General features: G+C 39.1%; 2 protein-coding genes across 5 annotated transcripts; one reads left to right on the top strand and one right to left on the bottom strand.

Annotated features, from left to right (window-relative positions):
* The first annotated feature begins 30077 nt into the window (after positions 1-30077).
* On the top strand, positions 30078-39209 carry LOC136225518 (uncharacterized). Of its 3 annotated transcripts, none has more exons than XM_066013569.1 (2): positions 30078-31840; positions 39160-39209. In XM_066013569.1, exons 1-2 carry the CDS (start codon positions 30415-30417, stop codon positions 39192-39194), a joined length of 1461 nt encoding a protein of 486 aa, XP_065869641.1. In that variant the 5' UTR covers positions 30078-30414; the 3' UTR covers positions 39195-39209. The 3 variants fall into 3 exon arrangements, with proteins under 3 accessions (XP_065869641.1, XP_065869642.1, XP_065869640.1); XM_066013570.1 differs by lacking the exon at positions 39160-39209 and adding an exon at positions 32662-32798 and having other exon boundaries at positions 30079-31840; XM_066013568.1 differs by lacking the exon at positions 39160-39209 and having other exon boundaries at positions 30079-32143.
* Positions 35902-46967, bottom strand: LOC136225519 (nudix hydrolase 26, chloroplastic). Of its 2 annotated transcripts, none has more exons than XM_066013571.1 (6): positions 46683-46967; positions 46556-46606; positions 45449-45541; positions 37027-37121; positions 36440-36554; positions 35902-36174 (listed from the first exon to the last, which is right to left on the bottom strand). In XM_066013571.1, the coding sequence occupies exons 1-6, from the start codon at positions 46932-46934 to the stop codon at positions 36109-36111; spliced, it is 672 nt and encodes a 223-aa protein (XP_065869643.1). In that variant the 5' UTR covers positions 46935-46967; the 3' UTR covers positions 35902-36108. The 2 variants fall into 2 exon arrangements, with proteins under 2 accessions (XP_065869643.1, XP_065869644.1); XM_066013572.1 differs by having other exon boundaries at positions 46716-46967.
* Positions 46968-72089: the final 25122 nt, after the last annotated feature.

Raw genomic sequence — 72089 nt, 5'->3', positions numbered from 1 at the left:
TTGAAAATATATTTTTAATATCAACTTTTATTTTGTTTTAATTTGATAATTGTATCGATTCTTCATGGGTTTATTATAATAATATTGTATTACAATAATTAGATAATCAAAATTTAACTAGCAAAAAAAGTTGAATAGAGAAAGAATGAATAAAAGATACAAATAACAAGAACATTTTTTTTATATAAAAAACAAAAACATTAATATAAACAAGTTAAAGACATTATATGTAGGGAAAAGGTACCAAAATAGGCCTATGATTTTGGGAAAGTATCAATTTAGGTTCCACGTACAAAATAGCACCAATATAGATTTAATGTTTAAAAAATGTATAAATTTAGGCCTCGATGACAGATTGTAAGGGGTGAGAAATACCACTTTTATGGAGTTAAGGGGGTAAATAAGACATTTTATAAGTTGGGGAGGGGGTAAATGGATAAGTTGAGGGGGTCCACTTTTATGAAGTTAGGGGGGGTAAATAGGATATTCTATGAGTTGGGGGGATAAATGGACAAGTTGAGGGTGTGAGAAATACCACTTTTATGGAGTTAAGGGGGTAAATAGAACATTCGATAAGTTGAGGGGGTAAAATGACCAATTTGAACAAGTTAAGGGAGCTGGAAGAGTATTAGCAAAAAAAACTAAATAGTTTGATTGAAAAAAATTAAGTATTATGTAATTATTTTTAAAAACTGAGGAATTTATTAGGTTATATGTAAAAATATAATAATAATCATAATCATAATAATAATAATTATTCTAATTATAATTAAGGATAATGGTTAAACCCACATAAAGAATTTAGAATTTCCTCTCTGTTGAAGAGGTAGCGTGAACCGCAAGGACTCTGAACAAACACCGTAACCTAGACAAAATCCCTTCCACCGCCGTTCTCTATCTCCGAGCCTCCCCTCTCGGTGATCGATTAATCGTCGACCTACACACCCCATCACTTCCGAATCACCTCCAGCACCCCATCAACCAAATGGACCACCTAACCGAGCAAAGTGCCCGCATTACTTTAGCAAAAGAGGATGGAGCAGGGCTGGAGATTCGCCCTGAGGAGATACCAGAGCTACAGCGCCCGCCGTCTTGGAGCTTGGCCGGCTCCTTCCTCACGGATAGAACTATCAAAACCATGTATATGAAGAACACTATGGCAGAGCTATGGAGACCGTCGAAAGGAATGCGCATTGAAGAGCTGGGACCAAACTTATTCAGGTTCGAATTCTATCACCCATTGGAGAGAGAAAGAGTAGTCCAAGGAGGGCCATGGTCCTTTGAACAGCACCTCTTGTTAACACAGCGGGTGGAGACGCATCAGGACATACAGGCCGTTGAACTCAATGCTGCAGAATTTTGGATTCAAGTCTATGAACTACCACCAGGGCTGATGTCTGAAAAGGTTGGTATGCACATTGGTAATTTTATGGGACAGTATGTTGAGTCCGATATAAATAACTTCTCTGGGCAGAACAGAACATATATGCGTATTAGGGTATCAATTAATGTGAAGCAACCCCTAAAAAGGAAAATGAAGATTTGCAGAGCTGGGGAGATAGCCACCTGGGTGCATTTTAAATATGAACGATTACCTACTTTCTGCTTTTATTGTGGCCGAATAGGACATGCAGAAAAATTATGCACCTTACTTTTGGAAATTGAGGACCCCGAGAAGGCGGAAAGAGCTTACGGTACCTGGCTGAGAGCTCCGAACCGAAGGAACATGGTTCAACCAGTATCACGGTTCCTTTTGCCCCTCTCCCCTAGTGCGCCTACTGCTGCGCCGGTTCAGAATAAAGGGGTACCAGGAACTATAGCTGGTCATCCTAAGACGGTTAATGAAGATAATGAGGAGGGTATCCTATACACAGACCCGAAACGAAGAAGATAAGAGTCACACTCGGGTAAGGATGATCAGGTTACGATAGGCTGTCTGAATGTGCATGATTCTAATTCTACAATTCCAGGAAGCATGGAGAGTAATAAATGGGAAGCGGGAACTGGAGACCAGTCCCGCAAGGGGGTATGAGTGTCCTTAGCTGGAATTGTAGGGGGCTAGGGAACGCCCCTACAGTTCGTCAACTTCTAGAAATTGTTTCTAGATTGAAGCCTGACATTATATTTCTGATGGAAGTGAAATGTGGTCGTAACAAAGTAGAAGCAGTGCGCAAGAAATTAGGCTTTGGAGGTCTCTTCACTGTCAGCCCTGTTAATATGGGAGGGGGTCTTGCACTGCTTTGGAAGGAGCCTGGTTCTGTTAGACTTCTCAGCTTTTCATCAAATTATATTAATGTCAATATTTCCCGTTCAGGTTTGCCGGAGTATCGATTAACCGGTTTCTATGGGTTCCCGGAGCGAAGCCATCGTCAGGAGTCTTGGCGTCTTCTCCGTGATTTGTTTGATCCTGTGGGAGGGCCTTGGGTTTTGATTGGAGATTTCAATGATTTGCTATGCCAGTCTGAAAAAAGAGGAGGAAATAGCCATCCTATGCAGCTTATTATTGGATTTCGTGATGCAATTGACTTTTGTGAAGTTTCTGAGGTCAGGCTACAGGGGTACCAATTCATCTGGGAAAGAGGGAGGGGTTCAGATAGATGCATTGAGGAAAAATTGGATAGGGCAATGGGGAATACTGCTTGGAGAAATCTCTATCCTGAAGCCACGGTTCATAATGAGGAAGCAGCATCTTCTGACCATTCTGTATTGTTTCTTTCTCTTCGACAGCAGGCGATAGGTCAGTCCCGTCGGTTCCGTTTCGAGAATTCATGGATGGGGGAGGCGGACTGCAGGGCTACAATCCAGAACGCCTGGCTAGTTGCGGCGAATTCTGATCTGCTGCAGCGCCAGAAGAGGTGTGGTGATGTGCTAGAAGTCTGGGGCAGCAAACTGAGGCGGAAGTTTGGGCTGCAACTGAATAAATGCAGACGCAAAGTGGAAAGACTGAAGGCGAGGGGTGACAGTAGGGCGCGGGAACTAATTTTGACAGCCCGTTAGGAGCTTGAAGTGCTTCTTTTACAACAGGAAACCTATTGGAAGCAACGGGGCGAAGAAATCATGGCTGGTTGGGGGTGATTCTAACTCAAAATTCTTCCACGCGGCGGCTAATGGAAGAAGAAAGAAGAATTTAATACATAGACTGAGGGATTGCACTGGAGAATGGAAAGATTGGAGCTCAGGCTTGGGTGACACTATTGGAAACTATTTCTCTGACATCTTCACGTCCTCAGGCTGTGATCCTGATTATATTCTGGATGCTATTAATCCTGTTATCCTGCCTGAAATGAATGATGAACTGTTATTGCCGTTTACAGCCGAGGAGATAAAAGCTGCAGTTTTTTCCATGCACCCGGATAAGAGCCCTGGTCCCGATGGGTTCAATCCCGGGTTTTATCAGCAGAACTGGGATATAGTGGGTCCGGATGTGATTAAGTCCTGTTTATTGTGGCTCAGTAACGGTTCCTTTCCTGAGGAGATACACTCTACTACAATCGTCCTCATCCCTAAGGTCAAGTCCCCTGAGAGGGTGTCGGATATGAGGCCCATAGCCTTATGCAACGTAATATATAAGATTTTATCCAATGCTATTGCGAATAGACTGAAACAGTACTTACCTCTTATCATATCCCCTAATCAGAGCGCGTTTATACCGGGCAGACTCATAACCGATAATGTCATGCTAGCCTATGAAGTGAACCACTATCTTCACCGAAAAACACAAGGAAGAATTGGTTATACATCTTTGAAACTAGATATGTCGAAAGCGTATGATCGTGTGGAATGGGAGTTTTTGAGGAGGGTAATGGAGAAAATGGGCTTTGCGGATCACTGGATTCGCCTGTGTATGGAGTGCGTGACTAAGGCTTCATATCATGTTGTGAATGGGGCCCATACGGTGGGGCCAATTTTACCGAGTAGGGGTTTGAGACAGGGAGACCCGATTTCACCATATCTGTTCTTAATTTGTGCTGAGGGGCTATCCGCGTCTCTAACGAAACTTGAGAGGCAGGGGCTGCTCCATGGGTGTTGTGTTGCGCGCACGGCTCCCTCAATATCACATCTATTCTTTGCTGACGACTGCTATCTCTTCTTTCGGGCTACTGAGCTTGAAGCTAACATGGTAAAGCACTGCCTTCTACAATATGAGAAGGCTTCTGGTCAGCAAATTAATTTTGAAAAGTCCTCAATCTCATTCAGCAAGAATTGTTCAGCACAGGTATGCCAAACATTGAGTTCAATCTTTGGTGTTTCGTTAGAGGTCAAAAATAGCAGATACTTGGGTCTGCCAGCCTTAATTAGGAGGAGAAAACTGGAGGTTTTCCAATATATTGAAGAAAGGGTCTCGTGTCGACTCCGGAGCTGGAAGGCTAAGTTCTTATCTCGTGTAGGTAAAGAAATTCTAATTAAGTCGGTACTTCAGGCTCTGCCCAGTTATGCTATGAGCTTGTTCTTGATGCCTCTAACTCTTTGCTCTAACTTGGAGAAAATGATGAACTCCTTTTGGTGGGGTTCGAGTGGTGGGGGAGGATCAGGACTCCGATGGAAGAATTGGGAGAAACTGTGCCAGCCTAAGGAATCTGGAGGGATGGGTTTTCGGAATCTCCATAACTTTAATATTGCCATGTTGTCAAAACAAGCATGGCGGTTACTTACAGCTCCGGAATCTCTTGTGGCTAGAACTTACAAGGCTCGTTATTATCCTAATTCTTCATTTTTGCAGGCTGAACTTAAAGACAATCCTAGCTTTATTTGGCGTAGCATCCTTGAGGCTCAGCCTCTTATCCTCTCCTGTGCTAGACGTGTTGTAGGGTCTGGTACTGAAATTAATATATGGGAGGAGCCATGGCTATCGGACCCGGTTAACCCGTATATTGAAAGTATGCGTTGTGAGAGCTTGGACAATGACACAGTAGACATTCTGAAATCTGATAGACCAGGATCCTGGAATGAAGATATGCTTCAAGGTTTATTTATTCCAAGGGATAGAGGACTAATCTGGCAGATTCCACTAAGTAGTCGGCTTCTACGCGATTCCTGGAGCTGGTTCGGTGATCCAAGAGGGAAATTCAGTGTGCGGACGGCGTACAGGCAACTGTGTAGTCAAGCTATAGAGCAGGAAACTGTGTGCAGGGGTGTGGATTGGAAGAAATTATGGCGCCTTCATGTTCCGCCAAAGCTGAAATCTTTCCTTTGGCGTACCCTGTCGGGTTGTCTTCCCACAGTAACGGCTCTTCAAAACATGCATATTGAAATCCCAAGTGGCTGCACAAGGTGTCGTAACAGCAATGAAAACGACTTTCACGCACTTGTTAGTTGTCCAAATGCTCGTCGTGTGTGGCAGCTATCTCCAATAGGCGATATCAGTAGCATGTTTAGCTCGTTCAAAACCTTCTGGACTCATGTGTTAACAAACAATTCGAAGGATAATATCGAGCTTGCTGCAACCATCTGCTGGTCTTTATGGTCTGATAGAAATGACAAAGTCTGGAGAAACCAGACGAATTCCCTTGCTTACCTATATGCTAATGCTGCTACGTTTCTGAACTCATGGAAACAAGCAGCTCTCCCTACCCGCCGTCACCCCGCCGTACAAGGTTCAGCCGTTGCTGCGAGGGAGTGGTCCGCTCCGGATGCGGGATTCATCAAGATTAATGTAGATGGAGCCTTGTTTGCGGATTTAAATTGTGCAGGATATGGTTTGGTTGCCAGAAATTCAGATGGGATATTCTTAGCAGCAGCAAATGGTGTAATTCATTGCAACCAAGACCCGTTCCTGGTCGAGGCTCTTGCTTGCCGCGAGGCGCTCATCTAGATAAAAGCCCGGGAGTGGAGAAAGGTCAAAGTCGAAATCGACTCACAGCTGGTAGCATTGGCGCTACAAAAAGAGCCTTCCGGCAACTCATATGTTGATTTTATTCTTGGTGATTGCAAATCCTTGATTAAGGAGATTGAAAATTGTTCTATTCATTTTATTCATCGTTCAGCAAATCGTCCTGCTCATGTGCTAGCACGGGCTGTCGGTTTAGTGTCTGATCGCGGGGTTTGGATATCTAATCCTCCCCCATTCATTTGTAATGCTTTGTTGGCTGATCAATAAAATCTTCCATCTTACTGTCAAAAAAAAAAAAAGGATAATGGTTAAAGTTAACCATAACGTTTTAAGAGAAGTGCAACTTTAGTTATAACATATGAAATTGTGCAAATTTAACCCTAACATTTCTAAATAATATTAGTTTCAGCCCTGCGCTATTAAAAATTTGAAAAAATTGATTTGATTGTTATTTAACAATCACATCGGACCTTCCAAATAAATTTATTGATAAATTGAAATAATTACATATAATTTTTTATGGTTTTTACTGTATTAATAGCATAGTAAATGTAAATGTTTTATATAATTTGACAAAAAAAAAGTGTGATTAATTGCGGATGATTGGATGAGAAATAATAACAACTTAAAGAATGAAAGTGTCAAATTTTGGGATTACAAATAGAATATTTGTTTTGCTATTACAATTTGCATCTATGGTGGTGGAGAAACTCTAGTATCTTCCATAATTTGGAATCAATTCCGTTTGACAAAATTACAGCCATCCAAAGTACACTCTGTCCACGGGTCTGGATATCCGCCCGGTCCGTCCAAACCCGTATCCTTTGGACCGGGTTTGGATAATGAAAATTGATCATAGACATAGTCCAATTCAGATTCGTTAAAGTCTGCTGATTTTTTGACGGGTTTGAGATTGATAAAAATAGCACACACCGATCCAGTCCGGCCCGTCTAATTGTGCATATTGGCTAGCAAAATTGGCGTTACAAACCTCGTGGGTATCAATATCAATATCAATATGGTGGAAGAGATTGAGCTAAAGCGTCTAATTCATAACAATTATATGTGTGCTTGTGAGAGTAGGTTAGTTCAATGAAAACATGTTTAGGCTGATTTGCTCTATTTCTCTTGTTGTGTTTTTAGCTTCATTTTAGTTCAAAATAATAATAATGTAACTTTCAACAACTTTAAACGTGGTCGCAATCATGCACATGGTCTTAAATGTGGTTATGTTTAAGGGAAGTGGAGATTTAACCTAATATATGAAGTGATTTAAATTTAACTATAACGTTTCCAAACAAGATCAATTTTATCCATACGTTATCAAAAATTAGAAAAAACTGGTTTAACTGGTATTTAACTGTCACTTCAGACCTTCTAAATATCAACATTGATACGCCAAATTAGTTTCATCAATATGGATTTATCTTAATTCATGCTTTCCTCAAACCAATACCTTCTTTATTCTTTGACTGACGTGCCTCCTCCCAAGCAAAAGATGAATCTTCTTCTTCTTATCTTGATTTCCTAATAATAAATTCCTATTCAGGTCACTAATTTTCGTGAGGTTGATTTTGGCATTAAGTTAGTATTCATATTATGGGTCAGAAGAGAATTGGTCACATATTATATCACAGTTTCTCTTCTAGCAAACGAAAGGGTATGAACATTCCATCCTGCTAGGCGATCGCTGACGTTGTTTACAACTCCATTAAATCATCTATAGTTTATGGAGAAGATTTACACCTAAGTATTTACATAAGCAAACAGTCAAAAGGATACCACACTGGGTATGTACACGTACCGATGATAAGTTTGAGTGGATACAGTATCCCGATGAGTGGTTGTGTTACTTTGAGCTGTGGATTTGAGGATGAGGTACATAAGTTGAAGGTGGACTGCCAGTTCTTCATAATTGCCATATATTTTTCCTACAACATCTTTTAGGGAGGCCTTTCTTATCAAAATCAATGACCTTCATATCGACAAGGGAGCAATCTTTGAGCGTTCCAATGGAGGAAGGAACTGCGGTATCTAGAGCCATCCCACAAGAAATCTCAGAGTCTTTCACGGTCCTCCCACTAGAAGATGACATTACACCAAAAAATTTGGAGATATTAAGACCTTCAAAGTGGGGGAGGCAGAACTCTTTCTCTAAATTTATAAGAACTTGGAAGCAAACATGAACCACGAGGTTATGGAGCTTTTAAAGAAAGAATAGTTAGTGCTTTCTAGAAAAATGGATAAAATGGAGGGAGTATATTCGAATCTTATCACCGAAAAACGCAACATCAATCCAAAAGTAAAAAATGAAGAAGTCGCCCTCGCACAACAATGGGGTATATTGCAACTTCCACAAAAGTAAAGGACATGACACAAAAGACTGTATGCAACTCATTGCCGAGCTAGAGAAGTTAGGGACCTAGGAAAGCTAGACCATTTCCTGAAAAATGTTAGATGAGGTTCGATGTCTAAGGAGAAGGACAGGTGAAGCAAAGATAAAGCCCCACGAGGCGTTATCGATGTCATCTTCGGAGGACCAGGTCCAGGGAAATTATCCAAAAGAAGGTTCTCTGAGAATGTGAAACCAGACGCACTGAGGTTAGACTCCTCATTCGATAGAGTAAGGCAATACCCCTAGGATAACACATGATGATGCATGATTAATCGAAAGTCCTGATCGAGGACTTCAAGGTTCACATGGTATTAGTGGACACCGAGAGCTCAAGTAACATCATCATAGAGAAAGCCTACAAGGCACTTCGCTTCGAACCAAGCAGGTTGAACCCTATTTAATAGGGATCAACAAACACTCAGTCCCCCTATTGGGCAGTGTGGTGATGTAAGTTAAGATTGGGGACTTCTAAATCACTTGGCGGTCGGAAGCAGAGTTCATAGTTATAGATGTGGTAATAGGATGACCCCTGTTGTCAGACTCGGGAGGCATTTTGTGTTGGTCCCTTATAACGTGACAAGTTAGTTCCAAGGGGGGATAGGAACTATTTAAAAATTTGTCCGTTGAGGCTGACTTCTTTTCTTATGAAAAGGTTTACATGGCGTCACTAAGTAGATTCAAGACACAAGCTTAGTCAACTTATGACTAAGTCTGCTTCTTTACTTGAGTCAGGAAATAGCACTTAGAGTCTATTCCTGAACTCAGCTTCTTAGTAAACTTAACTCAGCGTGAGTTCTTTACTTAGTCAGTTTTATAGCAAGCAATATATATCAAAGGAGTTTAAGGGTTAGAAAGATGTTACTCAGCAGACTTATCCTGGTTCGGCCTCTCCGCCTACGTCCAGTCCCCGAAACTCGTTCCGAGCTTTTTGAATTCTCTACTGAGCTCTTTAAAGGTAGAGCACGAAACCTTTTACAGATAGAAGCTGAGTATAACAATAGTACCTTCCTCTATACCTCTACTCACTCATATATCTACGCTGAGTACTATAACCGAGTACTCAGCCTCTCCTTTCTATTCTTCTAGAAATGATAAAGTGTTTGCCCTAGACAACAATTGCTAAGACACTTTAGATGATTGAAAATCACTCTAGACTTTTACACAATAATATAGAGATTGGTGTAAGGTATTTGGTTTGCTTTTCTCACAGAAACTTCAAGTATGAATTTGGTCAGCGTTTCGACTAATTGAAGATCTGCATCGATTGAAGAAAATGGATGACCTTTATATAGTGACACTTGAGGCACCTGGTCATTTCGAATTTCGAAATAACCGTTGGAGGGAAACGGCTTCCTGTCGTTGTCACTCTGGGCGTGCTCAGCGTCGTTGGCCAATAGGATTCTTGCATCTTCTGTCTTTGTCAGTCCTCGGCAGAATGTTTAGACATTTAAGGAAAAGTCCACGAGACAGCTTCCTGTGCCTTCTGAACTTTTCCCAAAGTAGAAATACTTTGTCTAGAAGTTGAACATTGTCTGCCGCTGTCTAGACTGCATTGTCGTCTAACTCAGCAGCTTCCTCTTGAAGCTTTTGTTTCGAAGGCTTCTCGATCCTTCTTTCGCTGAGTCATCATTTTACTTGATACGGCTTCGTTTTGAACTCTTGAGCCGAATGGTCTTGATGTGTTGACTTGGGCTTAACTTCCACTTTATGGGCCTTTGGGCTTTTTAATCTTAATGTTTCATAAACAATTAAACTCAACATTGAACAAACACATTAGTGTAATAAATCAAAGCATTTAAATTTAATGTGTTAGAATATTTTTATCATTACTTAAATAATTTTGTCAAATCAAAATCATGTGGAAATGTGTTTTAACAAACTCCCCCATTTTGATGTTGGAAAAAATATTCAGTCAAGAACTCAGTGTTGAGCTCCCCCATGATTGTTGACCTTATCTTACTCAGTATACTCCCCCGTAAGGGTTGAGCGACTGACTTAGATTTACTTTAAACATCTCAAGTAAGTCCAAGGTCAGTTTTTCAGAATTAGGTCAGCTCATGGAACATATTCTATTTAACTCAGTTTATGCGGAAGATTTATATATCAGAGAGCGCTGAGTATATCTTTGTTCAATGTGTTTAAGAAGACATGTAAAAGCGGTCAACATTTTGATCAACACAGCATGCAATCATAAAGCAATGTAGACAAGTAGCACAATTGATTTAGTGAAGATGCGATTAACTATTCAATACAAAACATAAGTAAGCATCACATAAGATTGGTTAACTTAAAAAGATAGATGCATCAAAGTTTTGTATTCAGGGTCAGCACAACAAAAGTACACAAGGGAAAGACTACAAGTTTTAACAGCATGATATCTAGTCAGTCCTAGTAAAGCTAAAGCTATTTCTATTTCTTCTTGTAGTTGAGTTGTGCTTCATGCTCTTTAGCTTTATCCTTTCCCTTTTGTCTTTGCTGACTACCTGAAGCTTCTTCTGAATGCTGGGTTCCTTGAGCTTGTACTTTCTCCCCCTTTTTGCCACCATCAGCAGGAGGAGCAATGAAAGTGTCTTCAATGGCAGCTTTAGTTAGGCGTTTAAAGAATGCCTTCAACTTGTGTGTGCTTGTATTTACGCCATCAAAGATGGGAACACCATCATCCAAAATAGCGCGAGGAATTCTGACATCAGCAGAACTCAGCATACTTAGAACATATGTTTGACCCTTTGCAACCCAGTGTATGCTATCCGTGAGCATTGCAAAAGCTTGATGAAACATCTTTAGCAAAGATGAATCAAAATACTCACGCTGAGCGTTGGTATGGCGCACGTGGTTGAAAGTTACTCGAGAGTACTTCAGAATCTCGTTGGTTTTGAGCTGGTCAGTGTCAATCTCTTGCTTGTTTAAGTTCAGCAGACGCACAACCTCGCTAATTTTCTCAATGGAGCATTGGGAGGAGGAAGAGAGTTGGTGATTTGTTTTCTCCTATTCAGTATGAAGCTGGCTGAAGAGATGATGTACTTCGGCAGAAGTGGCATATGCTGAGTTCGCAGCTGACAATTGATGAATCTGCCCTTGCAGTGAGTTCATGTGGTTTACCATGGTCAGCTGGAGTTCGGCCAGCTTTGTTATAGAGTCCTGCCTGGGCTGTTGAGATTGCAATGAAGTCATGACACTCAGAAGATCCTTCAGTCCTTTGATCTCAGTTAGAAGCTGAGTGACAGACGAGAGTTGGGTTGTCTCAACATTAGTAGACCCAGCGGCATTGGTGTTTGATTGATGGATGTCCTGGATGGGAGCTTGAGCTGAGTCAACGATTCTTCGACCAGACTCAGAGGCATTGAGGTAGCTAAAGGATCCATCATGTGTTGGCCCAAATGCCGGAGGAGGAGTAGAACCGAATAGAGGCGTTGTTTGGTTCTGCTCATCATTAGAAGGCCCAGCATTGTCAGCGGCTGGCCTGGAATTTGGATAGCCAGTAGAAACTGACTGGATTTGATTCTGCACATTGAGTTGTGGAAGTGGAGGATCGACAGAGTGTGTTACTTGCTCAGGATCACGCTGAAGCTGATTAGATTGTGGAAGCTGAGTAAGTTCAGTGTTCACCTGAGCAGGTAATTGCTTAGCTTGCTCAACGTGTTGAGAAGCAGAATCTTTGAGCACTTGCTCGGCATCATTTTGGCTGGGGAAGGCAGTTAGGTCGGCATGTTCCATATAAAACACTGCTCAAAATTGGTTGCTGAGTTGGTGCAGTTAATTTTGGGGAAGAGGAAATTGGTCAGTATGTAATGGGCCATCTTTTGATGCTGACCCATCGAGGTACTCGAGATTTCACCTACATGACCAGCAGGTTTACAAAAGGTCTGAACGTAGTTGGTTTTATCTTGGTCACCTGATTTACGAAGTATAGCTCCTTCTTTTTTCAGTTTGAATAGTGAGGCAAGATCTGCAGGGTTGATGAAGATGTCCTTTCCTCGAACATGAGAAGCCAGGTAGTTCCGGTTATCATCGGTGATCTTTAGGTTGGCGTAGAATTCTCTTACCAACTCAGGGTAAGTAGAATCACGAACTGAGAACAGCTCGGTCCAACCATTATTCTTGATCCACTCACAGAAGGGTTGCTCGGCTTCCACGAATCCCCTTGAAAACCATCGCGAGTGATCAATCTTATATCCCTTCACACTCTCGAAGACCTGAGAGTAGGTGCGTTCCAATACTTTCTTGCCCTTGTCCTTTTGCTGTTGTTTTCCCTTCGAAGAGGTGGCTTGGACAGCTTGAGCTTTCTTGCTCGGTGTTTTAACCTTAGTGTGGTCACGCTGGGTAGGAGATTTGGGGTTTTCATCGGAGCGGTTGTCGGGTAAACCGGCACCGGAGATATTCAGAGAACCGTTCGTCATATTCTCAGAGAAGTTTTGGGAAGTTTGGGAATTTTTTTTAAAGAGAGTAATTGGAATGCCAAAGTTTTCTAAGCGTAAAGAGATAAAAGTGGGAATTCGTCCACTATTTATAGAGGTATTGAGTTGATCTAAAGCGTTGGGTTGTCAATTTGACCTCGAGATTCTCAATCGACAAAGATTCTGGCATTTATGACACATACGGCGCATGTGTTTTCTAATTATAGCACATACGTCATCCTAAGTGGCTATTTAATTCGCGTGCTTTGCATTAAAGTTTGCAACGGATCTTTACTCAGTGTTAAGGATCTCAAACGTTTAAGATTCTGAGTAGACAATTGTTACGCAAAGGAATAATTCTTATGCTTAGTTGCTCAGCTTAAGATAAACACTCAGCATGTAAATCTACTCAGCATGTGATAATAGTTGATTTAGCATAACTCATTCAGCATGGTAATTCACTCAGCATGCATACTATACGTGGAACTTATTGAAGAGGATTAAACATACCAATGGCTTCTCTAAGTATGTTGAATTGCTCACGAGCCAGTGGCTTTGTGAAGATATCATCAAGCTGCTCATCCGTTAGGACATAGGTCAGCTTGATCTCTCCCTTGAGTACGTGATCTCTAATGAAGTGATGTCTTATGCTGACATGCTTCATCCTGCTGTGCTGGATTGGGTTCTTTGATAAGTCAATGACACTTTTGTAGTCACATTTGACTTCAATTATTTTGGTCTGAACGCCATAATCTTCAAGTTGTTGCTTAATCCATAGGACTTGAGCAACACAGCTTCCAGCAGCAACGTACTCAGCTTCAGTGGTTGACAGGGCTACTGACGCCTGCTTCTTGCTGAACCAGGACACAAGACAGCTCCCAAGGAAGTGGCATCCTCCCGAGGTGCTTTTTCGTTCAAGCTTGTCTCGTCCGTAGTCAGCGTCAGTGTATCCAATGAGTGTGAAGTCATGAGTATTGGGATACCACAAACCTGCATTCACTGAGCCTTGCAAATATCTAAGGATTCTTTTTACAGCTATGTAATGAGATTCCTTAGGGTTAGATTGATATCTAGCACAATAACATACCGAGAACTGAATGTCCGGCCTACTAGCAGTTAAGTAAAGTAGAGAACCAATCATACCTCGGTACAATCTGCTGTCTACTGACTTACCATTCTCATCAGCGCAGAGGACAGTGTCAGTGCCTATTGGGGTAGATATTGACTTACAATTCTCAAGTTCATACTTCTTCAATATCTCCTTAGTATACTTAGTTTGACTTATGAAGATGCCATTTTTCCCTTGTTTGATTTGAAGTCCAAGGAAGAAATTGAGTTCTCCCATCATTGACATTTCAAACTCAGTCTGCATCTGCTTACTAAATTCCTTGCACATTGACTCGTTAGTGGCACCAAAAATAATGTCATCAACATATATTTGAGCCAGCAGGGTATCTTTACCCTTCCTCTTAATGAATAAGGTTGTATCAGCTTTACCTCTGACATAATTTCTAGTCAGCAGGAAACTGGTTAGCCTTTTATACCAAGCACATGGTGCTTGCTTGAGACCATACAGAGCCTTTTTGAGCTTATAAACGTGGTTTGGGAATTTAGGATCCTCAAACCCTGGAGGCTGATTAACATAAACTTCCTCGTTTATAACTCCATTAAGGAATGCACTCTTAACATCCATCTGAAACAGTTTAAGGTTCATATAGCTTCCATATGCACATAAAATTCTAATAGCCTCTAGCCTTACCACTGGGGCAAAGGTCTCACCGTAGTCAATACCTTCTTGCTGACTCTAGCCCTGAGCTACAAGTCTTGCTTTGTTTCTGATCACGTTTCCTTGTTCATCTAGCTTGTTGTGGAAACCCCATCTTGTTCCTATGGTCTTCTGGCTTCTTGGTTTTGGCACTAGATCCCATACTTCATTTCGTCTGAACTGATCAAGTTCTTCTTGCATTGCATTCATCCAGAATTCATCATACTCAGCTTCAGCGAAATTCTTTGGTTCTTGGATTGAGACGAATGCTACGTTGCTGAGGTATCTCCTGAGTTGATTCCTCATCATCAGGGTGTTCTCAGCGGCATCAAGAATGGCACTTTCTGAGTGACCTCTTGGTATCCTAATCTCCTTTGGTAGATTGATGTCTTGCGCTGGTTGTGTTTCAATAATCTCTGTAGGTGTAGATTGGTCAGTAAAAGTAATTTGAGTTTCACTTTTACCTTTGGTCAGCCCTTGAGGAAATGACTCAGCGGCAATTTCTTGGTCAGCGGGTGCTGAGTGCGGATCATCCTCGGTCAGCGGCTGGTATCTTCCTGCAGGGTTAGTTTCATCGAACTCAACGTGTACTGACTCTTCTAAGACCTGAGTTCGTTTATTGAAAACTCTATATGCTTTACTGTTTGTTGAGTAGCCTAAAAAGATAGCTTCATCAGCTTTTGAGTCAAACTTAGCTAGGCTGTCTTTGGTATTTAAGATAAAACATTTACAACCAAAGGCGCGAAAGTATCCAATGTTGGGCTTTCGTCCTTTCCAAAGTTTGTAGGGGGTTTTCTTTAGTATAGGTCTAACTAGAGCGCTATTAAGAATGTAGCACGCTGTGTTGACAGCTTCTCCCCAAAAGTACTTTGGAAGCCTATGCTCACTCAGCATTGTCCTGGCTATTTCAACCAAGGTTCTGTTATTCCTTTCAACAACCCCATTTTGTTGAGGCGTTCTAGGAGCAGAAAAATTGTGGTCAATGCCGTTGGCTTCACATAATTCAACAAACTGTTGGTTCTTGAATTCTCCACCATTATCACTACGAATGTGAGCTAACTTAAGGTCTTTATCATTTTCAAGTTTTCTTACTAAATTTGAAAACGTCTCAAAGGTTTCATCCTTGCTACTCAGCAAGATGATCCAAGTGTACCGAGAAAAGTCATCTACAATGACCAAGGAAAATCTTCTTCCACCCAAGCTCAGCGGCTGGACTGGACCGAAGAGATCCAAGTGTAGTAACTCTAATGGACGCTTAGTTGAGACAATGTTTTTACTATGAAAAGATTGTTTGGTTTGTTTTCCAGCTTGGCAAGCGTGGCATAGTTGATCTTTTTCAAACTTAAGTTCCAGCAGTCCCTCAACCAATTGCTTTCTTGCTAATTTGGCCAGGAGGTCCATGCTTACATGACCAAGTCTCCTGTGCCATAGCCAGGAATTTTCTTCCTTTGACACTAAGCATACAGTTTTTGAAAACTTCTTTTCTAAGTTCAGCATAAAGACATTATCAATACGAGGGGCAGTTAAAATTAACTCATTAGTTTTATCCTCGAATATTTTACATCCAGTGTCATCAAATATAACTTTTCTCCCATTGTCACATAGCTGAGCTACGCTGAGTAAGTTATATTTGAGTCCGCTGACTAGGGAGACTGACTCAATAGTAGGATTACCACCAATGGTTCCTGCCCCTACTATCTTACCCTTCTTGTTGTCTCCAAAACTTACACTTCCTCCTCATTTACGAATAAACGTGATGAACTGAGTTTCATCACCAGTCATATGCCTCAAGCATGCGTTGTCAATGTACCACATCTTTGACTTCTCAGCACACCTCAGGCTTACCTGCAATATAGCTAGTTGCTTTTAGGTACCCAATTCTTTTTGGTTCCTTGCTTGTTAGGTTCAACAGGTAAAGCATCATATTTCATTTTATGACGACATACTTGGATAGTTTGTCCATTCTTTCCACAGAAGTCACAGCTGACCTTCCGTTTAGGATGTCTCACTGACTGGTCAGCACCCCAGTGCTGAGCATGCCAGCACACCTTTGTGGTGTGTCCTTTCTTCCCATAGAAGTCACACTGGACATTCCGCTGAGGATTCCATCTCTGCTGACTAGTACTTCGGTACTCAGTGTTCAGAGGAATATTTCTTTTATTCGGAACCTTAAATTGGTTCTGAATTGATGTGACATCCTTTCTTAGTTTCTTAGAATCTAATTGGACTTCAGAGACAAACTTTTGCATAATTTCTACATTACTATGCAAAATTGAGGTGTCCTGGAGAATATATCGAAGGTCACTCAGTTTGACCTCCTGAACCTCGTCACATCGCATGCTGAGTGCTCTAACCTTTTTATTACACTTTTTGACAAGTGTGTAGAGGTCACTTAGGGCATTAACCATTTCATTTCTGAGTAAGGGTAGTGACATTACCTCAGTTGAGTGTTCCTCATCGTCAGATACAATGGAGGGGTCAGCATGCTCAGAAACACATGGCTCAGCAAGTTCGTCAGCCATGAAACAAATCTTTGCTGACTCAGTGGCATCAGCTTCTGATGATGAAGACTCATCACTGTCGCTCCAAGTTACCACCATTGCCTTCTTGCTATTCTTTCTTTCTTTCCTCAGCGTGGGACAACTTGACTTGATATGGCTAGTTTGATGACATTCAAAGCATGTAATGGGCTTTGAGCTGTCCTTCTTGTACTTGCTGTCGCTGGACTCGGCTTTGTACTTATCAAACTTCTTGTAAGGCTTCTTAGAATATTTGTCATTCTTTTTGAACAGCCTCTTCATCTTTCTAGTGAACATAACCATTTCTTCATCGTCTGTTGAGCTCCCATCAGTGGAGTCACCTTTCATGACAAGAGACTTTTGCTTCTTGTCTTCAGACTTCTCCTTCACCTCGAAGTTCTTCATTGATATCTCGTGGGTCAGCAGGGAGCCAATGAGTTCATCATACTTGTAGGTGGTTAAGTCTTGAGCTTCCTCAACAGCAGTTTTCTTTGCTTGCCAGCTTTTAGGAAGACTCCTAAGAATCTTCTTGACTTGCTCTTCCTCAGTGAAGATCTTTCCAAGTCTCTTGAGCTCGTTGATGATGTTTATGAACCTTGCGTTCATGTCAGAGATTCCTTCATCATCATTCATTTCAAACAGCTCGTACAACCTCATGTGCTGGTTGACCTTGGATTCCTTCACCTTGTTGGTTCCTTCATAGGTGACCTCCAGCTTCTTCCAAATCTCCTGCGCTGACTCACAACCTGAAATCTTGTTGTATTCTGCAGCATCTAAAGCACAGTGAAGCATGTTTATAGCCGAAGCATGATTTTGTAGCTTCTTGAGATCATCCTCTGTCCATCTAGTCTCAGCTTTGACAACCATTTGGCCATCAATAGTTTCAATTTTTATCCTTTAATATGGCTAAGACAAAACAAATCTCGATGAACGGGTAAGCAAGGGAAACTTACGAATAAGATCCCTTTTCGCTCACTTGCTTGTCCCCTTTCCTTTAGTCTAACGCCCAGACCGAGTGACGATCAGTTCTCTAAGAATGACTAACAGGAACAAATGGGCCTTGGACTATAGATAGCCATGTACTCATATTTGTTGCCTGAATGAAATTTTTCATTCTATTCTTCCAAAAGGTATAGTTAGACCCGAAGAATAGAGGAGACCGAGTTATGGACAGACCCTCAGGTAAAATCTGAGTTGTCAGATTTCCTGGGAGAAACCGAGTGCTGTTCTCAGCCATAGTGGGGATCAGCTCAAGGTAGTTAAACCTTGCACAGTGAGCTTTTAAAGCTCTAATACCACTTGTTGGTCCCTTATAACGTGACAAGTTAGTTCCAAGGGGGGGATAGGAACTATTTAAAAATTTGTCCGTTGAGGCTGACTTCTTTTCTTATGAAAAGGTTTACACAACGTCACTAAGTAGATTCAAGACACAAGCTTAGTCAACTTGTGACTAAGTCTGCTTCTTTACTTGAGTCAGGAAATAGCACTTAGAGTCTATTCCTGAACTTAGCTTCTTAGTAAACTTAACTCAACGTGAGTTCTTTACTTAGTCAGTTTTATAGCAAGCAATATATATCAAAGGAGTTTAAGGGTTAGAAAGATGTTACTCAGTAGACTTATCCTGGTTCGGCCTCTCCGCCTATGTCCAGTCCCCGGAAGTCGTTCCGAGCTTTTTGAATTCTCTACTGAGCTCTTTAAAGGTAGAGCAAGAAACCTTTTACAGATAGAAGCTGAGTATAATAAGAGTACCTTCCTTTATACCTCTACTCACTCCTATATCTACGCTGAGTACTATAACCGAGTACTCAGTCTCTCCTTTCTATTCTTCTAGAAATGATAAAGTGTTTTCCCTAAACAACAATTGCTAAGACACTTTAGATGATTGAAAATCACTCTAGACTTTTACACAATAATATAGAGATTGATGTAAGGTATTTACTTTGCTTTTCTCACAGAAACTTCAAGTATGAATTTGGTCAGCGCTTCGACTAATTGAAGATCTGCATCGATTGAAGAAAATGGATGGCCTTTATATAGTGACACTTGAGGCACCTGGTCATTTCGAATTTCGAAATAACCATTGGAGGGAAACGGCTTCCTGTCGTTGTCACTCTGGGCGTGCTCAGCGTCGTTGGCCAATAGGATTCTTGCATCTTCTGTCTTTATCAGTCCTCGGCAGAATGTTTAGACATTTAAGGAAAAGTCCACGAGACAGCTTCCTGCGCCTTCTGAACTTTTCCCAAAGTAGAAATACTTTGTCTAGAAGTTGAACATTGTCTGCCGCTGTCCAGACTGCATTGTCGTCCAACTCAGCAGCTTCCTCTTGAAGCTTTTGTTTCGAAGGCTTCTCGATCCTTCTTTCGCTGAGTCGTCATTTTACTTGATACGGCTTCGTTTTGAACTCTTGAGCCGAATGGTCTTGATGTGTTGACTTGGGCTTAACTTCCACTTTATGGGCCTTTGGGCTTTTTAATCTTAATGTTTCATAAACAATTAAACTCAACATTGAACAAACATATTAGTGTAATAAATCAAAGCATTTAAATTTAATGTGTTAGAATATTTTTATCATTACTTAAATAATTTTGTCAAATCAAAATCATGTGGAAAGGTGTTTCAACATTTTGTCCATTCGGTGCACCCGACATGGCAAGTCCCCATATATAAGGGGATGACTATTGCCTATGGAGATCAATCAGTATCCCAACAAATGTATATGACGTCACTTAATATGAATCCATTCGAAGCCGAGCTTGTTGAGGAAGAGGGAAAAGAGACAATGTTGGTCAGATCAATTGAGTCCGCCCGACTAATAGAGTGCCAAACAACACAGATCTTAACAGAAATTCCTTCTACCATAGAAGGGAAAAAAGCCTACACATTGACTCCCAGAAACTGAACAAATCCCATCCAAAGGACTTCTACTGACTATTAGATGTCGTGGCGGGATATCATCAAATCTTGGACGTAATAAAACTAAGGTACGCTACTTCACTCAATCTCCCAACACCAAATAATATAGCCAAATATGAGACACTGTTGCAGGGACTAAAAGTAATAACCATCATCAAGCCCGATCGAGCTATCTAGGAAAACAACCCAAAGACAGTGTTTGGTTGGCTAAGTAAAAGCCATAAGGCTAAGAGGCAAGGGATCCACCAAAAGCAAAACCCCAAACCCCCCTCACTCACAAACGAGACTAAAGCCATCTTCCAAGTCAAGATCGAATCAGCAAGTCTTTGCCAAATTTTCTACTCCGACAAGACCAACATAAGGCATGGCCCTCATACGCACGAAGACATTTAGATAAAGCATCAAGTTCACACATAACAAGAAAATCAGGCTAAGGCAACTCTTCTGAGGCAGCCTCGTGATGCGCATCACTGAGTCATCGTAGCCCAAACATGGCTAGGACAAGTTGGGAGCCTGGTGAGAAGGCCCATACCAAAATAGCAGAACATGTAAACCTACACAAACAAGCTAAGAAAGTTGGGTAGCCTTCTAGTCATCCGAACCTGGAATGCCAACCTATGAAGACTCTTATCAACCGTCCCATTCTCCTCAAATAAAGACTTCCGATTGTAATTGTTATCTTAATTTCTTATCTACATAGATAGTCGACAAACAAATAATAAAAAATTACATCATTTCTTTATCTTCACTTAAGCTTTAATGTAATTATTAAAGTTTCCTTAGATTATACTATAGGTCAATACTATGCATGCTGCACGGATTTCGATCATAATCTCTGATAAAAAAGACTTTAATGAAGCCCTATTGAACACATAAAATGACTTCGAACTCTTCGAGGCTCGTATTTATGTCTATTCGATTAAAATAAAATCATAGCACAAATATCGAAGCAAAAACTCAGAAAAGATTCCGTAAAAAATTAATTAGAGAAACAACTAAATAAAAAATTACTTCATTAAAATATAATATTTCTTTATAAAAAAAGACAATAAAGAAAAAACTACTCTACTAGAGGATGATTATCCCCCGTCTCATCATCTTACAAAGGATGACGATTCAGAGAAGAAAATTTACCAGCATCAGGGAACTCATTGGCAATCTCATCATCGGTTAGGGGGTAAAGGTTCACCCAGAATCGGAAATTCATATTAGGATACCTCTCATGAAGAGCCTATAGGATGAGAGTCTGAAAGCGGTTGAGACGATGATAGCCCATTTCATTAGCATCTTCCATTGCGACAACATTCAGAACGGTCATATCCTCTACCATCTTTCACCTAGATTCTTCAACATTTAACAACCTCTATTCGATGTGAGACATCGAATGCTGAAGAGGCTATGAAAGAAGAAGCTCCTGATCTAAATCCCACTGAGCGTCTGTAAGTAGGCGACTCTCTTTATGCAAGTTCCTTTCCACCTCCTAGGCATAAGCTTGCACCATGGAATAAACAGTCTCCCACCAAAGAAAGTTCTTACCCTCTTCCTCCACCTCTCCCCTTAGTCATGAAATTTCAGCACATCCCTAGAAGGCCTATTCCTTCATGTGCCTAATCTTCTCATCCATTTGCCTCTTGAAATTGGAAAGAGAAGTCACGATCTCATGTACGAGCAACATTGTTAGGCTTCGAGCCCGAGTAGCCAAAGCAATTTCTTCCATGGCTCGTGCCTTAGATTCAGCTGCATAAGCCTCAGCTCTAGCCGCCCTATCTTCAGCTTCTATTGCCTGAACCTTAGCATGTCTCAACCCCTCGACAAGGTTAGAATTAGCCCGAACCTGGCCCAACTCGCTTTCCAACTCCTCCAATCGGAGAGTAGTAACTTTATGGTCTCCATGTGACCTCTCCAAGCTCAAATCAAGCCTCATGTACTCCTCAGCAAGGAAATTATATTCCTAGCTCACCTTTTCCACCGATGCCAAAGCTTGAGTAAGAGCATAAAGTTACGACTATGCAACATAAAGGAAATAAGTCCAATCAACTAACAACTTACATTGGTAACACGAGTAATATGCATATCAGTCACTTGGTGCACACCCATCTTACGAAAAACCTTACCCTCAATAAACACCGATGCAAAATGACCAAGGTCGTGAGAGACTAGAGGATCACTCAGAGAAACGTGACCTACCCATAACGTCAGGCCCTGATAAGCCCAAAATATACCTAAATTAGCATGCATAAATGTGTTCAATTTCATGTAAAATATATGTTAATTATATTATTTTGGAAATATTTCACGTTGGTATTTGTTGTTTGTGTGCAAGGTGTTAATTATTTGGAAAAAACCAAATAGGAGCAAAAATGGATTAGAAATGAGTGAGGAATCAAGCTTTCAGTGAAAATCACGTACGAAAATCGGAAGTCACGTCTGAGAATTGAAGCAAATAACTAAAGGAGGAAAAGAATAGTTTCTGTCACTACAAAGATTCTGAAATCTCTGTCGCGCCCGTGCCCGCGGATCGCGAACTTTAATTATTCGATACGTCTCCCGCTCTACTGGTTTATTAACAGTGATGGACAGTCCCTCTAGGGAGATAAATCCAATGGGTTTTTGAGTCGCCACCAATCAGTTTGACGGTCTGATTGGACACCGATTTGATTTCGAATTGACCCATTCGGGTAAGCTCGGATAAGGTAATGGTCTGCGGTGATTCTAAGCTCGGTTTCCGGTTACGTGTAGGGAAGAGACGCAATCTCACCCTACCCCGTCCGATAAATCGGTACTGTTGTATTTCTATGTGCTTGTTTTACGTGTTTGTTTACTATTGCTTTGAAGGGTCATTAATTGTATATATTCAAGCCATTGACGATACTCGTAAGGTTGTGGTCATATGACCGTAATAGAATCGTTATCCAACGATCAAAATCTATAGAGGAACTCGTAAAAAGGTCGTGGTCATACGACCGTAATAAGAATCGTTATCCAACGATCAAAATCTATAGAGAAACTCGTAAAAAAAAAAGGTCGTGGTCATACGACCGTAATAGAATCGTTATCCAACGATCAAAATTGGTAGAGGAACCCGTAAATTATTTTTATTTGTTGATTAAATATAGTTTAAAACATTAATATACGTATATATATATTTTTTTAAAGATATAATAGTTTATAGTTTGTTAATTATTTATCATTCATTTATTTAGATCATTATTCAACGATTTGGATAATCGAGTCAATTTGCAATCGCTATCCAGCCATCAAACCCGATATATACTGAAATTATCATGTTTTTATTATTAGTGTATGGTTTATTAATTGATTTACCGAGACCACTATCCGGTGATCCAGATAAACCACTCACGTTATTACCATATTAAAATTGCTATACAGCAATTTGAATCCGATAAACGAGAATAAAACACAAATTATTATATCATTTGAATAAGGATTACTATTGTCAAAATTTTAATTAAAGACTAACCAATCTAACACTAAACTAAAATCTAGTTCATTTGAGTTAACAATAATTAGTTAATTAACCTAAATCTTAATTGAACTAAAATAATCTAATATGAATTATAAATTAACTAACTAAATTATTTATCAATTATTAAAAAGAATGGATTAAATTGAAGCTTAGATAAGAGAAAAGAAAACAAAACGAATGAGCTTTAAGTTAAATAGGGATGGTCTGCCCTGAGTTGGATTTGGGCCCAAAACCCTTGACCCGGTTCGAACTCCCCATTTTAGAATTAGGGATCCGTAATGTCTGTCTCTCTCACTCTCGACATTCACTCGATCTCCTCCGTCTTCCAGCCTTCACCATCTCTCTCACCGCTAGTTGGTTCTAGTCGCAGCGGCGGGGGTCTTTTCATGGAGTCTGCCGGTGATGACTTCGTCTGAGGAACGGCGATGAGGAGGTGCTGTACTGGTCAGTCTTTATTTTCGACGGTGAGGGATGTTCCTCTGGACCGAACGGAGAGAATGAGCGGCGTCCGCCGCATCAGACCAGCGTCGGATTGATTCCGGTAAGAGCTCTTATTCCGTTTATTTATGGGTGAGTTTCTGCGTTCCCTTTCTCTGCTATAACTTCACTTACTTCGTTTGATTTCGTGCGAGGTCTAAATTAAGGTCTTTTTTGGTTCAGAGACTTGAATATAGATTACAGGCACATCCCAAACAGAGGAAGGCGTCCGCAGCAACAGAACGTTTGGTTTCGTTTTCTATGGTTCTAGCTAGGGGGTCTCATCTCCCTTATCGGTAAGTTTCTGTAACCTCACCTCACTGTATTCGTTTGATTTTTGCTGGAAGCTTCGATTAATGCTTAGAATGTGATTGATTTCCTTTGTTTGAAGCTTAAATGAGATTGATTCTTGTATGTTTAAAGCTTAGATGAAATTGATTCCCTCTGTTCAGGAATTGATTTACAGGCTTAGGCACATCACACGTTGTTCTTCTCTAATTTTTATTCGAAGCAAACCTGAACTACTGATTGTGATTTCGTGGATGTTTATGCTTGTTTTTTTTGGGAATTGTATGTATATGGCTGTGGTTCATTGGTTGTTCATGTTTTTTTTGGGTCATTCATGATAATAGGTTGGGTATTTCGATTATCTTTTTGTTGGAATGCATTCAACAGAAAAGGGTATTCTGAAGGATTCCTATCAATTTCTGGGTCTTAGCTTTCTAAAAAGGGTAAATACAGTGGTTTTTTCTTTTACAATTTGATGTTATTTTGTGTCCTTGTTAGTTGGAACTTTAAATGGGAAATAGTTATTTAGTAGATCACATTTTACACCAATATGGAAAGATAAGAAAAGGCTACATTTTATTTAATACTATGATAGCTTAAGACCTTATTAGAGCTTAGGACAAGTAAGTAAATAGAAACTAGTAAAGATTTAGACCAGGCAACGTACAGATGACATATATGCTGAATATTTAAAAAGTGCAGAACTTAAAAGTGAAGGCTGAAGCTGCTAAAGCATAATTATATTACACCACCAACCTTACAAAGCGGTACCGACTATGATTTTGGAACTCCTTAGCACGAGTATTGCTTTCCAATTACAGAAAGGAACCGACCAGATCACTCCCTAAAGCTAGAACTCTCTCTATTACAATTTTAATTGATCTTGCCTCTCTTTTTTTTTTGCTTTTTCTGCTTCCTTTTTTTTAAATGTTGCTGCTCTTTTTGCTGTATTTCCCTTTTTCTGCCCTAATGTTCCTGATCTTCTTTTCTTTTTTGCTCTCATCTTTTTTTCCTTCCTCCCTTTTTATAGGTCCAGCCTCATCCATTTATAGATGCCAAAGGTTGTCCTGTTGTGATGTATTGTCTAATCTTCTGCAGTGCAGTGGCTGGTTTCAAGGTGCAGGCTGCCCAACCTTGGCTTCTTCTTCTCCTCTTGGATTCAAGCCAAGTAGTCAAATTTGTCCCTTGCTAATTTCAGATTTCAGAATCAAATTTGTCCCTTGCTAATTTCAGATTTCAGAATGCAGTGTTTGTGTCCCAAGATGGGGTGCATTTGTCCATTGTGACAACACCTATTTTCAAGGTGCAATAAGCTGTTGTAAATTTATCATCTTCTTCTCTTTTGAATCCCTGAATTGAATCTGAAGTTGACCTTGTTAAATGTATTTCCTTACTTGTTTTTGCAGCAGCTGGATTTGGGTTTAGAAATCTGTAAAATGAAGGCATCATTTGTCATTGTAAACTTTATTTTCCTTAATAAAAGCATTTTATTTTATTTTTTCTTCTAACTCTTATCTAATGATTTAGATATTAACTTATTTTGCCATTACTCAAATCTGAAATATGGAAATTACTTATATTCTAAATATAATGATTGAAAATTATCTTTAAAGCTATATAAATAGCTCAACAATTAATTTCGTAATCATAACTCATATTTAAAGTACAAGCATTTTCTAATATGATTTCACAATTAATGGACTAGGAGAATTAATCTAACCATTTAGATATAAATTGAGTTTAACTAATAAATTTGAAATATAACCATTCCAAAAATCATATCTAGAATACAACATTATATTTCAAATATAATTTATGACTTGAAAAAAATATTTCTATTCCAATAAATCACATCTCTAATATAATTTGATAATTATACCGAGATATAAAAAAATTGGTATAAAATATAATTTTCTTGATAAATTATACTTGTAATTGAAAGTTTGCATTTCTAATATAATTCACGAATTTGTTAGAATTCCAAATATAATCAGTTAAGGTTCAAAAAATGTCCCGGAAAAAAATGGGTATCTACAATCTCTACAGGGATACGCTGCAAGGCAGCTGATGCGCCTCTTCCTTCCTTCTCCTCCTGTCACACTCGAGATTCTTGAATCTCTACAGGGACAGCGAAGCTGTTAAGCATATTTTACATGTTTATTTCTCCAAAAGACGCATCTTTTCATCTGGATAGAGGCAACTCTTCACCAACGGACACGGCTCTCTAGCGTACCTTTTGGAAGATTATAAATAGAGGAAGAATTATGTAGAAAATTATTGTTCAATTATTGTTCAAACACAAATAGTTAGAGATACAATTTGTAGATTTTATTATTTACATTAAGGTTTAGCCAAGTCAAGTTTATGCTTCGTAGACAATCGAGAGGTTGCTATTTCGAAGACTCAGCGAGAAGATCCTGGATTGGGGGTAACCCATGGTGTGACGAACCTACGAAGTTGAGTAACGGATTGACAACCCGGAATTCATGCTTCGTTCAATGCCATTTAAACTTCTTCTTCTCTATTAACTTAAGATGTTTATAACTCAAACTAATAAATATCTTTTAATTGAATTCCATTTTCACTATTGTTTTATTTAAAGTTTGATCTAGCGATATTCTTTAAGCAATTCTAACGAGTGTTTTCATGCAAAAGTATTTATAAAGATATTTTGGTATTTTCTCATGCAAACTTTGTTGAACACTTAAGCAAATTCGGATTTATATTTGGTCATTGCGATAGGTCGAATAATCAGATTTAGATTCCGAATTTGATTAAGGTTTTCAGTCTTATCCTGAGAGGAAAGATTGATAACAGTTCAATTTCTTTAAATTGAATCAATTGGTAACTTATTATATCTTTTCTAAACAAATCAAAGTTATAAGTTGTGTTTTTGCTTAGTATAAATTAACCTTGGAATAAGCTTTAATCTAAATTTTATTTCTGTAAATTGTAATTATAATTGTAGCCATAATTAGAGTTAGAAACCATTTAAACCATTAACGATTTTTTATAAACCTCGAGAAAACGAATTTAATCAAAACAGTAATTTTTAATCAAATTATCCGACTTTCTCTGTGAGATCGATATCTTTTATTACTACAAACGAAACCGTGCACTTGCGGAATTCGTCCAACAAGCCTAAAGCTAAAAGAGGCAGGAGGTTAGCAAAGCCCAAAAAACAACAACAAAAAAATTCAAAAGATCAAGCTGCGGAAACCAAGCCTCTTCCTCCATAGTCATTGGATCATCCTCTAGAACCTCCTCTATTTCTTCCTTTAGGGGAGCCTTGGAAGAACATTCTTTCTTCCTTTTAGGGTCAGATGAAGCATCCTCCGAGGTAGGCGTCTCCCTTTTATGATGTCTACGAAAAACCTTAAGCTTTCGAGCTCGAGGCAAAATATGAGGCTCAATTTCATTAGGAGTAGGCCCCTCTAGAACCTCATTCTCATCTTCCTCGTAAGGAACTCCAGCCTCAGGTTCACTCTCTATTCGGGCCCTTTTAAGAATATGCAACACATCTTCCCTCAAAGAAGCTTGAGGATTAGTCTATCCCCCAATGGAACCTCTCTAGCAACATCCCGACATTGTGTTTGAATCAGATAACGTAATCATAGATGTTTCTTTGGTGGCCACCCACCCTCTTCAACTAAAGCCTCAACATTTGGCTCCATAACAGGTTGCCTATCAGCAACATCCGCCTTAGACACACAAACTCTAACCTCCACAAGAGGCGTATAACCAACAATCTCATACTCATTTAGGATCCCCTATAGGTCGGGAATAGAGGATTCGACACTCAAAGAAACCGCCTCGCGTTTGGAAGTGGGCATATCAAGTCTGAATCGGACCCTGTCATTTTTACTCGCACTAATGGACTTGACTTTAGTAGCATCACAACGAGAGGATTGTCCCTTATGTGACCCAGGTAGCATCATGGCTAGAGTTGGCTCATCCTTCAATGCCTCATTTTCCCTCAGGATAGAAGCACCCCTAGGCACGATGGTAGCCTGCCTCTTCCTCCTTGCTAATGTACGAGCACATATAGCCGAATTATACATGATAAAGACCTGCAACACAAAATAAAAAATCAAAAACAAGAAATTAACCTCAAAGATTAGCATACTCAGTTATGTCGGTGGTATGAAGCACCTCATCCAGGCCCCTCAAGAGACAAGGCATATCACCCCGGAGCATCCTAATCATGCCCATGAACTCCCATTTTATATCAAACTCAATAAGCTAAGCAACAACTATCTCACATCAGCTTCAATAAGCTTCATTTTCTCTCTCCAGCCATCACGATCTACGAGAGCTAGATTTCAATCCACTCGGAATGGAAAACCACTAGAATAAGGAGTGTCCGCATCATCCTTATTCGGAAGAACAAAAAAACCACTCCATCTTGAAACCTATGAAGTTGTATTTTTTTCTTAGACAAGAATATGGTCTGTTGCCTATGCATATCGTAGATAATTAGTTGGGCTTCTATAGACGACGAAAGATGGCTCCATTCAGTTCAATGACCATATCCTGAGCAATCTTCGCAAAGGCCAAAACTTGCGTCCAAGAATTAGGAGAAACCTGGAAAGGGCAAAGTGAAAATTCTTGAAGAATATCCTCAACACTACTTATTAAAGGGAATCACAACCCTAACTCAACATGTTGGGTATAAATACCCAAGTAACCACAACGATTAGTGTTCACCTAGGAGGAGGAAGGGAGGTGCACATCCATGTCCCGTAAATCAGGATGATCATCAAGAAGTGGTCGCAACCTCTTGACATTTAAGGTGGAAGGTTGCTCCTCAACCCGAGGATAAGTTTTCTTCCCATCAGATTTATCGGGCTTGGAAGGTTTCTTAGGAGCCATAATAAAAAAAGATCTGAAAAAGTTCAAAAATTACTTACCCTTGAAAGGAAAATTTCTAGAAAGATGAAATCACAAAGAAGCAACAAAAGGGAAAGCAGATGAACGAGGAAAGAAAAAAGGCTCCTCTAACATCCTTCTCCTTTTATACTGCTTGTGAAGTAAGTGAGCGGCGAGCGCCATCATTACTAATAAATAATGATCAAGGAGCATTAATTGTTTCTGACACGTCCCCTCATAAAATGAGGAATTGCGACACATGGCGAACAATCACAACCGTGAACTCGAAAGACACTCAAAACACAGAAAAACGTGCCCTGACAGTTGCATTTATGAGAAGACTAATCGATGGGCAAATCAACCATAATGAGTCCGCATAATCTCCTCATCAGTCCCCCATTTCTTAAAAAAAAAATCCAAAAATTGATCATTCTCCCTCCTTCAACTTCTGAGAAATCAACAAGTACAACGTTTCCCGAAGCCGGTATTTTTTCATCCTAAAAAACGATAAATTAGAACGGGGAGCATTTGATATTAGATGAATATAAACTCGACACGTGTCACCATCACTCAGGGAAAGATAACATGTGGTGCCTCCACAACCAAATTGGACAAGACGACTCTGTATTGCAGGTCTCGACTCGAGAAGTCTCAAAAGACCCAGTCAATGATCCATATGTTATATCAATTACGCCTGATCTCATAAATCACATGCATAGTGGGCTTGAGGAATATCATGCTCCGATTTCCAAACGTATGTTCATCTATGAGGTGACACATATCACATCCCGCTCCTCAACTTGTAACTGACTTCTATAGTTTGATCACGGTATAAATAGAGTAAGATCAGCTCAAGGTACACCATCCAATCATTAAGCTTAAATTACAACTTTGATTTACTGTTGCGTTCATCATCAAATCTTATCTCAAACTAATTTTAAACATGAGAATGAATTAGTGAGACAACAATCTTCTTTTATATGTTTATCAGTGGACTTTCAAGATTCAAACGCACATTGATATACACATAAAATGTTTATACGATGATATTGACAAGTGGTGTAAAGGAATGACCTCGTTTGTAAATAAAAGTACTACATTTGTTAACCTTTTTTTTTTTTTTTTTTTGTTTTGTTAGGATGTTAATGCTCTTGGGATGTTAATGCTCTTGAAGTGTTATATTAACCAGCCAGATTGACCGTTATTTACAGGTGAGGTGATATACACTACAATCAAAGTGTGATTTTGTCAAAATCTGTAAATGTAATTTAGCCCTGGATGCATCCACAAGTATGAATATGATCTCACCCGAAGCGAAGGCATATGAAATGAGATTGGAGTCCGGTATATCTCCCAGTTTAAAATGGCTGGAGGCGGCCTGCATTTCTACTTCGACTGGCCAACATCTCTTCCAATCCAAACACTGGTAATCTTTTTTCCCCAATTCTTATATCGTGTAGATTGATTATGTTCCAAGATGGATCACCATCTACAAAATCAACCACCAAATCCTACAAGAAAATCAAAACACATTTTGTTTTACTTATCTTCTCTATTAATTCTCTTCTTAGCAATCTCATTTAGTTTCACCAACACTAATTACATCAAAATTCACCACCTAAAATCACTTGTCACATCGTATCCTACCACTTTTCAGAAATTTCTAGGGTTCCTTTACCCAATCCAAAAACCCACCAAAACCCAAACTCCCAATTCCAATTCCAATTCTTTCCCCTCCCCTTGTGTTTTCTGGATGTCCCCCATTCTTTCAGGCGGTGGGTATAGCTCTGAAGCTTGGTCTTACATTTTAGCTCTTAATGAACACATGAAAGTACCCAAATTTAGGTTAAAAATTGAGCATCATGGTGATCTTGAATCTTTGGAATTTTGGGAGGGTTTGCCTTCTGATATGAAGAATTTGGCTATGAAACTTCACCAAACACAATGTAGAATGAATGAAACTATTGTCTTGTGTCATAGTGAACCAGGTGCTTGGTACCCTCCTTTGTTTGAAACCCTTCCTTGTCCACCTACTGGTTATAAAGATTTTATGTTTGTAATTGGCAGAACCATGTTTGAGACTGATAGAGTCAATCCTGACCATGTAAGGCGATGTAATCGAATGGATTCTATTTGGGTTCCAACAGATTTTCATGTATCAACATTTGTACATAGTGGGGTTGATCAATCTAAGGTTGTGAAAATTATCCAACCTATTGACGTTGACTTCTTTGATCCATCTAGGTATGCAGCATTAGATCTTGCCTCGGTTGGTGGTTTGGTATTAGGCGAGAGAAATTCGATAAAGGAATTCGTTTTTCTTAGTGTTTTTAAATGGGAGTATAGGAAAGGATGGGATGTGTTGCTGAAAGCATATTTAAATGAGTTCTCTAGTAGTGATCCAGTTGCTTTGTATTTGTTAACAAATCCATATCACTCTGATAATGATTTTGGCAACAAGATTCTGGAGTTTGTCAAGGATTACAATTTAGTAGGACAAGATAATGTTCCGGTTGCAAATATTTATGTGATTGATACTCATATAGCTCAATCCGATTTGCCAAAATTATACAAGGCTGTGGATGCATTTGTTCTTCCATCAAGAGGGGAAGGATGGGGGAGGCCTATTGTGGAGGCTATGTCTATGTCTTTACCAGTCATAGCAACAAACTGGTCTGGGCCAACAGAGTATCTGACTGCGGATAATAGCTATCCACTGCCGGTGGATAAAATGAGTGAAGTCATGGAAGGGCCTTTCAAAGGGCATCTCTGGGCTGAACCATCCGCTGATAAACTTGGACTTCTAATGAGGCATGTGATGACTAATGTTGATGAAGCTAAGGCCAAAGGAAGGAATGCAAGGAACGACATGATTACTAGATTTTCTCCTAAAGTGGTTGCAGGTATTGTCGCCGATCATATACAACATGATATACTTGATAAAATGTTGTAAGACTTTCGTTCTTTAATTCATTCATGTTGAAGTTGAATTATCATCTGCTCTGTTTCACCAAATAGTCAGAGTGTAGTTTTGTTCCATGAGTTGTTAACCTGTTTAGGTTTGGTCTTTTATGAAGAGAATAGGAAGGTTTCGTGAATCAATTTGCCTGATTTTTGTGCATATGCTTTCATTGGTGCAAATAAAGAGACTAGAAATTGTGTCATTAATTTACTCAATATATCCACTTCAATAATCAGACATATAATGATATGCATTTTATCATATCTACAACACATAGACTTTGACAGATTTTATTTTTGTGTATATCTACAACTTGAGATTACTTGTTCATATCAACTCTTGCTGTCTTCATGCCTCTTAGAAAGCACCTACGTAATCCATAATCATAAAGCAATAAAATGATATGTTACCTATTGATACATGAAATTTGTGAATAAAATAATGGGAATTTTATCAAACTAGGGATGTTAACGGGTAGTTATCTGCGAGTAATGTCATACCTGTACTTTCACCTTTTTATATTTTGAACTATCTGGGTTACTCAATCCTAATTTCATTTCTGTCCCACATTCATGGCTACCCTTGTTTTAATTCTGTCCCATATTCTACAAATTTATCGAAATAATTCACTAGTTTAACAAAATCATTAATATGCGTAAATTATTATTAACAACTGGAAAGAGAAGGCTTTGTCTAGACCCAGTAAAGAAATTCTTATTAATCCTTACATATTTGATGGGTGTTTTTCTCATGCCTATTCAGTTGCGTGAAGACATTAACAAATTGTTAAACAAGTTCTGGTGCTGTTGGTAGAATTGGCAAAGTCTAAAGGCGGATTGGGTTTTAAAAGTCTCGATGAGTTCAATTTAGCTCTCTTGGCCAAGCAAGAAAGATTGGAGAATTATCCAAAATCCTTCCTCTCTCCCTTCTCAAATTCTGAAATCCAAATACTTGTCTCCAAGCTACATTGAGTCATAATTCGTCTTTCACTTGAGACTTACTTCAGTAGGGTCTCATCTGTAAAGTCGGAAATGGGAAAGTCATCATTATTTGGGATCCAGTTTTGGTCACATGCACCTTAGATTTAATAAGCCTATATCTAACGGTGAATCTCATTAAAGTGCATGTGAAAATTCCTGGATTTGGGATAACATTGATCTGAATTTGCTCTCTAGTTTCGTTTCTGATCTCCTTGACTCCAGTGGAAATTGGGATGCGCAAAGGGAAAAAGCTATTCTTTTTTTTCTATTCCAAAGAGAAGGCTCGATTCCATTGACTCCTGGCTCTAGCTCCTGGACAGGAATTGGTCTTAGTTTGTTCTGAACTCAGGAACCTCTTCCTTTGGCTTCCTTTTTTCGTGACCATCAAAGGGAATCCTGTCTTGCAGCGTTAAGTTTTGGCCATCAAGAAAGCTTTGAGCTGGATTAAGACAAAAGACACCACAACTCCTATGTTAGAAGACCTATTTATAATGGCATCCATATCTTCTACATATCAACATAAAGTTCATATTTGAACTGTTTCTAGTTACAACACGCAACTTTACTAACAATATTGTATTAAAGTCGTATTGTATTAAAGCCGTATTTAACCCTTGTGATATCCAAAATTTTGTCATTTGATATGTGGTATCATTTGACAAAAAAATTCCTCCCACATAGACATTTAACCCATTTTGGATAAAAAAAATGAACTGATTTGTTAATTTTTGCCACATGACATGGTACAACTTTTGACGAGTGACAATTGTTTTTTTATAATTTTTTATTTATCCACGTATTACAAATGTTGATTTGCCTTTATAAAATCATTAAGGTTGGCAATGGAGGCACAGTGGATAGGAACGTATTCCCCCATTCCTCTCTCAAATACGTGTAGGGTCCAATTCCGAGAATCATATTAGAGGTTTTGAGTGATTTTTTCGCTCGAGAATCCTTGTCATATAACCTTTTTTTAGAGTATAACTCTATCTTAATATTTTTAAGTTAGTTCAATTTTATCTCTTTTAAGGGTGATAAATTCATTAAATTTTCATTTATCTATTAAAAAATAATGCAGTTTGTTAAATTATGTTATGCAGAAAATATTAACAACCGAATAGAAATAAAGAAATGGTTTTTGGATGTGAAATGCGGGGCATGTGAAAACTTACTGCAACTATGAAAATAATTTCACGTTATTCGTAATTAATTTATAAGTTGCAACTATGAAAATAATTTCATGTTCTTTGTAATTAATTTATAAGTAGAAAGAGGAAAATGTAGAGGCATGTGTATTTACATTGGTTATCACTTTCAAGACATAGTTCCATATCATTATGGGACTTGTAATAATAAAACGAGTTTAATGGATTAAAAAAAAATTTAAATGAAAAGTTTAATGGATTAAAAACATTTTTAAATGAAAATGCTAAAAGTATATTCCCTCGTGTTCAAATTATATGTTAGAGAGAAGATTTTGCTTCATTCGTATTATTTTTTACTTTAGGTTTGTAATTTTTCCTTATTTTATCTCTGTTAATAAGTTTAGTATTATTTACTCTTTTTGTCATCTTAGTGGTATAATTTAATGAATGTTACGGAAAATGAAAAAAAATCAATAAAGAGAAATGAATGTATTTTGAGTCTGATTTTTATAAATTTAATGCAAATTATCATTTCTTTATGGTCAATTGTGACAAATAATATGAACCGGGTGGAGTGACTAAGAATGATGTGTTTTACAAACGCGTTGAAAAATGATGTTTAGAGACAAAATTTATGCAATATGTCGAACTGAATAATTAGACCGAACTAGTAGAAGAATGTCTATAAAAGAGATCCAGCATGTTTGCCATCACAATTATGAAAATTGCACTAGGTGGTGAATTTTGATGGAATTGATGTTCTTGAAAATCATTCTCACTTTGAAGATAAGCTCTTCTCTCATTTGTGATTGATTGATAAGGCTCGAGATAATTCAATGAAGAGCAATAATTGTGGTTTTGAGATTTGTGAACTATGCTGATAAATGATCGAACAATTTTGTGAAGTAGTGCATGTTAGTGACACTTTTACATAGTGTTTGAAAAGTTCTATTTAGTGAAGAATGGATTATCACTTTCGAAACTTAGAGTTCAATGTCATTAGAAGGGAAGATAATAATATTAATATCTCCACTATTGATATAATATTATAAGAATTGAAGTAGCAAACGATTATGAACCTGGATGACATGACATGTTAGACTAGAATAAACACAAAAACAACTCAGTTTGGGGCAAAGAAAGTTGCAAACCAGACCAAACCAAGATTGAAGGAGACGACTCTGCTGTAAATTCAAAGAACCAGCCCCCAGAACCGGTAGGAACCAATGCCCTTAACAATGACAGTAAAATAGTGACGAAGCAAGGCCAACGAGGTAACATGGGCTCTCGATTTGATATGCTACAAATGGAAGAATAAGCTGTTTATCAAGACAAGCAAAAGGAGAACAGTCTGGGTAATGGCTTAGCTACAAGGGCTCCTCAACCAACAGCAAATGTGGCAAAAACCATTTGGAAAGACATGAGTAAACCTCCCAACTTGATTCCACGCACCATCAAAGCATAAGAAAAATAGAAAGGGCTGGAAAGAAAGATTAGAGGACCTACAAATGGATCTGTAACCCCTCGAGCTGGTCCGAGTACCAAGTCATTCCAGTAAGTCTCTTCCACATGGCAATCGTCTCATTTACAGTTTTGTTGCTTTTATAGATTTTTTTTATTTTGGAATGTCTGAGGTGCAACGAATAAGACCACTCGCCTCCACCTTAAATATATGTTATGCTTGTATAAGCCATCTATGTTCGCCTTATTGGAAACAAAAGTTAGCAGCATAAACCAGAAGTGTCTGATTCATAAGCCTTTCTGGTTGCTGATAAGGAGCGTCCATGAAGGACTTCGAATATATTAAAATTTCTCACATCCATCGGAAGAGAAATAAGAGGACGTTAGTCAATTTGGAATTGTGTTTGCTAACGGAATGAACCTCAATGTACCATTTTGTAAATTTTTAAACCACAAGGGTGCCGATCGAACAAGGTTTATTTTTGTACTTTTCCCTAAAAAAAAATACAGAATTTTGAAGGTTATAAATGCTACCTATCATACCGCGAGTATCTTATTAGAGTTGCAGTCTTTGTTTATGTTTCCTTGATCTCAGTTGTTTCAACATAATGAAGCTTCATCTTCTATTCGAGATGAGGAGCAAAAGCTGTCAAAACCTCCTTGTAAACAGGTTTCTTGAAATCTACAGCCTGCAAGAAAATGAAGGATTATGAAAATGTTCAATTTGATTATAGAATGCCAAATTTATATAATTACAGTTGCTATAAAACGTCTCATCCTCCTAAATCTGACATCATTCTTTGATTCTTTGGGCAGCATTTTGCTTTACTTGTTTTTGTTTCAACTTTCATGTCAATGTTGGATTACATTATTCACAAATTATTCATGTTAAATCCTACCAACAAAAATTCTTTCAAATCCAACAGTTAAAATAAATGTTAATATAACACTTACACGGTCAATTATTTGTTCTGGTGACATCCATGACCATTCGCCAAATTCGGGTTTTTCAGTGTCATCACCCAAAAGATTTATTTCATCCTCTTTCCCAGTGAATTTAAGAAGAAACCTGTCGTTGCATGTGTCAATTCAATAAAGTAGAACTGAATGTAGAATGAAAAGATACTATTGGTGCTATTAAGGTTCTGGACTTTATAATTGAAATCTATCTGAGTCATTTTTAACACAAATAATGCGGATGCACCATAAAAGACGACATGTGATAGAGTTGACAAAAAGAAAGAAAAAAATATTGAGCTCAATAAGTTTCAATTATAAAATTTAGGGGTTCAATAGACCAAAAGTAAAGCTGAGGGCTTCAGTATCATAGACGCTTAAAGTTTAAAAACTTAATAGGACAAAATTGAAATTGAGGATCCAAGTACGGAAATGTAGAGTTTAGGAGTTTAAAATTATGTTTTGTGAAACATCAACCTAATAATATGTCAATCCACGGGTGAAGTGAAGTGATAGACCTTAATTTGGTCAAACCAAGCTAAGATTTCAATCCAAGATAGTATGCATCACTACAATATGCTCACCACTTCTGTGCTTGACCTTTCCAGTCAGATCCCCATTGAATTTTCAGTTTTTCTCTAACCTCTGGTGGAAAGTCATATGTTAACCAATTAGGTGCCTGCAAATTGACAACAGTACCCATGTACATTATGAATTGAGTAAAATAAACTACAAGTCAAACATGGATTTGGAACAAGACCCAAAGAAGTTGCAATTGTTAAAATTACAATAGAAGGGTTCTCTCTTATGATGATAAAAATAGTATCATATCAGATTAGATCACATCAAAAATTGGCATAAGGAAGGAAATCTAGCTTTCTTATGTGCTTCTGTGAGGAACCATAGCGACTAGTAAAGCTAAGGAAAAGGTGAGCAAAGGAGGCATTCAAGCATATCAAACAATTTTCAGTGATAACTTAGTGTAGATTTATGTAAATATCTTTTAGTTATTTGGTATTTATCCCTTAAGGATACTAACTAATTAGAGATTATCTTATTTTGTATATTGCTGATTGTTAGGAAATTAGTTCCTGATTTTTAGGAGATTAGTTAACCTAGGTTATCTGTACATTTGTAATCTGCCTATAAATAGGTTATTCTTTTGATGAATAAACATACGATTATTCACAAAACCACATGGTATCAGAGATCTCTTTACTCTAATCGTATCTTTCTCCAGCGTTTTTTTTTAACCTAAAGCAGCCGTCCTTCCTGGTGTTAACCTAAAGCAGCCGTTCTTCTCCTCTTTCTCAAGCCGCTCTTAACCTAAAACACCATGGCAACAGAAAAAGACACAGCCTCCCATCCCTCCTTAATCTCGAACCCACCTCTCATAGTTGGCTCTTCATCTCACGGTACCGAGGCTGCTTCTCTGGTTACCAGCCACAAATTCAATGGCCACAACTATCTCCAATGGTCACAATCTGTGATGATGTATATCGGTGGAAAAGGGAAAGAGGAATACCTCACCGGAGAGGTAGTTGCTCCAAAAAACTGATGATCCAAAGTACAAAACTTGGAAAGCTGATAATCACATGATTAAGTCATGGCTGATTAGTTCCATGAGTAATGAGATTGGAGAAAATTTTCTCTTGTACGCTACAGCTAAAGAACTATGGGATGCTGTAAAAGATTCTTATTCAAGTTCTGAAAATACATCAGAATTATTCGAAATTGAGGCTGCTCTCTATGATCTCCGCCAAGAAGATACCTCAGTCACTCAATACTTCAACACTCTTACACGCTATTGGCAACAACTGGATCTGTTCGAATCCTACTCTTGGAAGTGCCCTGTAGATACTACTCTATACAGGAGCATTGTGGAGAAAAAGAGAATGTTCAAGTTTCTCCATGGCCTCAATAAGGATCTTGATGCAGTCAGGAGTAGAATCATGAGTACCAAGCCACTTCCTCAAGTCAAAGAAGCATTCTCAGAGGTTCGACATGAAGAAAGCAGGAAGAAAGTCATGATGGGCTCTTCTATCCTTCCAGCTGCTCAGGACTCCTCTGCCCTTGCTGCCCGAGGACAATTCCAAGGTACCAACCAATTTAATCGACAGCAGAAGGGACGTCCATGGTGTGATCATTGTCGTAAGCTTGGACATTTCAAGGAAACATGCTGGAAAATTCATGGAAAGCCAGCAGATTGGAAGCCCAGGTCATGGAAAGACAAGGAAATTCATGGACATACTGCTGCCACTTCAAGTATCATTGCTGAAGGAACAGAAAGTGGATCTGATTCATCACCGTTTACTAAAGCACAGTTAGAGGCACTTCAGAAACTCCTGAGTCAGTCCAACATAACTACACCTGGTACAGGGCTGTTAGCCATGAAAGGTAATCATTCAGTAGCTCTTGTTGTCAATAAAAGACCTACTAATCCTTGGATCCTTGATTCTGGAGCATCATATCATATGACAGGTGATGCAAATATTTTTTTTGAGTTTCACCCGAGCTCAGAACATCATACAGTGAAAATTGCCGACGGTACATCATCTAAGGTTGAGGGCTTGGGTTCAGTAAAAATAAATCAGAATCTAACTCTCACATCTGTTCTTTATGTGCCGAAACTAGACTGTAATTTACTATCTATCAGTAAATTTACTCGTGATCTCAATTGTGTGACTAAGTTTTATTCAAATCTGTGTGTGTTTCAGGAATTGGATTCGGGGAAGATGATTGGCAGTGCTAAGATGTGTTCTGGGCTCTATATCCTACAAGATCACACTCCACCAATTGGAACAGCTCAGAAGTTCAGTTTGTTCTCTTTAAATAATGAGTCTATTTCAAATAAAGATAGTGATATTATGTTATGGCATTATCGTCTTGGTCATCCAAATTTCTTGTATTTGTCAAAGATGTTTCCTTCCTTATTTATTAATAAAAATCCAAACTCCTTTTGCTGTGAAATCTGTCAACTTGCAAAACATACTCGAAATACCTATCCTAGACTACCATATAAATCATCCAAACCATTTTCATTGATTCATAGTGACGTGTGGGGCCCTTCCCGTGTAAATGCTATTGCGGGACAGAAATGGTTTGTATCTTTTATAGATGATCATTCTAGATTAACTTGGGTATTCCTCATGAAAACAAAATCAGAAGTTAGTGAAATTTTTAGGAATTTTCACTCTATGATTCAAACTCAGTTTCACACTAAAATACAAATCCTCAAGACCGACAATGCTAAAGATTTCTTCAATTCCATTCTTGGTTCCTATCTCACCCAAGAGGGTATTATACACTTGAGCTCTTGTGTCAATACTCCACAGCAAAATGGGATTGCCGAACGGAAAAATAGACATCTCTTAGAAGTTGCTCGTTCTCTCATGTTTTCTACTCAAGTTCCCAAATATCTCTAGGGAGAAGCTGTCCTGACAGCTACCTATCTTATTAACCGTATGCATAGTTATTAAAGGCGCGCCTGAGGCGCGCCTATGGCGCATGGCGCACCAGGCGCAGGCCTTAGCGCCATGGCAGCCCCATGGCGAGGCGCAATCGCCATGGCGCGCGCCTGGTGCGCCATTTTGCGCCAAATGCAATTGCCAAAGGCGCACCAAGGCGCGCCTTGGCAGTTAGAGGCAGTTATGGGCAGTTTTTTTATATATCTGGGATGAAGCACATGTTCTATTAACAAAAAGTATTAAAGAGGAGAGAGATTATACGTTTTAAACTAATTAGAAGACGAAGAGACAGAGTCATGAAGAGTTGAAGATGAAACTCTAACATGGGGTTTAGTTGGTAAGGCTGCTGGAGTTGAAGAGATTGCATATAACACTAGAAGAGTAGGAAAAAAGGCTAAAGTATCATCTTCCAAGGATCGAGGAAAAGCCCATGTAGTTGTTCGAGATGAGGAGGAAGAAGAAACTGAGTTTGTTGATGAGGATGAAGAGGATCAGTTTGATGATGACGCTTTAGATGAGGAGTGTGATAGTGATGATGAGGAGTGATGGATTTGGAGAGTTTTGATTAGGAGTAGAACTTAGGAATTAGTATTCAACTTTAAAGTTTGCTAATATGGGGTTTATTTTGCATTTTAAATTTATTTATGCTTAAGATATTTTCATGATTTAGTATTCATTGCATTTTTATGTTAGTTTAATAGTTTTATAATTTTTATTTTTGTCGGTGCGCCTTGTGTCGCTATGGCGCGCGCCATCGCCGTGCGCCATGCGCCAAGGCTCCAGGACCCTTTGCGCCTTAGTGCGCCATGCGCCTTTAATAACTATGACCGTATGCCTTCTCGTGTACTCAATTTTCAAACTCCGTGTCACACTGTCATGAAATCATTCCCTCACACGAGGTTCATAACTCTTCTTGATCCTAAGGTCTTTGGTTGTACAGCCTTCATTCATCTTCCTTCTCAAAATCGTAGTAAGTTAGATCCCAAATCTATCAAGTGCATTTTTATTGGCTATTCCTCTCATCAAAAAGGTTATAAATGTTATTCTCCTATCACTCGGAAAATATATAATTCTATGGATGTCACATTTTTTGAGAATCAGGCTTACTATAAAAATGAGATTCAGGGGGAGAATACTAGTGAATCTCATATTTGGGATACTGCTCCAAGTATCAACACTCCATTTATTGGCATTTATCATGAGGGTCCCTCCACCTCTCAAGTCACAGAAAATCAAGGTTTATCTAGTCCTCAGTCTAATCCCTTAGGTTCCCAATCCTTAGGTCCATCTTTGACAAGTCCATCTATGATCCTTGCCCCTCATCAAGAACCAGAAAACAGAGAAACTCTTGTCTATACAAGAAAGAAAAAATCTGGTAACGATATAGAGCACATAACACATCCAGAGGACCGTCATGAATCGGAACCGAATTCTCTTTCAGAGGCTCATTCAGGTTTAAGTAATTCTGACCTTGATAATATTGCTCAAATAAATGATGATTCAGATCTGCTGGAGTTCGTAAATGTACGGAACATCCTATTGGCAATTTTGTTTCCTATAAAATATTATCACCATCCTATCATGCTTTTGTCTCCACCATTGATAATATACAGATTCCTCACACTATTCAAGAGGCACTAAGTGATTCACACTGGAAAGAAGCGGTTCAAAATGAGATTGATGCTTTGCTAAAAAACAACACATGGACAATCACAAATCTACCACCTGGAAAAAGATTAGTGGGTTGCAAGTGGGTCTTTACAGTCAAATACAAAGCAGATGGTAGTATTGAGAGGTTTAAAGCTCGCCTTGTTGCTAAAGGATTCACTCAGTCCTACGGAATTGATTATCAAGAAACATTTGCTCCTGTTGCAAAGCTCAACACTATTCGTGTATTACTATCTCTTGCTGCAAATAAAGACTGGCCCCTACACCAATTTGATGTGAAGAATGCCTTCCTGAACGGTGACCTTGAAGAAGAAGTTTATATGGACATTCCGCCAGGTTTCGAGAACTCTTCAAACCAGGGAAAAGTTTGCAAACTCAAGAAATCTTTGTATGGCCTTAAACAATCTCCACGGGCATGGTTTAGTAGATTCACTAAATCAATCACTCAAAATGGGTACACTCAATGTCAAGCAGATCACACTTTGTGAAATTTTCATCTGATAAAAGGATAGCTATCCTAATTGTTTATGTAGATGACATAATAATGACAGGTGATTACAAGGAAGAGATTGAAAGATTGAAAGACTTCCTATCTAAGGAATTCGAGATTAAAGATCTTGGAAGTCTTAGATACTTTCTTGGCATGGAATTTGCTCGATCAAAGCATGGCATCTTTGTTTCTCAACGCAAGTATGTCCTAGACTTACTAAAGGAAACAGGAATGCTTGGATGCAAACCAGTCTCAACTCCAATGGACTCCAATAAGAAAATTGGGTTAGAAATAAATACAACACCGGTGGACAAAGGAAGATATCAAAGATTAGTTGGTCGCTTGATCTATCTATCTCATACCAGACCTGATATTGGTTTCTCGGTTAGTGTCGTCAGTCAATACATGAACAATCCTACCGAAGAACACATGGAAGCAGTTACTAGAATCTTAAGGTACCTCAAGATGGATCCTGGCAAAGGGCTTCTATTCAAGAAAAATGATTGCAGAGATGTCAAAGTCTACACTGATGCAGACTGGGCAGGAGATAAGAAAGTTAGGAGGAGTACTACAGGATATTGCTCTTACGTTTGGGGTAATCTAGTGACATGGAGAAGTAAGAAACAATCAGTAGTTTCTAGAAGTTCAGCTGAAGCAGAATTTAGAGCTCTAGCTCTTGGTATTTGTGAAGGGATTTGGCTAAAAAGATTATTGAGTGAACTGAATCTCTTTGCAGGAGAACCTATAAAAATGCTTTGTGATAATCAAGCTGCCATCAGTATCGCTAAAAATCCAGTTCAACACGACACAACAAAACACATTGAGATAGATCGACACTTCATCACTGAGAAGATTGAAAATTCCACAATTCAGACTATCTATACTCCATCAAAACTGCAAACTGCCGACATTCTTACCAAAGCTCTTCCTAGGACTATTTTTGATGAACTAGTGTGCAAGCTGGGAATGTATGATATACATAACCCAGCTTGAGGGGGAGTGTAGATTTATGTAAATATCTTTTAGTTATTTGGTATTTATCCCTTAAGGATACTAACTAATTAGAGATTATCTTATTTTGTATATTGCTGATTGTTAGGAAATTAGTTCCTGATTTTTAGGAGATTAGTTAACCTAGGTTATCTGTACATTTGTAATCTGCCTATAAATAGGTTATTCTTTTGATGAATAAACATACGATTATTCACAAAACCACACTTAGGGATTTGAAGAAAAGGCCAATGCAAAAGAATTAGCTTGGATGTTGACAAAGAATGTAAAGGATATAATTCTAGTCATATTTATCAAACAATTTAAGATAAAAAAAAATCATTTGCGGTTGGTCACAAAGAAGGCTATTTGGAGATTTGGATATATGTTTCTTTCTGTATGACATAGAGTTTGGTAGAATTTTCTTAGAAGAATTAAGTTTTGCGAAAGTGTGGATTCATTTAATTGGGACATAGGTGAGGGGTGGGTTAGGAAAAAAATAAAGAAATATAAAAGAACACGGAAATACTAAGAGAAAAAACAAGGTTTCGTGGAAACTTACTGAAGCTACTTTTATATTAAAATCCCTTACACTAGAGAGTAGAATGTATGGTCAATCTTGTGAACTAGAGAATTTTGATCAGAATTATCACACAATATAGAGTAATGCAAGAAACGCATCATTCACTTTCCCATACAATGGACGTCTATATTACACCCTGAACATCTTCACTTGCTCTTTCCCTTGAAAACAGAATTTTAATGAATGGCATCAGAAAAAGAAACAATATAAGGGGTAGTATGTAAAGATTAACAAGTTAAGCTTGTTAGTTAGCTTATAGTTACAGCTATGGTTAACTAACCAGTATGAATGGTTAACTAACTATGGTTAAATAGCAGTTACAGTTTCTAGTATAAATGTAATCTCATTGAACAGAGCTGATCATCAAGTTTTATTCCTCTATTCATTGTTCACAATTCCAATTCCATTAATATACATTCTTCATTTTTTTAAAGCTTTGTATTCATTGAATCGTTATATGGTATCAGAGCATTCCGCATTATCAAAATGACAAAAAAGCCCAGAAATAATCGCAAGAATGATTTCAATAATCATATTGAAGAGGATCTGGAATTGGAAGAAGATGAACTGGAAATGTCTGATAATCAATGTTCCAGCAATCACAAAAAGAAAAAGATCAATGGCAGGAACAATCGCAACAAAGAAAAGATTTTAGAATCTCAACATGATGAATCTGACAGTTTACTCATGGATTACACAATAGTGATAATCCTGGTCTCTCACTTGTAAGTGTTCAATTAACTTCTTGAAATTATCTTTCTTGGAAACGTGCTATTAAGATTAGTTTATCAGTTAAGGATAAACTCGATTTTGTGCTTCGCGATGATTTGCAACCATCAATTCCTGGTTCAACGTTGCATAAGAAATGGAAGCGCTGTGATAATATGGTTTTATCTTGGGTTTTACGCTCAATTACAAGCCTTTGATGAATCAAATGGTCCATTGATTTATCAAATCAAGAAAGAACTTAATAGTCTTATACAAGAGAATTGTCTGTTTGTGTGTATTTACACTAAGATGAAATTATGGGAGGATTTAACCGAATGGAATCCTGTTATGGCTTGTGAATGTGGTTCTACTTTGCGTCCTATAATTGCTATGATAGAGGCAGATCATGTAATGCAATTCTTGATGGGACTTAGTGATGTGTATGATAGTATCAGAGATCAAATATTGATGCTTGATCCCTTACCATCCGTCAATAAAGCTTATGTTATGATTAAAAAAAATGGAGCACCAAAAACAGAATGTGAGTATGGTTGCAGAGAAGTTTGAGTTAGGAAATTATGCTTCTAGTTCTGGAAGCAAACAGTTAACAAAAGAAGGGAAAGGGAAAGAAGATATGGTTTGCAGTCATGGCAAGAAATAAGGACATATCTTAAGGATACATGCTTCCAACTCAAGGGATATCCGGATTGGTATAAGCCTAAGAAGAAGAATGGGAATTACAGTGGAAAGAAACATCAAGCACATCTTGCTGGTCAGATTGATAGTGAAGAAGATATAGATCAATCTGCAATGTTTTCTAAGATGTTCCAAAAGGAATTTCATAAGTATGTGAATTCCAAGAACAACAATGAAATGGCAAATTTGTGCATTTCAGGATTTGCAGGTAACCCTTATCCTCACAATTTTACTTCAGATTCTGATATCTGGATAATAGATTCAGGGGCCACATCACACATGTGTGTCACTTTATCTAGTTCTATTCCTTTATTCATTGTTCACGATTCCAATTCCACTAATATACATTCTTCATTTCTTAAAGCTTTGTATTTATTGAATCGTTATATAGTATAAAGACATACCTCTGCAAGAACTTCTGCTGAGCTAATCCCTGTCTCTTCTTTTAGTTCCCTGATGGCTGCAGTTTTCGGATCTTCATGCTCATCTATCCCTCCCTGTTTCACAATTTGTGTAAATCATCTTTAATGAAGTAGAACTTTTGGAAAGAAAGCGTCAAGCCAAGTTGTATAACATTCTTATACTAAAAAACCCAAAGGTAAGTAGCGTTAGCAGGCTTGTAAGTTCCTTCAGAATTTATAAAACCACCAGGGAACAGCTCAGTGGGTGTGGTGCTAGCTTAGTTCCTTTTTTCCCCTTCTAGGACTATACGTATAGTTTTGCAATTTTATATGGTTCATATTAAATATTTTCCAATTGACCCCAACAACTAGATAATTAGACCTTCTATGTCGCATTTGCTGCCTCTTTCACTTCACTCACACATTTAGTGCCTTTCTCACCTCACTCGGGATGAACGGCAATGGCAACAGCAAGGTGGTGAACTGAACAATCAGTGACCAGCTTTCAAAAAAAAAAAAAAAGAACAACAATCAGTGACCAACATCATTGAATTAGACAAATCTTCCTGCTCTATGTTGCGGGACAAGGTTAGTGGCCAATAACTTATTACTAGGCTCCCCAAGAAAAATGGCCTGCTACCACCACCGTGGTGGTGGCTACAGCTAATTAGTAAAACACTGAAACACATGCTACATGTGGAGTTTACCAGTGCCTTCTCCATCATGATCTTGGCCCTCCAAAAGAAAAGAAAAACAAAAAGAAAATCTCCCATCCCTTTCCTAAATCTGAGATTAAAATCAAACTGTTAACCTAAAGAAAGAAAGAAAAAATCACTTCCAAATGAAATATCAATTAGTCAATAAATAAACACAAATCATTATAAATCTGACCAATAATATATTCCAAAAACTTAATATTGAACTGTATACTGCTTTTTCCCCATGTAAAAAAAAGGTCTCTTTGTATAGTTAATCACACTTGCGCTTATTGATCCTTGATAAATAATGAGGATTCAGAAATCCAGATTAACAAGCATGGCTAAAACAGAAAAGCCAGTTGAAAAACAAGCCAATAGACACTAGAATTACGAAGGATAATCCAAAAATCACCTGAGGCATTTGCCAAGCATCAGGTATATCTAGCCTTGAAGCAGCAAATATCTGCACAATTCATGTAAATAAAATGCCAAGCTGAGAATGATATACATAATAGAATGAAAATCCCAAGTAGACTAACCTTTTTAGATGGATTGATAATGCAGATACCCACATTTTTTCTGTAACCTTCCGGAGCAGATTCCATGGATGATGAAGATAAGCAGAGAGTCCTAAATACGAAATTACTCGGAGGAATATGGGATTCTAGAGGTGGCACATTGGTGAATTTGGAGAAATTATAGGGACAATTCAGGAAGGATGAAGTGGATTTGGAAAGAGTGAGAAGCGAGGCAGGATTAAATGGAGACGAATAAAATCGGCAAAATGCCATTTTTTCTTTTCTCCATGCTTTATTAGAGTTGGCTTTTCTAGACTTGGTTATTCCCCCATCTCAATCACGTGCAGCACGTGTGACTTCACCATTTTCTATTTTTTATTTTGTTTTTAGGTGTAATGCTTCTCCAGCCCTCTTAACTTATCCAAATTGGTCATTTTACCTCACCAACTCATCGAATGTCCTATTTACCCCCTTAACTCCATAAAAATAGTATTTCTCACCCCCTTAACTTGTCCAAATTTGTCATTCTACCCCTTCTCAACTCCATAAAAATGGTATTTCTCACCCCATTAACTTGTCCAAATTTGTCATTCTACCCCTTCTCAACTCATCGAATATCCTATTTACCATCTTAACTCCATAAAAGTGGTATTTCTCACCACTTATGGTCCTATTTACCCTCTTAACTCCATAAAAATGGTATTTCTTATCCCTCTATAATAGTCAAAAAAGTTGAAAAGAGAAAGAACGAATAAAAAATACAAAGAACAAGCACGTTAATATAAACAACTTAAATACATTATATATAAGAATAATGTACCAAAATAGGCCTATGATTTTTGGGGAAATATCAATTTAGGTTTTACTTATAAAATAGCATAAATATAGGTTTAACGTTTAAAAAAAATTATCAATTTAGGCTTCGATAACGGATTGTAAGGGGCGAAAAATGCCACTTTTATGGAGTTAAGGGGGTAAATAGAACATTCTATGAGTTGGGGGGAGAAATGGACAAGTTGAGGGGTGAGAAATACCACTTTTATGGAGTTAATGGGGTAAATAGGACATTCGATGAGTTGAGGGGGCAAAATGACCAATTTGGACAAGTTAATGGGGCTGGGGAAGTATTAGGCCTTGTTTTTAATATATTTTTTTACATTTTTATGTTTTTTTTTTTGTGTGTTTTTCATATTTTTTTACCGTTTTGAACTAATATATATTTAAATAATATATTGGTATAATTAAAATTTTAAAATAACTAAAAAATTAAATTTGAGGATAAAAATGTCTTCTAACTTATAAAACTAGTTATTCCAATTTATTTCATTTTTTTAACCAAACGTAGGAATAAATATTCCTAAAAAATAGCTATTACATTTTCTCCTATTCTATTCCTAAAGAATAATAATTCTATTCCATTCTATGAACCAAACAACATTTTAGTGTTATAAATATTCTATCTGAGTTAGGCTCTGTTCTTTATCGCTGAAAAAAACTGAACTGAACTGAACTGAACTGAACTGAACTGAACTGAATGCTACTGAATACTGAACTGAACTGAACTGAATTTAACTGAATGCTACTGAACTTAACTGAATTATACCGAACTTAACAATAATGATGATATTAGACTTTAAAATAATTTTAATGATAATATTGGACATTAATAAACTAATAATAATAATAATAATAATAATAATAATGGTTCTAATAAATTTAATAATATCAATAATAAATAAATATATTATTAAAGATAAAACTAAATTGAATATCAAATAAAAGCTCGGTTTGATAACATCTTAACTCGATAAAAGCCTATGAAATTAAATAAAAATGAGTCTAATTTAAATTAAAAATACAAATTACATACAAACACAAATTTACATATAATTTAAAGCCTGTGAAATTAAATACAAATTTTCATATGAATATAAACTCTTAACTTTTTATTCTAATTAAGGGTTAAAGTGCAAACATAACGTTTTGGGTCAGGAGTAATTTTACCCCTAACGTCTAAAATAGTGCAATTTTATTCCTAACATTGATAAATTTGGTAAATTTTAGAAATAATTCATAATATGGATGCAATTCCTAATTTTTAAATATGGATGCATACTTTAGTTTTATTTTTTTTTATTAAACGATATATAATTTAATAAACTATCATTTCTTGACTTTTATCTAATTTATAGATAATGATAAAGTATAAATAATAATAATAATATATAATAATAATAAATAATGATAAATTATAGATAAATAATAATAATTATTATTATAATATAATAAATAATGATAAATTACTGAATGCTGAAACTGAATGCTGAAACTGGATGCTGAAACTGAATACTGAAACTGAATACTAAACTGAACTGAACTGAATTGAATTGAATTGAACTGAATTGAACTGAATTGAACTGAACTGAACTGAACTGAACTGAACTGAATTGAACTGAACTGAACTGAACTGAATTGAACTGAACTGAACTGATTGTTACTGAAATTAAGTGATAAAGAACAGGGCCTTAGTCCTAAACTGGAAAGTCACTTCAGCCAAAATAATACTTATTGCTTACTTAATTTTTAGGAAAATTTTAAAAACTAACTCAATGAGGAGGTTCATTTACATATTTAAACTCATTTAGGTAAATGCTACCAAACTAGACTCTTCCATTTTCAGAATACTCATAACACCCTTATTTCTCTCCAAACCCTTCTCATTCTCATTTCCATTGCGAAATCTGGCCATTTGTGACTACTACCAAACGAACGGCGAAAGATGGCCAAATTTGGAAAGAAGAAACTTGAGGATAAAACGAAATCAAAGTTATTTTCCTTCCATTTGTTTGTTTTCGCATTGTTTATTTCAGATAGGTTTAAGGGTTTTTGCGTGGATTGAATGTGTTATGTTTGGTTAGGGTTAACGTTTAGTGTTTAATGGTTATAATGATGATTTTCAAACTCATTTGGGTTGTATATATGGTTTACAACATATGATTTATAGCGAAAAAAGTTGTTCTGCCACTATTCGATATGATGATTTTACATCGCATTTCATAAAATGCGAGTGGATAAACCCCTAAACCATTAACCAGGGAGTTATATATATCCAAATGTGACTACTATGATGATATGTGAATCCCTTTTCAGTAAATGGGATTCGCATATATCCATAAGCAATTACCATGATGATATACGAACCTTTTTTAAAAAATGGAGTCTCATATATACAAATGCGGTACCCAATACATCAAATGATATCTATATTTAGTTTTTGAATCACGTTTTTAGGATAAATATGAATTGTTTGCTTTCGCATTTAGTTAAATGCGACTATATAAATTAAATGCGAATAGTTTCTATTTTATCTAAAATGTAATTATATTTTATGAAATGTAATTATATTGTCTGAAATTCAATTATATTATCTGAAATGCAAATTATTTTCATTTTTATAGAGTATAGTTGTCAAGCTAAAAGCAGATAGTGGTGTACAATTCAAGTATCATTAGAGCTTGGGTTCAAAAAGGACAATAACCGTAAGAGGTGACATTAAGATGATGATTGAGTTGCAAAGTAAATTGATGCCCTCACAACTAATAACTTTCGAAAGTAGATGTTTCAGACATCTTATGGATTTGGATAATATCGTATTTTTTGGTTGCATTGTCCATACATTGTTAGCTAGGGAGATTGAGCATATCTCTCCCTGGAGAAATATGGTTTTCAATTAAATGAGTTGAGTTGAGATTTAGTGATTGAGAGTACGAGTAATATTTGGTTGTATCTATTAGACAAGTTGAATAGATATTTTGGATTGTTTTTTGCTTGCATGGACATTCGAAAGTTAAATGAGGTTGAATCAACACATACATAAATGTAAATTCATCTATTTTAACCTCTCCAACTTGATTTTCTTTTTGAAACTCGGAGCAACTTTGATTTACCACTCATATATGTCATGGTATTTGCAACTATTTTCAATTGGCTATTCCACGAGATCAAACAATTAGCAATCTTTAAGGACATATTGAAACTGAAATGAGCAAAAATGATTATCAAATTTCAATAAAAAGCATATCATACACATAGAATAGATAGTTCTAAATTGAGTGAGATTTCATATTTGTATTTAGACTCACAGTTATCATTGGAGAATATTGAATCACATTTTACATAATGTATCGCATTTTCTATACAATGTGATGCGAAATAAGCTTCACATTTTATAGATTGCGAGCCAATATACAGATAGTCTTTTGCAATTTGATCGCATTTTACACCAAATGCAAATGATAAAATATTGTTCGCAATTTAAATGTGTTCGCATTTGGTGATTTGCGAACATTGAATCCTAAGTGAAGTATATCTAATTGCGTAAAACCCTTGCATATAACTAACCTAACATTGCAATAGATTAATATGTATTTAAAATAAATAATAACTTACATTATGTTGGAAATCTATAAAAGCTTGGATTGATTCTTGAAACTGATTTAGAGAAGAAGCTTGGAAGTTATTTGGAGACCCGAAAATTGTATGATGTGTTATATTGTGTTGTTTGTTATATATATATATATATATACACTAATGGTATTTTTGGAAAGTACTTAATGGAAGAGTCTAGTTTGATATCATATATCTAAATGGGTCTAAATATATAAATGAATTTTCTTATTGGGTTAATTTTGTAAATTTCTCTAAATGTGACTGTTACTGATGCATCTAATAAAAAAATTCTTAAAAGCAATAAAAAATCATTATGAGAAAGAAGACTTTTTTTTAAACGACTATGTCATAAATACACTGATTCCGGTGGCTACCCGGGACTCTAACTCCGGTCTAGTTCCGCTTTAGATAGGATTTGGAGTAAATAGGAATTTAAAACTCTTACTACTAAAAAAATAATAATTGAATTCTTAAGTAACCTCTTAAATTTTTAAACGACTATGTCATAAATACACTTACTAATCATAATCATAATAATAATTAAATTCTTAAACAACCTATTCGAATTCTTAAACCACTGTACCATTAATACACCTTGAATAGGAGGATCCTCCAATCGCTCACAGTAGAGCAAAGAGAAGCCGAGCAGAGCAAACGCCTGGGATACTAAGACAGATTGGGAATAAGCTGCAGCAGCCAATGGTCTTTGGAGCGACTACACATCAGATCAAGCTGAAGGATTCTAGCGGCAATGTGGGAATCCAGAGTATGGAGATGCAACCAATAGCAAACATGTCTACCTATGTGCAGCATGCTGGTGGGAGAGGGGATAATCCCAATCCACAGTGAGATTCCTTTCCTTACTTCGTGATCTATCCTTTTATTATGCGGATTACATCTTGGAACTGCTTTGGTGCTGGTGGCACTGAATTTGTGAGAGCCTGTTGGCATTTAGTTGTAAAAAAAATCAGATATTCTTGCCCTCCTTGAGACTAGGCTTCTTGGTACAAGAGCGCAAGAGCTGTGTAAGAAACTTCAGTTTACAAATGTGGAAGTGGTGGAAGCTGAGGGTTTTAGTGGAGGCATATGGGTGTTCTGGAACCAAACGAAAGTAACTCTACAGGTGATGGAGGTGAATAAACCGTTCCTTCATGCCAAGGTTACAATAATTGGGGGTAAATGGAATGGAGTGACTAGCCTGGTAACTTTCTCTTATGTCCGGCCCCAGCTAGCTTTCAAACGACAGTTTATGGCAGATATTATTGAATTACAGAACCAAATCTCTCTCCCATGGTTACTAATTGGAGATTTCAACTGCATTAGCTCCTCGGATGAGAAGCAAGGGGGGTCGAATCGAGTTCTGAACCGATGTTCTTTCTTCACAAACTGGATTAACAGATTGGACCTACTTGATTTGGGGTTCAAAGGCCCTCGCTTCACTTGGTTCAGGGGATATACGCTAAGAACGAGAGTGGCCTGCAGGCTTGACAGGGGACTTTGCTCTACAAGCTGGAGAACCCTTTTTCCGGAGGCCTTTGTGCGACATCTTCCGCGGCACCGTTCGGATCACTATCCAATTATGCTCTGTATCCAAGAGCCTGAGCCACCAGCGATGGTGAAGCCTTTTCGTTTCAACGCTGCATGGCTCCTTCATAACAACTTCCAAAGCTTCTTTGTGAACAACTGGTCAGTGCAAGGGGACGTCAAAACAGAAATTGATGCTTTTACAGGAAAATTATCAGATTGGAATAAGGTGGTATTTGGCAACCTTGGCTAGAGGAAATCACGGGCAGTCCGTTGGCTCGCTGGGGTACAGAGAGCGGTGGACGGGGGCGTGACGAATGGGTTACTAAGGTTGGAAGAAAAAATTCAATCAGAATTGGATGATATTCTTAGACAGGAGGAAGTGTTCTGGTTCCAAAAGTCGAGAGTAAATTAGCTATGCTACGGGGACAGAAATACCTCCTTTTTTCACCTATCGACGATAATTCGAAGGCACCGAAATAAGATTGAGGGTTTAAGGGATGAGAATGGAGTTTGAACTTGGATTGATGATGAAGTGAAAGAAATCCTTATCCAGTACTTCAAGTCGATGTACACTGAGGAATGCCAAAATCGGACTTCACTACATACGATCACGGCCTTCCCTGTTATAGCGGATGATCAAAGGCAAAAAATGGATGCACCGGTCGTCCAAACAGAGGTGAAATCGGCCCTCTTCAGTATGATGCCTTTCAAAGCGCCTAGACCTAACGGCTTCCCCGCGGGATTTTACCAGAGACTGTGGGGGCAGATTGGTCACTAGGTGAGCTCTTTCATCCTTTTAGCATTGAATTCCGGAATAATGGACTCGAACATTACTGAAACTCTAATCACGATAATCCCAAAAGTTGATAATCCGAAATTTGCTTCCCAGTTTCGGTCTATTAGCTTGTGCAATGTACTCTACAAAGTCATTACAAAATGTATTGTGAAGAATCAAACCGTTGTTGAACACGGTTATTGGTCCATCTCAGAATAGGTTCATCCCAGGGAGAAGTATCTCTGACAATATTATCCTTGTTCAAGAGACAATCCATTCTTTTAACAAAAAGAGAGGCAAGAAAAGGTTTATGGTGTTAAAACTGGATCTGGAAAAAGCCTATGATAGGATCAGCTGGGCTTTCCTAAAAGAAACTTTGGAGCTTATTGGGATGGAGAAGAACTGGATTGAGCTAATTATGCAATGCGTTGAGGCTTCTTCAATGCACCTACTTTGGAATGGGGAGAAATTACCTGGTTTCAAGCCTTTAAGGGGTCTTAGACAGGGAGACCCGCTATCTCCTTATCTGTTTGTTCTGTGCCTGGAAAGATTAAGCCACATGATAGAGGATGTTGTGATCTATATTTGGAAACCAATTCAACTCTCGCGGAATGGACCGACATTAACCCACCTTTTTTTCTTTGCAGATGATATAGTTCTATTTGCTGAAGCGACGGACTACCAAGCACAAACTATTAGAAACATTTTTCAGTTTTTTGGCGAATGCTCAGGCCAAAGGGTGAGTCTCCAGAAATCAAGAGTCTTTTTCTCTTCTAATGTTCCGAGTAACACTCGTCAGGGTATCTGCCGGATCTTAGGATTTGAATCTACAGAGAACTTGGGATCCTACCTTGGGATGCCTCTGATTCACAAAAGGGTCAACAGAGATACTTATAGAAGCTTGGTGGAAAGAGTGAATAATAAACTAGCTGGTTGGAAAGGGAGACATCTATCCATAGCGGGCAGGATCACTCTCATCAAATCAGTTACTGCATCCATGCCCTCATATGCGATGCAAACGGTAGCCCTACCAATGAGCATTTGCTTAAAACTTGACAAGTGCAACCGCGACTTCCTATGGGGGATCTGACGGGGCCTCAGGGGTTTATGAGTTCGGTTCCCGCCGCTGAGGCCGGTCTAAGGGATAAGTGTACCCCGTCGTTATCAAGTAATAAAATTCTGGATAAGTCCAGGTATCGTCCACAGGATTTATTTCTGCAAGTATCAAGCTACTTGGTTTCAGATGTTATCTAGACTTTGGGGGTTTTGAGTTTTGGTTTTGCTTAAGTTAATCTACTCCTAGGTTGAATTATACTACTCCTAGCTAAGTTATCTAATTCTAACTAAGTTATTCTACGCCTAATTAAGTTACTCTACCCCTAATTAAGTTAAACTACTCCTATGTGATCTTTTAACAATGTAATTATCCGAAGGAACATGAAGGGATACGATGATAATGAAAATAGATTGTTTAGACAACGGAATTAAAACCTAATCTAAGTCACTTGTGTCCGAGGCGATTAACCCTACCTATCCTCCTGAGGTCCCTAGTTCATGATTCCCTTGTAAGGCCGAAACTAGCTCTAAGGCTCAGTAATTTGGGCTTAATCTTCTATAGGGTCGTCAATCCTATAGGCACTGACTAGGTCAGATTCAGCTCGCAATATGTGCCAACTTAATTTTGGGATTATCGAATGAGTTAAACCAATCAGACAAAGCGTAAGACAAAGATTAAAGCAATAAAACAAGTGAATAAACAAAACTATAATATATATCAAAGATGAAAAGTATTGTCACGAAGATACAATGAGCCTAGGATTCATAGCATGGATCAGAGGCTAGACAGAATATAAAAGAAGAAAAATCCCTTTCAGGGAACCTGTCTACCAATGCAGGCGTCTTCCTAGGACTTAAGGATGGAGCTTGAGCAATCCTCGGTGAGCGGAGCTTCGGAGGTGTCTTCAATGGAGGTTTGAAGGATATGGAGGAGGTGGAGAGGATTTCTCAAGGTGAAAGCTAAGAAAATTACAAAGATGAAAGATATCTAATTTACAATGGAAAAGTTCTATTTATAGATGTAGCTCGGGCCCTCTTTTTGACCTATTTCATGTCCTTATGCAGGTAGAAAGTCGTGGGACCGGTCGTGGAGTCGTGGGGTCAAAATTGGGATTTTTGACCAATTCCCGCAGGTCAGCTCGCCGAGCAGGGCGCGCTGCTCGGCGAGCTGGCCTAAAAAGGTCAGTCCGACGAGTGGTTTTGCCCTGCACGCCTCCACGCGGTTGCTCGATGTCCCATGATGTAACTTTCGCCCAAACTTATCCTTGCGCATGCACGAAAACTCCAAATAGCATTAGTCTCAAGGCTAGATTGACCCTCCAATCGCTCATTTTGAGCAAACGCTCCGTTTGGTGCTACTTTTGGTGGATCAATTAGCTATAAAAGATAACGGAATTATAACATACATGCCATTTTGGCCATATTTTTCTAAAATGATCAGAAAACGAGCCCAAACAACGAAAAGTTAATAAAACATTTCCAATTTCTAACTAACTCACACAAAAGCATATAAATGCGAGAATTTGATCGCTTATTCATGAAATAACACTAAAAACCGTCCTAAAACCGTACCCAAAGATAGGGATTTTTTACCCCTATCAAACCTCCTCGCACTTAAAACTTTACTTGTCCCCAAGTAAACTAAAAAACTACACCCGCAATCACAAGCAAGCTAGAAAACCTCCTGGTTTGACTAGGTGCTTGACACAATTTCGAGCATCTGTAATTACATGCATTCGGAAATACAAAGTAGAGACACGATATCCAAAAGCCTCATTTCAATTATCACAGGTCATATGTTTAAGAAAAAGGACACATGTTCAATTAAACGAGCTTAAGTTCACTCAGTTCACACAATTTTGGTGGCTAAAGTGTTTTACTCTCGGCTTATGTTCTTGCTTAGGATTACGTTGATTTTGTACGTTCATCCGAGTTCCTCTACTATGCCATATGACTCCGATGATATCAAAAACAGCCTCAAATTGGGGTTGTAATGTGGTTAGGGGGTTAAAGGTACAACAAGGGTTAGGAGTTCTAGTGCTAGAAAAACGAAGTTTAAAATGGCTTTAGCAAATTGTAAAGTGATTGAGCTTTTTATTCATTATTATTTTTTTCTGAGACGTTCTAATTTTAGAACTGGGGAATAGAGTTCTCCCTTTTTTGTTCGTCTCTTTTTCTTTTCCTTTTCTGTTTTTCTCTCTTTTTTTCTTTTTTCTTTTGGGTAGTGATGCTCAGTCACTTCTTAGCCTTTTGGCTTGCTACTATGGTGCCATAAACAAGGATAAAGCGCTAGAAGAAAATAAAGGCTTGATACGGGCTTTGTAAAAACTCGAGTCAAGCAACAAACCGAGTGATGGTTTGCGAAAATATGGGTTAGAACGAAAGAAAATCTATAAACTACAAAAATACAGGCTCAAAGGGGCTTCCTAGAGTAGATGAAAAAGAGAAAATAAGGTAAAGAAAAGGTTAATTCTAATGAGGCTGATTCATCGTTTAACATCTCAAATCAACGCATGTAGGTTCAACTCAGTATTAGGTGCAAAATCTGTAATCTTTCCACAAGTCAAAGCATTCACACAAAAATGTCAAGAAAAAGAGTTTTTTGATGTGCACTATTGGGCTCAAATTCAACTCACAGTTCTTGGGTTTCAATTTTGTGGTTACTAGTTCTCCCCAAACTCAAGTTTAATATCACATGCCTTCAATTCTTAAGTTATCTACCTAAGTAATGATTTTGGCATTTTTTCAAAAGTAGGGTTGTAGACACCGAGTCGGAGGACCTGTGACGAAAACTTGTAAACAAGACGGTCGAAGCGGTTGATTCCGGGAGTTTTAAAACAAAAATATATAATAAGAAAAGAAAAATTAATGTGAGTCGCAAGTGGACGGCTCGCGAGTGCTCAGCGACGTGGTGCGAGCGCCTAGCGGCAGCCGACGACAGTTGGACGCGCGCCCGGCAGCGCGGGGCGCACGCTCGACGTCCGTTGGGGGCGCATGCCCGGCAGCGCGAAGCGCGCGCTCGACGAGTGTGGGGCGCGCACGCCCGACATCGCGGGCGCACGCCCGACGGCCGCTGGGCGAGCGCCCAGCGACGTTGGGCGGACGCCCGACGATTGTCGGGCGAACGCCCAACTGAAGTTGGGTGTACGCCCAACAATAGTTGGGCGTTCGCCCAACTGACTTTGGGCGACGCCCAATTTTCTTCGGGCGTCGCCCAAAGTTTCCGGGGATCCGGTGCCTATATAAGGCACGGATCCCCATGCATTTAGGGAGGACTTTTTGGGAGGAGCTTCTCACTCTAAACATTTTTAGAGAGAGAAAATCTTTTTTTTTTCCTAAAAATTCCAAATTTCCTAAAACTGAAAATTTTACCAAAAACACAAAAACACCGGAAAGGCACGATTTGTGGAATCAACCGACTTCAACCGTTAATACCGAACTTGAGGTATTATCCGAGGACTAGACTCGTTCTATTTATTTCATTTGTTTTATTTTCTTTATTTATTTTTATGTTATAATTTTATTTAGTTATTTATTTATTTGTCACGTTTTATTTAATTTCCCGTATTTATTTATTTTCATCCCGTGTTAAATAAAAATTCGGTTTAGTTTTGAAATAAAAAACCTCGTTTTAATATCCCAATACGAACTGTGATCCGATTAAAATGTAGTTCGGGTATTAAAAACGTTGTAATTATAAGTTTTGAAAAAACATTTCCGAATAACGTTTTAAAATAAAAACGTCGTTTTAGGAAACTCTGTTATAGACTATGATCCATTTTTGGTAGTTCGGAGATCCAAAACGATTTAATTAGATTTAATTTAAAGCTTTTGAACGAATCTGGAAGGTTTTGGAGTGCTGCTGTAATTCTACCTTTTCTGTCACTAACAGCAGATTGGTGACGGATTTTCCGTCGGTAATCTGCTGGAAACCGAAAATCACCATTTTTACCCTCCTTTCTCCACTTTTTTGACATTTCTACTTGTATATATATGTATATTATTGTATAATATGTTTATAAAAATTATTTTTTAATCCTATAACTATTTATTATGTACTATATATTTATTTATTTCATGTTGAAATTTAATCCGTTTGGATTTGATATTATAAAGTAGTATATATGTATATATATATGGTTTTTGGCTCATTTGAATTATGTTAGTTATCATTGAGTAAAACTATTTTGGAGATTAAATGTTATTCTTCCCATTTATGAACTTGGTTCATTGGTTTTACATGTTTTGAATTAGAATAAAAAAGGTATTATATTTAGTATTCTTTTTCACTTTCTTTGTTATATCATATAATATTTCTTACTTATTTTCATCTATAGATATATCCCTATTTTTAGATAAAACTATGTATATATGTATTTCTATTTTATTCTTGTATATATGTATATATTCCAAATGGGTTTTACTTGGTGAATTTTGATTTAATTGGTTTATTGTTGTAATTATGATAATGTTAAAGGTTAATTGAGTGAAAAGGGAAAAAGTAAAATCACAAAAAGAGAGTTTAATTTGCTTATCTAAATTTAAAGTTTTCTAGATATTCCTAAAGTGTAAATAACGTTTTCTTGACATTCTTAAAACCATTTCCAAAACATCACGTGTTGAAACCTTAATCCATTCCAACGACGGATTAGGCGAACCTTGTAATTAAAATCGTTTTTATTGTAAATAATAAGGTTTTGAATCGTTTTCTTAAGTGATTTGTACAAAATAAATCGACTTGTATGCCTAACCACGTTTTCGGGTTAAAATTCTTTATTCCACGTCTTCAAACGCTCGAGCCGCTCCAAAGGCGATTCGAGCAGATGCCATATAAATCAACGGGGTTTTGAAACGTACCTAAATCGTTCCAACGGCGATTAAGGTATGAACCATGTAAATGAACTCGTTTTTCGGGGAGTGAGTTTAGTGTAGAGTTAACATGTAGATCGAAGCACAAGATACACTATAAATCAATTCTTTCTTCTCCCCCCTCTCTCTCCTATGTATTTTGGATTGATGTAAATGGGTGATTCTTTACTAAAATGGCTTTCAAATAACATGCTCAAAACGGTTTTCAAAGCGAGAAAGAAAAGGTTTCAAATGAATTTTAAACTTAAAGAAATATGTGATTAGTCCGTTATCGCCTAACACGCTGAGTAGGAGGCCGGTGGTTCATAACCGGGCGATGTCGGGGTGCCTAGTAGCCTTTCTCCGGAAAGGAGCTAGCCTTCTCGGCTCGTACCTAAGTTTCTCGAACCCTCACCGGTCTCCCGCAAGGGATCGGTGTTCATTTTCCCATTCGTGGGTGGCGACTCTTCCATACTCCGAGCTCCGGTCCTACCGAGCAGCTTGATTCCACGATTGGTTGCTTTCGGCACCAATCACCGCTTACGTCGCCATGAGGTGTCCACCCCCCGGTCCGCCCGGGAGATTAGGCCGCGACACCTTGTCTAACAATTGGCGACTCTGCTGGGGAAGCGAGAAATTTGATTCCGGAAGGCGTGTATTAAGCCCTTAACAGGGACGGATCGTATTATTTCTTTTCGTATGCATTCATAAGCATTATTGCAAACCTTTTGGGTAATTTCCGCGAAACCTCTAGCGAGAGTCCATTCGTCGTTCGAAAGAGGCTAGTGTAAGTTCCCCCTTACAGTAAGGCGCCAAAGGGTCCCCATCCATTCGTTAGGGGCGAATTTGTGCGGTCCTGTGAGGTCCCGCGATCAGCCGTGTCAGCATATAGTAGCCTTAGAAGTTGCCATAGGATTACCCGTTACCATTTTTGATGTGATAAATGAATCAGTTCGTGTTTTCAAATTGCCATGATACGTGTCTAATCCTAAAATATGTAAAGAAAATGAAACGATACGTTAATATATACTCTTAAACCGATATACAAACTACCCCAAAACATCGAAACGATTCGAACTAAAGACGACTTAGTCATCTCGTATGAATGAACTTGTGCGACCCGTCTGGTCCCTTTTCGTGTCCCGAAGAAGGCACATATTCAGGAAATGCGTTATGACGTAAGCACATATTGGTATGAATCGGTTTGGTATTAAGGATAGTTATATCTCGATTCAAAAGACTATATTAACAGTGGCCGTTATTCACATTCTTTAAATAGGTTGGGATAAAATGAGATTATGACAAAACGAAAACAAAGAACATTTCTGTTTCGAATGACCCCGCTGTAACGTAAAGAGTTTCGTAAACGTGGCCCGTCCCTTTCGAATAAAAGATGAGCTCTTACGTTATGCCTGGTGTCGTTCTTAAGAGCAATGGACGTGTCCGCAAAAGTGACTAAGAAAATAAAAGAAAAGCCAAAAATAAACAAACGACCAAAGTCATTCTGTATCTACGATGTATATCCATCCCGAGGGTAGTTAAAGAAAATGAACCAATGCCGTTAAATACGTGTCTCGAGCCGGTATATACGCCGTTTAAAATCAAAAATCCGAATTAAGCTAAACCGCATAATTGCGCCATATGGACGAGACTGTGGGTTTGACTAACGACTCGATCATTTCGACCGTTACCAAAACTACAAGAAATATGGCCCGATATACACGTTTGCTTAACTCGTGCCTAACTGAAAAAGAACGGTGATATCCCTGCTTCGAATAAACATGTGATTCAATGAAACGTTGATTTTCTATAACCACGCTAAGGTGATATATCCCGTAGATTGGAAGGAATAAAGAGTTGTTGCTAGCCGACAGATTACCGTGCACTCGAATAAGACTCGTCGTCTTCTCACGTAGCCAAAACGAGCAAACGGATTCTTGATGCTAAAAAACAAACACGTTACGCAATGAGTCCGTTCCCTAAAATAAAATCCAAAAAGTGATTTCATCACTGAATGAACACGTGGTTACGTCTCTCGATAGATCCAAAAGATCCCGTCGTAATCCAAAGATCGAGACACGAACCCACGCGAATAAAAGGGAACGAGTCATTGTCAATAACGATTGATTGAACCAGAAGAATAACTTGTACCACGTCTAAAATCCGAGATGCGCTCAAAGGGAGTCAAAACCCAAACTAATGCGTCTCGCAAAATGACAAAAGACGAGTTATTCTGAAAGGACAATCCAACTTGGTCGATATCTTAGTCACTAAACGTTGATATGTCAAAATGAACTGTATTGTCTGATGAATGATTTACTTTTCCGCAATAATCGATGGCATCACGCGTCCTCTGGACCACGATGTGAGCCCATACCAAAATCCTAGGACAGAGACTTGGACCAACGAGTGTGTGGAGGAATAAGGATGGAAGAGAGAATGGCGTGATAATTGTGATTGATATCTAACATTTTCTTTCTCTTGTCGTGATCTCATTACGCGTTATGTACGATTTTCGCTAACTAGTTTGTTTGTATAGATTTATATCTTGTTGTACATCAGTCGAGTCAGATTTAAGTTATAATGCATTCTATGCTTAACGAATCATGGTAGTCATGCCATATAGAGCGTCGCATGCTAACCAAATTGCGTGCAGCCATTCTAGGTTTCGTAGACTTAGGACGTGTTTATTAGGAATATGAGAAAGAGTCGACCCCAGCATCGCGTGTCATTCAGGAGGCATACCAGTTATGTCGTGACGTATCCCATACGTCTTTGCCTTGTCGTACCTATATGTTAGGACGCATCCTATGCGTCCTTGGCATGTCTCGTGCGTCTTCACCGTGTCATTGGTATGCTAGCTAGGAGGCATGTCCATTATGTCGTGACGTATCCTATGCGTCTTCGCCTTAGCATACTATGCATATAGTAGCGTACCTCGTACATTTTTTCAGTATCGTAGGCACTAGTCAGAAGGTATAACCATTATATCATGGCGTATCTCCTACGCCTTGGTGTTGGCATACCCCGTATGTCGCGTCATCTCCTGTATATCCTTGCCCGGTTAAGAGGCATACCGTTCTCTCATGACCAATCCCCTATGGCCTTGCTGCGTCGTGTCATCATGGGTCCACCCGTCAGGAGTCCCACCTGTCATGTGGTGACATATTCCTTGTATCTTCACTTTGTTGTACCCCGTAGGACGTAATGCGCCCCATGCATCTTCCATTAATCGTCCGGGCACCAATCAAGAGGCATACCTGTTATGTTGCGACATATTCCATATGTCTTTTCCCTGTTGAGCCTCGCTTATTGGGACCCATTCCTGGTGTCTCTATCATGTCATTACACACCTTTCAAAAGGTATACTATGTGTGACATAACGCCTCCCGTACATCTTCGCCTCTTCCCTTACGCCAAGCGAGGGGCATGAGCTTCATGCCCCGTATGTCATGGTGTATCAGGCGCTTTTTCACCATGTTATATATGTTTGACGAGAGACATACCAGTTGGGTCGTGACGTATCCCATACGTCCTTGCCTCGTCCCGCCTTCCATATCATGAAGTGTCCCGTGCGTCTCCATCGCGTCAGCTATACACTAGTCAGGACATGTACTCGATGCACCGCCATGCATCACGTGCATCCGGGTATTGTTAAGGTCGTACATGACGATAGGTCGCATAAGCGTCTTCCATATCGGGTACACTAGTCTAGAGCCATGCCCCGTATGTCACGATTTGAGTTCTCGCCTTGCTAGGTGCCTAACAGAAGACATACCCCGTATATCGCAATGTATCTTGTGCGTCTTTACCATGTCTCACATACCCGTCAAGTGGTCTGACTTTAGACCCTGATGTGTTCTCTACTTCTTCGCCAAGTTATACTTTGTGTGGGATATGTCGCACATATCTTTATCGTCCTATTCATACCGTTAGGGGGTACCGCCTACATCGTGACCTGTCACATGCGTCTTCGCCATCGTGTTTAAGTCATCCGGAGACATATCCCATATATCGTGACGTACTCCGCCTCCCTCTATCATGGTTAGGAATACCAAACTGCTTGGTGGTCGTACCTCGTTGTCATAACATTCACCTCGTGGGGCAGATTCCGTTCACTTTCCGCATGGTCGACTCGAGACACATTATGTATGTTGACACGTGGCTGACAACATGTCGATAGATCAAAGATTAAAAAAAAATTATCACGACGTCGGTTCCCTCAAGACTCGAATTAACCATTCATCACATGTCTCATACACGTCCTACTTACGCCTCAAGACATACCATGTATGTCGCTACGCCTTAGCCAACACATCTCAAGATTATGACTGGTACCTTGATCTCAAATAGAACCATAATCTCACGGGTCGTCGTCACCTCCCTTTCGTATCTCAAGACATACCCACGGATGTCGCCACGCTATACACAATGCCCAGGTGATTCCAAATTACGTTGTTGTATTATCCATGCCCCTCACCTCGTAGGTTGCCATCATGACCTTCGCACGCTAAGACATGCCGCGTGTGTTAGTGCGCCGTGCACCTATACTCCAAAGTTACGTGGTTGTAAGATCGAAACCTTAGGGTCGAGTGAACTGTTTCATACAAATCTCGTTTACCTGTCGTCATTCGCATCTAGGAAGGTAATCCATACATAGCACCTCCGTATTTCAGAATTATGGGCAATACCCTGAGCTTCGAAATGAACCCTTGACTGGTGTGTTGTCCACGCTTCCCATTTGTACCTTTAGGTGCACCATGTGGGTCGTCATAGTGTCCCCTCGTATTTACATCATCCTACTGTCCGGACCCCAGGTTCACGTTGACCCTCTGACGCACGCTTCACACGAAGTCATGGCGTCACATCCGCGCTTTAACTGGCGCCTTATATGTCGCCTCGTCATATCTAATGAATCTATGCGTCATTGTACTAACCTCTTGGCTAGTAGGTCATCCTCATGCCCCATTGGTACTCTCGGTCGTACCTTGTATGTCAACATGTCATTGTACTAGGGTAACCCGCGCATCCTTGGTCTTCTTGAGACACCCCGTCGCATCTTCAAAACAGCCAAATCGATATGAGACGTACCAGGTGTGTCACCGTATATCGTAACACGTCAGTATTCCAAAACATGTGACACTAGTGCTTCGAACACGTATCAGCTTTTAGTGCATATCCCGTATGTCACCGCTTGCGCTTTGGTCACACGATGGGCCTTGTCAAAACGTGCCCCACATGTCGCCTTGTCATCGGCAATATTTGCAGTCCACGAATATGTCATTAGGCTATCCAATTCTGGACCGACCTTTGACGCGCGTTCCGTATGTCATCCCTCGCACCTTACTCACATGCCAAGTACTGAGTCGTTTATATCCAGTCAGGGTTAAGCTTGTGGCACACACCCCCATACGCGGTTCGGTATGTCCGGTTCGCATGTCAAATGTCGAGTCACTCATGTCATTGAGTTAAAGTCGAATCTGGGGCAAGTTCATATATGTCCTCACGTGCATCTTGCTTACATCTCCAATGTCGAGTCATTTGTATCGACAAGTTCAAGTTGAACTTTTGGCACGTACCTGTCATATAGAGTGATTCATGTCATCGAATCCAAGTCATACCCTTAGGCATGTACCCTATGGGCCGTCTCGAGCATCCCGCTTATACCTTGACACACTGAGTCATTCATGTCGTGAGGTTCCTATCAAACTCTTGACGTACGCCTTGTAAATTGTCACTCATATCTTGAGTACGCCTCAAACATCGGTTTGTTTATATTGTCAAATCCTCGACACGCTCCCCCTACATCATTGGTATTATTGTCTATGCGCCCCAAACTCCGAATTGCCTTACTTACGAGTCTGAGACATATGCCCTATGTGTCGCTATTTGGGTCTCGCTCGTATCAGTAGTATCAAGTTGTTTGTACCGCGGCTAAGTCCAACATTTGGCACTTACCTTGAAGGTCTTGGTTTGCGCCCTCGTTGCTCCTCGAGTTGTTCATAGTAATAGGTTCCAGTCGAACTATGGATGTCTACCCTGTGTGTCATTGCTGGTATCTCAAATATCGGTGATGGACCCAATACGTCGTAAATATCCACATAAGATCTTTAGGGATTCTCATAAAACATATCATCGTCGGGTTTGCGCTATGAAACAAATTGACCTTCGACACGTACCAGGTAAGTCGTCGTTTCCGTCTCGTTGATACCTCGATCGGATTAGGACACCTCTCATTCTACCAGACGCACCGATGTCCGCAAATTCATCGAGGTATTTGGTTCTCTAGCTTAAGTTAATCCTTGAACCACACCTTGCGTGTCAGTATCGTGTCTAGCTGACGCTTCCAATGTTGTTAGAAGGTACCTCTTGAGTCATCTTTGTGCTTCATCTATACCCAAAGTTGGTCAGACAATACGTGTGTCGTATGCGTACCCTATTCGTGTCTCGTACCTAGCATGTTGGATTTCCCCCACGATGGTCGAAATCCCAAAATCAAGCCATCACATCGTTCGTGAGTTGCGTATAAATCAATCGTGGGGGCACATCAAGTGGGACTCCCATCATGCCATTTGGCTACCTCTAAGGCATACCACGTACGTCACCGTATTTCCTAAATGCACCATGTTTCAAACCACTCTGCTCAGGCACTAGTGAGCCAAGTAGGAGTTAATAATTGGCACATACCTCGTGTGTTGACATATGCATCCTATTCGAACCTCGAGTATCAGGTATTCCGTGTGCATTATCCCGTCAAATAATACCCATCATCGTAATAGTTGCTTTCCAGGAGAAGCTGACAATTGGCGCACAGCACGTATGTCACTCGAGTCTCCCTTATGCCTTAACCTGTTTAGGGCATATCCCGTGCGTCACCACTTTCTGCATAACATGCCAAGGTTCCGTTGGTACGTCTACGTATTTGTGTCTTGGGTTTAAACTAACCATTGACCCACACCCCATATGTGGTGGTCTCGTTCCGCTTGCTTCTAGTTTAGGACACACCCTCTATGTCGGCCTGTTTCAGGAAACTTGTGTTTCCCAGAAAGACGGTTCCCTGCTATCAGTATCGTTACCAGGTAAACTATGGACACATGCCCCGCACGTCTCCATCATGGTCTGTTTAGGTCTCGGACATACCATGAGCGTCACATCAGCCCGTGTAACGCCCCGTATCTTCGAAGTACGTCATTACAACCGATGATGACAATCCCTAACATACACCTCATACATAGTCGCTTATGTTGTTTTTTTAGATCGTGAGTCATGTCGATGTACCAAGTATGTCATTCCCCCCACTCATGTCGCTACCCCTCGAATGTATCTACACGTCACGGATATCATCGAGGTACACTCTCATCTACCTAGCGTCCTAGGGAATTTTACTCATCAGGAGGGTCGTCTCAATCTCGCAAGTCTCAGTCGTGTCAAGCGTCATTTAACATTATACAGCTTGTGAAGCATTACGAGGTAAACTCGTAGGGTTCATACTAATGTGTGCATAACAGTTGAAATGGTTTCAGGCATTCGCACTTCCAAACAGGTAAGTTAGCACAGACGACCGAAGTGCTACCGACGACTCTGGTAAAAAAAAGAAAAAGAAAAAAGAAGGGGTTTAGCTCCAGTCAAATCGTGTTTATGTTGTAAGAAATAAAGCGCAGACCACGAATCATGCATAAATCATACATCCATCTATAGGAGGCACAAGTAGATAGCTTTAGCATTCGCATCGCACGTGCATTGCATCATCAAAATTCATAATGCCTAAAAAACTCCACTCATCGATCCTTTCTCTTTCCTTGTTAGAAACCCAACCCATGGCCCAGTCCAGCAATTCAAACCACAATCTTGAGAGCCGTGTGCAAGGGGCTTTAGCCAAATACATCTTTTCTGATGAGTTCAAACGTGCTCTTAATGATCCGGAGAATACTAAGCATGAGGGGGTTGAAAATTCCCAAGAGATGATAGGAGATTTCAATCTCAGAGCAGAAATCGAGCGAGTTCTTCCCGATATCCTTGCTTCAGATGAATTCAAGATAGAGCTGAAAAGGTTGGTCATGGAGGTCCTGAGCGAGTCACTGGTTGCGGAGATCCCGAAAGCTGTTGTGGAGAAACCTATGTTCCAGCTCGCGTCACAAGTTAATCCACAAACATTCACTCCACCAAGGGTAGTCTCACACCATATTTCGCGAACACAACAAGATCCACACCATCGGGGACATGAGATTACCAGGGTTGTTCGCCCTCCGTCGCCCACTCAGTATAGAAGGGAGGGAAGGGAATTCTCCACTTTCACTCAACCCTTGTTTGAAGTGTTGGAGGGTCTACGAATGCATGACATACTTCACCCTCTACCAGCCACGGGAGGTCAAACCACTGAATTAGTCAAACGCAGGGGCTACTGCCACTTCCACCAGAAATATGGTCACGAAACAAGTACTTGCATGAGGTTGAAGCATGAAATCCAAGATCTCATCGAAGCTAGAAAGATAAGCGATCCAGATCCTTCTCAACAGATGAAGCCTTCGACTTGTTCCTTGAATGGCGAAGTCTACAACGGATCAGGATAATCTAAAGAAGAAGTTCCCGAGATTGAGGACACTTATGAAGTGGGAGAATCTGAAGCTTCTTGAAGTAGCATGAGAGAGAGGAGTGCACTTGTAGTCTTTATCCTTGTCTTTTATTTTATCTTCTATTCCACAAGATGTTATTAACCTCCTTTTGAATTCAATGAAATTTCGTTTCCGCAAATTTATCCTAAACATACGTACTTACATTTGATATCTACTCAATTGAGATATTCCCGCTTCTATCATGGCACGGACGTAAGCTCTAGAATATACTTATTGCTCATTACTTAACCACTGAAGAGAGAAAATTAAGAGAGTAAAAAAAAAGCAAAATAAATCATGAGAAACGATTCCCTGACTCTACGATGATAAGTCGGGCGTAGACCCATCAAACGAAGGGTTCTCACCGGCTTTTGCCAGAAAAAAGATTGAGCGACAATCAACAAAGTCCAAAAGAGAGAAAAAGAAAAGAAAATATGGAGCAAGCAACAAGCCCTCAGAGCCATACTTACACTGAGGCACCGACAAAGATTTCTCCCCCCCAAAGGGGGACACAAGTACAGGAGTGCGCCATTCAGAACGAGGCAGGGGCAACTAACCTATCAGCGATAAAGTATTTTGTTCCAGGATCAACGAAAGGGTTTAGACCTATGATGACTCAAAGTTAAACAAGGGAAGAAGAAAAAAAAAGAAAAAAAATGATGCTAAAAAGGCCCAGGGGCAAAGTCAAGTCAATCGAAAGTAAAAGAAAATAAATCAAAAGCTGACGTGATCAGCCAAGAGGCGTCAAGGTGGCAAGAGCGGTTGACATTGTCCAACAAATGTGTAATCAAATGTACGAGAGAAGCTCACTGTAATGAAGAAAGATCAAATGCGTAGTCAAGTGAAGCCGAAGGCGGCGACAAAGTTCAGGACTTTAATCAATCTCGAGGGAACCGAATGATCCTTCTCATGAAAATTAAAAAAAAAAGAAAGAAAGAAAATCCCGATAGGTTGAAAATCCGCAAAGGGCGGCCTATGCAATAATAAGGGACACCCCAATAAGTGAAAACTCCACGAGGCGCTTGTTTGAAAATTCCGGGGTAAAAGGAGAGAGTTAAAATAACTGAAGTGTGAAAACCCGAAAGGGCATGCTTTGGTGACAGTGGTTAATAAACTGAGCAGTAAACAATACAATGTATCTTTGCCAGGTGCTTTATTTAAGCTAGACGGTTGCATTGTAATGACAACACTCGCATCAATAGACACCCCATCTCAACTGAAATCACCACAACACCCATAAACCGATCCAAAATCTATAAAAAAAGAAAAACTAAAAAAAAAAAGACTATTCCTCTCTCTCATGCTCCATGAAGTCTAGTTCCTCTGCTCCTATGTTGTCCTCTCAAGGGTCAAATTTTGACCAAAGCGTCTCTCTTCCATAGCTACTCCCAATGGCAGTATCCCTAGTTTGGCGCACATGAAATCTCACCTCGAGTTGGCAGGGGCATACGCCCGCATCAACTTCTAACCTACACCAAGACGGTAACTTTAATCGGGGGCACGGCCCTACAATCAGATCAACGTCCATCTCACTCCGGAAGCTTCTCCATTAACGAAGGCATCGGGCATGAACTCATCGACAAATGATTAGCATAGAAATGGCCCGTGGATATAAACCCCCTGTGCTATCCGGTATCATTCACAATCAAGAAAGAAAGAAAAGGAGAAGAAAAATTGAACAAAAAGGTTGGATTGAAAACCTCAAAAGAGGCGATCCAAGCAAAAGGAGAGATAGAGAAAATCAGTGAGATATAGAAAAGATGAATTGAAAACCCCTAGGGGCAGTTCATGCAAAAGGAGAGATAGAGAATATCAGAGAGATCCCGTTGAGTTGAAAACCCGAAAAGGGCAGCTCAGGCAAAAATTAGGGAAAAAATGAATACATCAAACTCTGGTTAAAAGCGAGAGCCCCTTTGACACGAGCTCATCAAGACCAAATCCTCATCCTTACAACCCTTGGTTTCAAACTTAACCTCGCCCTCATCCTCGCACTCCTTGGGGACGGCCCGAAACATCATTTCTCGATCTGAAGCTACGAAAATCCTCCAAGCCTATGAAAAGGGAATCCATCCGAGCATCTCATCCACATGTACATAGTTTGCATTCCCACATGTCCATACATCCATATAAAGCAAAACACATAGGCCACGCGTATGCACATTCAAACACACGCACGGTCACATGCATACGCACATATAAGTGTTTACATGCATCCATAGATTAGGCTACATCCGCCCATCTATATGCATCACTACATACCTCCCCTTGACACAAGATCATCAAAACCAAATCCTCATCCTTATAACCTTTGGTTTCAAACTTATCCTCACCCTCATCCTTGCACACTTTGGGGATGGCCTGAAGCATCATTTCTCGATCTAAAGCTACCGAAATCCTCCAGCCTATGAAAAGGGAATCCATTCGACCATCTCATCCACACATACATAGTTTGCATACACACATGTCCATACATCCGCATAAAGCAAAACACATAAGCCACACTTATACACATTCAAACACACGCACAGTCACCTGCACACACACACATAGGTGTTTACATGCATCCATAGACTAGGCTACATTCACCCATCTATATGCATCACTACACGCCTGCGGTCGATTTAGAGACTAGGGTCGCTAGAAAGAGCCATTTTACCTGCGGTCGATTTAGAGACCAGGGTTGCTATTGAGCCATTTTGCCCGCGGTCGATTTAGAGACCAGGGTTGCTTTTGAGCCATTTTACCCGCGGTCGTGGACCAGGGTTGCTTTTGAGCCATTTTACCCGCGGTCATGGACTAGGGTTGCTTTTGAGCCATTTTACCCACGGTCGTGGACCAGGGTTGCTTTTGAGCCATTTTACCCGCGGTCGTGGACCAGGGTTGCTTTTGAGCCATTTTTACCCGCGGTCGATTTAGAGATCGGGGTTGCTTTTGAGCCATTTTACCTGCGGTCGATTTAGAGACCAGGGTTGCTATTGAGCCGCTTTACTTGCAGTCGGTTTAGAGACTAGGTTCCCAGAAAGAGCATCCGTCTGCGGCCGATTTAGAGGCAAGGACAGATCGAAGATGAGGAAGGAACTTGCGACATGGAGATCAGATATTTCTTCCTCCTACTCTTTACGTGTATTTTACTTTAATATATTTACATTGCATGTGTTGCGTTAGCGAAAAACGTTTTCAAAACACACATATCACTGTCAAAATAGGAAAGTAGGGGCAACTGTAGACACTGAGTCGGAGGACCTGTGATGAAAACCTGTAAACAAGACGGTCGAAGCGGTTGATTCCGGAAGTTTTAAAACAAAAATATATAATAAGAAAAGAAAAATTAATGTGAGTGCCGGTCGTCAAGTGGACGGCTCGCGAGTGCTCAGCGACGTGGTGCGAGCGCCTAGCGGCAGCCGACGCGTGTCCGACGACAGTTGGACGCGCGTCCTGCAGCGCGGGGCGCACGCTCGATGTCCGTTGGGCGCGTATGCCCGACAGTGCGAAGCGCGCGCTCGACGACCATGGGGCGCGCACGCCCGACAGCGCGGGCGCACGTCCGACGGTCCCGACGATTGTCGGGCGAACGCCCAACGACAGTTGGGCGCGCGCCCAACATAAGTTGGGCGCTTCTCACTCTAAACATTTTTAGAGAGAGAAAATCTTTTTTTTGGGAAAAAACATTTTTTTTCCTAAAAATTCCAAATTTCCTAAAAGTTAAAATTTTACCAAAAACACCGGAAAGGCACGATTTGTGGAATCAACCGACTTCAACCGTCAATACCGAACTTGAGGTATTATCCGAGGACTAGACTCGTTCTATTTATTTCATTTGTTTTATTTTCTTTATTTATTTTTATGTTATAATTTTATTTAGTTATTTATTTATTTGTCACGTTTTATTTAATTTCCCGTATTTATTTATTTTCATCCCGTGTTAAATAAAAATTCGGTTTAGTTTTGAAATAAAAAACCTCGTTTTAATATCCCAATACGAACTGTGATCCGATTAAAAGGTAGTTCGGGTATTAAAAACGTTGTAATTATAAGTTTTGAAAAGACATTTTCGAATAACGTTTTAAAATAAAAACGTCGTTTTAGGAAACTCCGTTATAGACTATGATCCATTTTTGGTAGTTCGGAGATCCAAAACGATTGAATTAGATTTAATTTAAA

Source organism: Euphorbia lathyris, chromosome 4, assembly GCF_963576675.1.
Source record: "Euphorbia lathyris chromosome 4, ddEupLath1.1, whole genome shotgun sequence".
In the NCBI taxonomy this organism is placed as follows: domain Eukaryota; kingdom Viridiplantae; phylum Streptophyta; class Magnoliopsida; order Malpighiales; family Euphorbiaceae; genus Euphorbia; species Euphorbia lathyris.
Note: the sequence above shows the minus strand (reverse complement) of the source record. Positions and strands in the feature narration are given on the sequence as shown.

Excerpts from the sequence above, each read along its gene's own strand:
- LOC136225518 (XM_066013568.1), top strand. The coding sequence starts at position 30,415 with ATGGATCACCATCTACAAAATCAACCACCAAATCCTACAAGAAAATCA.
- LOC136225519 (XM_066013571.1), bottom strand. The coding sequence starts at position 46,934 with ATGGCATTTTGCCGATTTTATTCGTCTCCATTTAATCCTGCCTCGCTT. Across the intron at positions 45,542-46,555 it reads ATGCTTGGCAAATGCCTCAG|GGAGGGATAGATGAGCATGA; the intron begins GTGATTTTTGGA and ends ATTGTGAAACAG. Across the intron at positions 36,175-36,439 it reads CAGAACAAATAATTGACCGT|GCTGTAGATTTCAAGAAACC; the intron begins GTAAGTGTTATA and ends ATTTTCTTGCAG.